We start from the raw sequence: 72,067 nt of genomic DNA on the forward strand, positions 1-72,067 counted from the left end.
TCCGGGGAGCTGTGGAGCGGTGGGGAGGAAGAGGGAGTCGAGGCGGAGCTCCTGAGCTAGTCGGGGAAGCGAGGGGTGGTCGGAGGCGGTGGCTATGGCGAACGGCGGCGACGGTGGTGTTCGGTCGGGCGGGGGAGAGAGCGAGGGAGAGCCGGGGGAGAGTGAATGGGGTGTCGGCGAGGTCGGGGCGACGACCAGAAGACGATCCACGCGGCGCAACGGCGACCAGGGCGATGCAGAGAGGCTGGGTGGTGCGTGGCGAGCTCGGGCGCGCCATGCTCACCTCCCTGCCTGCTCTGGCAAGGGGAAGCAGCTGGCTGGCACGGGCCAGCACAGTGCTGGGCCGGCTGGGCTGGGCAGGTAGGTCCAGGTAAGTCTACTCCTTTTATTTATTTTTCTGTTCTCTGTTTTTATTTAATATATCTGCAACTTTGTTGAATTAAATAAAATACCTAGGCAACTCCAAAAATCACCAAACTACTCCTGGTCCATAGTTGGATTATTTCCAGCATGAAACATTTTAGTTTGGAGATATTTGAGCATTTAAATATTTTATATAATTTTAAATGCCCAAATTCAAATATTTATGATTTAATTCAAAAACCCTAGGATGGCCTAGGAAAATGTGCACCACTTTTGGCAGAGGTTCTGAACCAAGGCAAAAATGATGGGCATTTTAGAAGGGCATTTCAGGTTCATTGAAAAATTATTTTAGTAACCCTAGTTGGTTTCAGAGGGGACTGGGGGTTCTGTCATCCCCATTTCAAGTTTCTGATGAAAGAGTAAACATGATGCAACACTCTAATGCATGACTAGCTAGGGTGTGACATTGGTGTAGGCATTGAAGATGAATTTCATCATGTGAGAGAACGTTGGAGGAGCGTTGACGAGACCAAAACACATGACTGTGTATTCATATGAACCAAAGCTTGTCCTGAAAGCCGTCTTGGGAATATCTTGCTCACGGATTCGAATCTGATGATAACCCATACAGAGATCAAGCTTGGAGAATACTCGAGCACCTTTGAGTTGTTCGAACAGCTCATTGATGTTGGGAAGTGGATATTTGTTCTTGATGGTCTTCTTGTTCACTGGACGGTAATCAACACAAAGTCGGTCCGTTCCATCCTTCTTCTTCACAAAAAAGAACACTACAACCCCACGGAGAAGAACTAGGCCGGATGAGACCCATTTTCTCTTGAATATCGAGTTGCTTCTTCAGCTCCTTCAACTCTTCAGGTCCGAGCTTGTAAGGACGTTTGCACACAGGTTCTGTGCCAGGCTCAAGATCAATAACGAATTCAACTGGCCGGTGCGGAGGCATTCCTGGAAGCTCTTCTGGAAAGACGTCTTGATATTCGCAAACGACTGGAATTTGCGAGATGGCATCCAATTCACCCTTCTCATTGAGAGAAAACAGACGAATGGTATCATCACGAGCGGCAAAGACAATTACATCCTCAGACGAATGAGTCAATTGAATCTGCCTGGCTGCACAATCAAGTTGAGCCTTGTGCTTAGAAAGCCAATCCATTCCGAGAATAAGATCAATATCCGAGTTACCAAGAACCATTGGGGAAGAAAGGAACTTGTCGTCACCCAATGTGATAGTAACATCTAGCACCTCTAGACTAGCACTCAAACGTTTGCCAGGAGAGACGATATCCATTTGTTTACCCAAATGAGAAGAAACGAACTCATGCTTGGTAAAAAAAGGCTTTGACATGAAACAATGCGATGCACCCGTGTCAAAAAGAACTCTTGCAGGAATATCATTAACAGGAAGGTTACCCATGATGACATCTGAAGAATCCTCTGCCTGAGCTGCATTCATCAAATTGACCTTGGCGTGCTTGGGGTTATGCTTGACCACAGCTGTACTTGCCGATCTGACAGGAGGAGGAGGAAGACGCCTCTGGTTGAAACACTTGTTGGCATAGTGACCCTTCTGTTGGCACTTGTTGCACGTGACCTCTGAAAGCGGACGGTGGTACGGAGCACTCGATCTTGGAGCTTGATACGAAGTCTTGTTCTGAAGGCCAAGGTTGGGTGGGTGGGAAGAACCACTGCCACCTTTGCTCTTCTGCTGATACGGCTGATGGAACGGAGAAGGAGGAAGCCAAAACTTCTACTGCTTGGCCACTTGAGTAGAGGAAGAAGGAGTAACATCTCTGACTCTCTTCTTGGAAGCATCACACTTCAACTGAGCAGCCTCTTGCTTCAATGCCATGTTGTAGAACTCATCGTATCTCAAGGGTTCAAAGAGAACAAGAGCGAGCTGGATTTCTTCTCTGAGACCACCCCTGAACTGATATATCATGCTCTTCTCATCAGGGACGTCCTGCTTGGCAAAGCGGGCAAGCTTCTGGAACAACTTGTTGTAGTCATAGGCAGACAAAGAGCCTTGCTTCAGATTGCGGAATTCCTCACGCTTGCTTTCAACCACGCTCTGGGGATATGATGAGCTCGGAAATCTCAACGAAAATCATCCCAAGTGATAACACGTCCACCTCGGGAATCCTTGTACTGCTGGAACCATTCTGCAGATTGATCTTTGAGTTGGAAGGAAGCGAACTTAACAAAGTCCTCAGGCCTTACATTACTGCACTCGAAATGCTTACACAGATCCACAAGCCAATCGTCAGCATCGGTTGCCTCAACACAATTGCTGAAAGTCTTTGGCCCGTTAGCAAGGAACTGGTTGAGTGTACCAAAGTGACTCTGATTGTTGCCTTGATTCCCTTGGTTGCCTTGATTGCGCTCTTGGAGAATTTGCATGATCAACTGTGTGTTTGCATTGGTTGCGGCCATCACAGCTTGCCATGCCTCTGGAGGAGGTGGAGGTGGTGGCGGATCAGGATTCGGAGTCGTGCGCGTTGGAGGAGCCATCCTGAAGAGGTTGACCACCATTAGCACATTGACAGATAAATATTGAAGCTGAATCCAACGAAATGAAAATTGCAACATATAGTCTTCACATCCGAACAAAATGAACAAATGCATTCCTCTTGAAATGGTCACATATCCATAAATTGAGAAGCCACGTAGAATTAAGGTAGAGAAATAAATCAACAAGGTACGAATCATCCCAATCTCAAACCAATATCCGTGGAAGAAGAACTAGAGCTACTAGAATTCCCACCTATGAAACTCCCGAACCTTTCCGATTATGCAATCAGGTGTTGGGGATACAGGGGAAGCATAATATCTCACCCAAACTAGCAAATCCTACATCCAGCTGTATCCATCCTTCAACACATAACCAAGAAACCTTCGGAAACCATCTACCTCAACCTTTGAAAAGCATCCGTTATACAAGTTATGGTGATACTCCCGAACTCCCGCCCCAGTACTGGGTGGCGTCGAGGTTATCTCACCAACGAACTGCATAAAAGAGATTTTTGATGTCGGCGTACTAAACTCAGGTATTCCAGAACTACAACGATAAAATTATGATGACAACACCTTAGAGCTCAACTCCCCGGGACACTTCCACTAAACCCCTGACAGGAGGCACCAAGACAATGTTCTCATCATAACACCATCGGAACGATTCCAAGATACCCGCGTGATCCTAAAAATTTTTTTAGTGAAATTTGAGAAGAGAAGAGTCAAAACTCTACGTCAGAATGTCTTACCAGAGCGATGAGGAGACTGGTAAGTAAAAAAATTCCTAAACTCTCTGATATATAATTCCTAAATGACTCAAAACATTTTTCTAGACACAACTCGGCCGCTAAAAACGATCAAGCAATGGGGCTCCTAAGGTCGGGGAAGGCTCTGATTACCAACTTGTAACACCCTCGATGTGACTATAGCTCCCACGTGTCGAGGCACAACTTAGAGGCATAATCGCATTCAAGGCATATGTCGCAAGTTAGGCAATCTTCTCAACATCCCATGTAATATAAATAATAATAAAGGGGAGATAACATAGTTGGCTTACACTCGCCATGTCAATCAAGTACATAAATAACATTACATCATCCAAACACTCATGGCCCGACTACGGCGCCAAAATAAAAGAGAACCCAACATGCGACACGGTCCCGTTCACCCCCAACTAAGCACCACTACTGATCATCGGGAAAGGAAACATAGTAACGTTGAGAGTCTTCATCGAACTCCCACTTGAGCTCATACGCGTCTCCTGGAGCGGAATCATTAGGCCCTGCATCTGGTGTAATAGTAATCTGTGAGCCACAGGGACTCAACAATCTCGCACCCTCGCGATCAAGACTATTTAAGCTTATAGGTAAGGCAAGGTAAATATATGTGGAGCTGTAGCAAGCGACTAGCAAGTATGGTGGCTAACTTATTCGCAAAAGAGAGCGAGAAGAGGAGGCAAAGCGCGAGCGAGAAACTAGAGAGCAACCTGCACAAACATTACTCCAACACCATGTCCGCTTCCCGGACTCCGCCGAGAAGAGGCCATCACGGTAACACACTCAGTTGAATCATTTTAATTAAGTTAAGGTTCAAGTTATCTACAAACGGACATTAACAAATTCCCATCTGCCCATAACCGCGGGCACGGCTTTCAAAAGTTCAATCCCTGCAGGGGAGTCCCAACTTAGCCCATGACAAGCTCTCACGGTCAATGAAGGAATAGACCTCCTCCCAAGACGTTCCGATCAGACTCGGTATCTCGGTAATTCAAGACACTTCGACAGGTTAAAACAAGACCAGCAACACCACCCGAATGTGCCGACAAATCCTGATAGGAGCTGCACATATCTTGTTCTCAGGGCACACTCAGATAGGTCAAGCTACGAGTACAACCAACCCTCAAGTTTCCCCGAGGTGGCCCCGCAGGCTGCCCGGTTTGGACCAACACTCAGAGGGAGCACTGGCCCGGGGGGGTTTAAAATAAGATGACCCTTGGGCTCCGGTAACCCAAGGGAAAAAAGGCTAGGTGGCGAATGGTAAAACCAAGGTTGGGCATTGCTGGAAAAGCTTTAATCAAGGCGAACTATCAAGGGGTTCCCATTATAACCCAACCGCGTAAGGAACACAAAATCCGGGAACATAACACCGATATGACGGAAACTAGGGCGGCAAGAGTGGAACAAAACACTAGGAGAGAGGTCGTGCCTTCCATCCTTTACCAAGTATATAGATGCATTAAGATAGCAAGATAATATAATGATATCCCAACAAGTAAATAAATGATGTTCCAACAAGGAACGGCCTCCAATCTTCACCTGCAACTAGCAACGCTATAAGAGGGGCTGAGCAAAGCGGTAACATAGCCAATCAACGGTTTGCTAGGACAATGGTGGGTTAGAGGTTTGACATGGCAATTTGGGAGGCTTGAAAGCAAGTGGTAGGCATCGTATCAATGGCATAGCAAAAGAGCGAGCAAACTAGCATAGTAAAGATAGTAGTGATTTCGAGGGTATGATCATCTTGCCTGCACAGTTGTCAGAATTGACTGGATCCTCAAAAGCAAACTCAAGGGCTCCTCGTTAGCGAACTCGTCTCCTGGCTCTACCCAAACAAGACAAACAAGCAACAAGGACACAATCAACCACGTGCAAACTCAAACAACACAATGCAAAGATGATATGCTATGCGGGATGCGATGCGGGATGCAAAATGCAAGATATGACAGGAAAACCAAGTGTGCCACTGGAAAGATGAGATGAAATCGCTTGAAAACGATATAAAGAACGCCGGAATCGGAGTTACAGTTTGGAAATGGCAAGCGGTTCAAAAATGGCACCGGTCTGCGATTTACAGCAAGTAGCCAACTAAATGCAATGAGATGAACATGCTACAGCACCCAAACATGACAACAAAATACATGTCAGGGATGCATACAAGATGCTTAACAAAAGTCTAGCACTGAGCTACGGCCAATTCATCCATTAACAGGTTCAAACAAGCATGGCAAAAATGCATATGGCAAACATATCTCAGACTTGGTGAAATTAACACTTGTGTGGAATTTCAGATCAGGTAGCCCTCTTCGGAGCAACAAAACTACATGCTACAGGATCTGAACATGGCAAAGTAAAGCATGGCATGGAGATACTCAAAGAGCTTAACAAAAGTCCCTTAGTGACCTTGAGCCAAAAGGGATCAGAAAATACAATTGCAAGCACGTGAACATAGCAAAAACATAATTAGTTTTCAGACTTAGTGAAAACTGACACCTGCTGAAATATAACTCAAGTAGGCATGTTTACGAGCTTGATGCACTCACTACGGTGCAAGTCATGGCAATACAAGCATACACCCATCAATAAGGCACAAAATGCAAGCTAGACATGGCAAGAACAATAGCATAGCATGCACGGATCAACTACAACATCACCGGCAAAATTGCAAACAAGTTGACAATCTGCCCAGATTCACAAAGTAGCAAAAGTAGAGCTCGATTGACTCAAGCTAAGGTGCTCCATAATTGCAAACAAATACATGGATGGATAGATCACTACAATATTAACAAAACACCCTTACTGATCATCCTCAAAAGAGGCACGGATCACTAGGAAACAACATGAACATATGGCAACATGAGATAAACAGATCAAGGACTTTGTGAAATTACTAAGTCCCTGAAAACAGACTTAGCAAGTGCACCACTTTGCAAGCTTGCGCAAGTCACCACACACATCACAAAAATACATGGGTTGCACCTCTGGAAAGAGGACAAAACCCTTAACAAAACATATGTAGAGCATTAGGGCATATCATGCACACATTAATCATGGCAAAAATGACAAAAGTGCTAAACGGAGTAGCAGATCTGACAATTAACTCAAGTAGCCCTCTTCTAATAGCATTTCGGGCATCAAGATGAACTCAAATGAAAATGATGCACGGGAATGAAATGATGTACTCTCTGAGATGAACATTTTGATATGCTATATGCATGAATTGGAGGTACGGATGCAAAGTTACGGAGCCACGAACAGAGGCACTTGGATCTGCAAATTTCGGGAGTTAGAGAAAAAAACGACCTAGGGTTTCCAGATCTGGATCGGGCGAAACACTGTAGCGGCGGCGCGGGCACTGTTCACCGGAGATGGGCGGGGCGGCGGCTGGAGGGGGAGATGGCCGGGGCCGGCGATGGTGAAGGCGGTGACGGCGGCTCGGGCCGGCCGCGGTGGTGGCGACGACGACCACGGTGGCGGCGGCGGCTCGGGCCGGCCGCAGTGGCCGGGCGACAAAGGCGCGGCGGGGCGGTGTTGCTCGTTGCCGGCGTGGAGAGGCAGCGGCGTGCGGCGGCTCGGGCGGCGGCCACCGGAGCGGGGCGGCACGGCAGGGCGGCGCGAGGCGGCGTGGGAAGCGGGCCACGGGGGCCGGCCGTGGGCTCCCGGGCCGCGCGGTGGGAGGCGGCGGCGGGTGCCATGTGGCAACGCGGGAGAGGACGGCGGCGGTGTCCGGCACGCGGACGGACGTGTCCGGCGCGCGGAGATGATTTTTAGGGTTTCGGAGGTAGGAGGAGATCCGAAAATCGGGGGGTGTTTAAATAGGCATAGAGGGAGCTAGGAGAGTCCAAATGAGGTGTGGTTTTCGGCCACACGATCGTGATCGAACGCTCTAGCTGATGGAGCAGAGTTTGGTGGGTTTTGGGCCAAATTGGAGGGGTGTTGGGCTGCAACACACACGAGGCCTTTTCGGTCCCTCGGTTAACCGTTGGAGTAGCAAACGAAGTCCAAATGATACGAAACTTGACAGGCGGTCTACCGGTAGTAAACCAAGGCCGCTCGGCAAGTCTCGGTCCAATCCGGAAATGTTTAATCCCCACACACGAAAGAAAGCTAGAAATGACCACCGGAGGAGAACGAAGCGCCGGAATGCAAAACGGAAAACGGGAAAAATGTTCGAATGCATGAGACGAACACGTATGCAAATGCAATGCACATGATGCCATGATATGAGATGCATGACAATGACAACAACACACGGAGACAAAGACCCGAACCCGAGAATATAAATTAACTTAACGCCGGAAACGGCAAGAGTTGGAGTACAAATTGGGAAAGTTACATCCGGGGTGTTACATAATCCCTTCACGGTCACTTACGAGAGTGAGATCTGATAGATATGATAAGATAATATTTTTGCTATTTTTATGATAAAGATGCAAAGTAAAATAAAAGCAAAGTAAAAGCAAAAGAAATAACTAAGTATTGGAAGATTAATATGATGAAGACTGACCCGGGGGCCATAGGTTTCACTAGTGGCTTCTCTCAAGAGCGTAAGTATTTTACGGTGGGTGAACGAATTATTGTTGAGCAATTGACGGAATTGAGCATAGTTATGAGAATATCTAGGCATGATCATGTATATAGGCATCACGTCCAAGACAAGTAGACTGACTCCTGCCTGCATCTACTACTATTACTCGACTCATCGACCGCTATCCAGCATGCATCTAGAGTATTAAGTTCATGAAAACAGAGTAACGCCTTAAGCAAGATGTCATGATGTAGAGGGATAAATTCATGCAATATGATAAAAAAACCATCTTGTTATCCTTGATGGCAACAATACAATACGTGCCTTGCTGCCCCTGCTGTCACTGGGAAAGGACACCGCAAGATTGAACCCAAAGCTAAGCACTTCTCCCATTGCAAGAAAGATCAATCTAGTAGACCAAACCAAACTGATAATTCGAAGAGACTTGCAAAGATAACCAATCATACATAAAAGAATTCAGAGAAGATTCAAATATTTTCCATAGATAATCTTGATGATAAACCCATAATTCATCAGTCTCAACAAACACACCGCAAAAAGAAGATTACATCGAATAGATCTCCACGAGAGAGGGGGAGAATATTGTATTGAGATCCAAAAAGAGATAAGAAGCCATCTAGCTAATAACTATGGACCCGAAGGTCTGAGGTAAACTACTCACACTTCATCGGAGAGGCTATGGTGTTGATGTAGAAGCCCTCTGTGATGGATACCCCCTCCGACGGAGCTCCGAAACAGGCCCCAAGATGGGATCTCATGGATACAGAAAGTTACAGCGGTGGAATTAGGGTTTTGGCTCCGTATCTGATCATTTGGGGGTACGTAGGTATATATTGGAGGAAGGAGTACGCCGATGGAGCAACAGGGGGCCCATGAGGGTGGAGGGGGCGCTGTGGGGGGGTAGGCGCGCCCCCTACCTCGTGGCCTCCTCCTTTGATTCTTGACGTAGGGTCCAAGTATCCTGGATCATGTTCGGTGAGGAAATCACGTTCCCGAAGGTTTCATTCCGTTTGGACTCCGTTTGATATTCCTTTTCTTCGAAACCCTAAAATAGGCAAAAAAACAGTAATTCTGGGTTGGGCCTCCGGTTAATAGGTTAGTCCCAAAAATAATATAAAAGTGGAAAATAAAGCCCAATAATGTCCAAAACTATAGATAATATAGCATGGAGTAATCAAAAATTATAGATACGTTGGAGACGTATCAGGGGGTTTAAAATAAAGATGACCCTCGGGAGCGCGACTCCCAAGGGAAAAGTAGGTGGTGGTGAGGCAAATGGTAAAACCAAGGTTGGGCCTTGTTGGAGGAGTTTTATTCAAAGCAAACTGTCAAGGGGTCCCCATAACACCCAACCGTGTAAGGAACGCAAAATCAAGGAACATAACACCGGTATGATGGAAACTAGGGCGGCAAGAGTGGAACAAAATACCAGGCATAAGGCTGAGCCTTCCACCCTTTACCAAGTATATAGATGCATTAAAGTAAATAAGATATAATAATGATATCCCAACACATCCATGTTCCAAACATGGAACAAACTTCATCTTCGCCTGCAACTAGCAACGCTATAAGAGGGGCTGAGCAAAAGCGGTAACATAGCCAAACAACGGTTTGCTAGGAAAGGTGGGTTAGAGGCTTGACATGGCAATATGGGAGGCATGATATAGCAAGTGGTAGGTATCGCGACATAGCAATAGAGCGAACAACTAGTGTCGTGGAATTGTCACGTCAGATGTCCTAGCGGAAGGACTTAGTCGTGAGGCCAACACATCTATGTGGTATCTTGAGAGGGGTTGAGCGGAATCGAGAAACGCAACACAAGACGAGGATTTAGACAGCTTCGGGCCCCGGGAAACATCATCCGGTAACAACCCTACATGTTGTTTGAGGCTAGATCTCATTATCATCACGAGGGAGTCGCCGTAAACCGGTTCTCCTCTAATTGTGTCTAGCCCTAGAGATTGTTGTTTGTTTGTCCCTCTTTGGGGAGCCCTGCCCCTCCTTATATAAGTTAAAGGGGCGGGTTACATGTAGAGTCCATCTCGGACTAAGACTTAAACTATTTTGACTTCCCTTCCTGGGCTTCTTAACGTCTGTCGGTGTAACATTGTCTGCCAGTTTAACATTGTCTGCCGGTTTAACATTGTCTACCGGTTTAACATTGGCTGCTGGGTTATGATTGACTTAACACCTGCCGGTGCTACCATCTGTCTTAACTCTGCCGGTTTAACACTCGCCGGTTTACCGTCTTTCTTAGCCATCTGTCTTAACTGTCTGTCGGTTTACCACCAGCCGGTTTACCGTCTGTCTTAGCCATCTGTCTTGACTCTCTGTCTTAACTCTCCGCCGGTTTACCATCCGTCGGTTTACCAAGTCCCAGCCGGTTTACAACTCTAGCCGGGTCATACCGCGGGGTATATCCCCGACATTAGCCCCCAGTTTAATTTGGGTTTATCCATGTTAAACTGATCCTGAGCATCTTTCAATCCTTGTCATTTCCTTCTAGAAAATCTGGGTCAATAGGCTAGCTTCATAATCAATTTGCTGACATTGGTTTGTCATAGAGAAATATTGTGAAGAATAACTTCTTTGACTTCAGCTCCCAATGCTTAACAAAAATATTGGCCTTTGAAATACTCATTTGATCTTCAGTCGGTTTAAGAATGTAGAACTTGCCGGTTTAAGAATATAGAACTTTGCCAGTTTAAGACTTGAACTTGCCGGTTTATCATTGCCGGTTTATAAATATTGATGGCACCGAGTCATAATTGTAGTTAACATCAAGCTTGAAAATATACCTCTTATATGCCTATCACTTGTAGCCCCCAAGTATTAAGAAGGTAGCAATAGCTTAAGACTTGCTTCAATATGAATGTCACAAGCTTGAAGAAATCCAGGTTGTTCATCTCAATCACCAGTCAGAACTGAGTATTCCACATATGTAGCCCCCAAGTGCCGGGTTGTCATGCTTGCAGCAACCTGGGACTTGAAATTGCCTTATGCTCATAAAAACTTCAACCAGTGTAGCCCCCAAGGGTCAGGTTATTATGCAATAATGAGCAGGGACTTTGTAAATATGATCATGTAAACTTGAGCAGCAATATGTAGCCCCCAAGGGCCGGCTCAATAAGATAATATTGAGTTGGGACTTGATATATTCTTCAATGAAAATAACATCATATGATTTAACCCCCATCATGGGGCTTGAACCCACGTCCACAAGGTTAAGAGCCTTGTGCTTTACCAACTGAGCAGTGGATCCTTTAATAATAGATGAAAATTTGTGTACCTTGAATTGTTGACAGGAGCAATTGGTAGCCCCCAAGGGGCGGCTCATTACGATGTGATGAGTCGGGTCTTCAATAAGTGAGCAAACAATGACTTTGCATTAGCCCCCAAGTGTCATGGTGCATGCTTGCAGCGACATGAGACTTGTGTATTTGATGTAATCCCAACTTGAATAATGTAGCCCCTAAGTGTCGGGTCGTAAGCCTGCAGCTCGGGACTATTCCTTCAATTGTAGAATAAATCATATCCATTGATAATATGATAGTCATTGTGCTAAAGCGACTTTGAAAACCTCAGTCATAATATTGATTATCGATAACCATAAGAAAAAATCCAGCCGTATTGGCTATTAAAGATTTGAATAAATATGACCTGGTTTGAAAACCGATTCCTTCCATATAGCCGGTATATCCATGCACATATGATACATGTTATGATGATGTAGTGATGATGCAACGTATGATGCAATATATGTATGATCAAGAGGGTTTATGCTATGGTTCGGATAAGACCAGAGCCCCCATGTAGTCATAATTATGGCATTGCGCCGATCAAGAAGTGTAGCTATGGTTCGAATACGACCAAGCCCCCAAGTGATTTCCCTAGTGCCCTTATGCTTATCAAGAGGTGTAACTATGGTTCGAACCCATAGCCCCAAAGTGATTCCCTGGTGGCCTTATGCCTATCAAGAGGTGTAGCTATGGTTCGGATACGACCAAGCCCCCAAGTGATTTCCCGGGTGCCCTTATGCTGATCAAGAGGGTATAAGCTGTGGTTCGGATACGACCAGAGCCCCCAAGTGATTTCCCTGGTAGCTTTAAGCCTATCAAGAGGTGTGACTATGGTTCGAACATAGCCCCCAAGTGATATTGTGAGTTGTGCTCAAGGGATACCCATGTTTGAGCTGTGCTATGCAGCAGACTCTCTTTGGCCCCTTATGATAATATTGGCTTGATAGCCGGATTACCGAAGTAACCAGAGTTGTGCTCTTATGATAATATTGGCTTGATAGCCAGATCAAGAGGGTAGTAACACTATGTTCTCTTTGGTGAATACACCTATGTTTGAACAGGAAGCCCCCAAATGATATTGTGAGCTGTGCTCAAGGGGTACCTATGTTTGAGTTGTGCTTTTGCAACAGACTCTCTTTGGTCCCTTTAATTTTTCCTAAAAACTCGAACTTGCGAGAGATTATTCTTTTTGAACCAGAAATTCTTAAACCGGATATTGAGAGCTTCAAAGCTTTGTGGGAGATAGCTTTCCCTTGAACCGGATTTCAAACCGGAATCCTTCTTTTTAAGCCGGAAATTTTCTGACGGCCTTTAAATTTGCACCAATATGGCGGTTTAGGGTCCTGCATTAGATAACTTTGCAAGCCGGAGTAATTGCTCTTTTAAAGAAAGCAATATATAATATAAAAATATATTGGATGGATTTCACCTGATATGTCAGGCCAGTAGTTATCCACCACAGAGTTAATGATCACCATGGTGAAATGGAAATCAATCATGGGTGAGCCCGCCATGGGACCAGACAGATGAATCGGCTGCAATATTATAGGCCGGTATAGACGGGCGAGTTACTCCGCAAGGACGGTCCCGGTGAGTTGAAGTAGTCCGGGCTGCGAGGGCGGCGGCTTGCACACATCCATTTACCGGGTAATGTGGCACGGACGAATACCGGGTGCAATGTTGCCAGTATGTGCTCCATATCCGTGGTATAAACCACATTTGTAGTGAATCATTGTCCTGCGTACAAAAACTACAGCAGGGCGAAGTAGTTGTTTGTCGAAGGAAATCAACATGTACTTACCAAAATATGTAAGATAAATATCACCTGATTTCTAGGCAATAGATGATCATTGTATGGCGTCCGTAGATAATTTAGAACCTGTGTGTTGATCCTTTCAAGGCCTTGCCAGAGTTCGCCATAGTTTGTATAATCTTCACTCCAAGAAATTAAGGCATATTTATCCTCAGGAACGCCCCGTACATCTGGCGGTTTAGAACAGGGCGGTTCACGACCGAAGTCAAGGCGAGGCGCGCGGCTATGGCTGAAGCGGACTGCGGCAGCTCGAGGCCTCAGAGGCGGGTCGATGAAGCGGATTGATAAAACGACCCGATAACTTTTGCCCGGATCGTGGTAATTGGATAACTTACGCCCGGGTCACTTCGTACCCCCTCCTCCCCCTTTTTTTCTTTTGTCCTGATGTGTAGTCTGCGAAAGCACATGCATGCTCAATTTTGCAGAACGAGGGCGGTTTAAGGCGGAGGCGGGGCTCAGAGCTACAGCCACAGGCGGGAGGTGATTTGGCCGGTCTGTACATATTAGTGGCCCCAGGAGTTTAAGAGGGCAGCTCAAGGCAAGGTAAAGGTGAAGCCACGCGCGGGGTAAGCCGGAGGAGACCACAGCAGAGACGGAGGTAGTTCGCCGGGGCGGCGATTTGCGCTGGCAGAAGTGGCAACTTTGACGGAGGCCACGAGCTGGGACTGCGACCGAAACCACGGCGGTTTACCGAGGCGTCTCGTGGAGACACTAGCGAGGCGGGACCGCAACTTGTGTAAATACTGGTGAGGCCGAGGCGGCTCGCGGCCCAGTGGAGCCACCAAGGTGGGTTGAGGCAATCGACGGAGAAGGCACGGCGGAAGAAGTGTCCGGCGACCCGTCACCGGTGACATGGGGGCAACCCGTAGCAGCGGCCCAACAGTATTAAGGGCTGGCTAGGAGGCTCCGAAACACGACATCAGCAGAGACCACAACAGCGGCTCAACCCGGGCAGAATCGGCGGGTGCGTGAACTGGAGGAAGCCGCCGTAGAAAACCGAGCGTATGCGGTTTAGCAAGTCCAAGGTGGAGGAAGCCAGCACATGGGGCATGGAACACACAGTGGCGGAGACGGCCCAGGCGAAAACCGGCACAGCCTGATGGAGCTGGAAGGCCGCGGCGTCGATGTCGGTTTGAAGTGTAGTCCGGCGGCGGAGAAGGCGGCTCAGCGGGGTGAGGTTCACCAGTAACTCACCATCGGGACGAAGCACGGCGATTCGCGGCAGAGGCCAAGCCGGCTCAACGCGCGGACCCGGCCCGGCGGAGGTGGCTTATTCGCGGCGAGTTACAACAGGGGAAGCGTGCCGGTGGCGCCGGCGAGGCAGGACCGCGTCTCGCGGAGGCGCTAGTGAGGCCGGGACAACTCGCAGAGGGTGAAGGCGGCTCGCGGCCTAGCGGAGGATTTGGGGGCAAACCGGCAACTGGGGGTAAACCGGCAACTGGGGGTAAACCGACAACTTGGTATAGGTGGGAGCGGCTCCAGGTGCGGCTGTCGATGTGGCTCAGATGGGACATAAGATGACCCGGAGGTCAAGTCGGCGGTGGGGCACAGCCGTCCGAATCAAGCTCGGAGGTGGAGCTTGGGAAGTAACCCAGCGGGGGGACCATGGACGGCAGCTTGAGCCGGCCGCGGCGGAATCTGAATTCATCCCCCATCCATATCCTCGTCTCTGTTGTTGTCCCTACTTTAGTGGTTGCCCTTCACGTGCTCCGGCGAAGGTCGCACAAAGCCAACGCGAGTCGAGGCAGGCGGCTGCTCGGCACAGCTGTGACTGAAGAAGCTCGGCGGCGCTGGAGGAATAAATGGCCAGGATAAGCATGGGGCAGCGCCGGTGACTCACGGAGACGGCGGCTCAGAGGCGGATTCCATCGTGGCTCGGCGGGGGCAAGGCACGCCAGCAACTCGCCAGTGAACTCCTCGCGAAGGCGACCGCAGGTGAAGCTGCAAGGCAACAGAGGCAGCTCGATGCAGTCAATCCGGGTCGGGGTCATTAAGGAGAAAGTGGCAGGGTCGTGGTGACGGAGAAAAACAACTTTATGAGGCGCTCCAGCAACGAGGCAGCTTTAAAACGCGACCATATGGTAATCATCTGACGTTGGTTCGAAAAGCTTTTGGACTTTTACGTGGGGTAGCAGTCAACTCCTGATCTCCATGTTGGTCACATACTAGTGCTAAAGCCCTCCATGTATTAGCACACATTGGTGATCACGGCTATTGAATAAAAAATTGAGCCTCCAACTGCTGACGTTGAGATGCTTTAGCATCAAATCCCTCTCTTAAATTCTTTAACCACTGTCTTGAATAACTCGAGGACAGATGTATGTATGTACCCTTCTGACTGATCGTCAGGAATATTGTGCTTCACCTAGTAATACGCGCTGGGCAAGGTCGACGAGCCCTGCGCCTATGTGCATAAACTGTCCGGGCGGATGGGATGCTGGTCTGATGGGACAACAGCAGCTGGTATTGATGAAGATTTGGACCACTAAAATCTGAATCCACACGCGTGAAATGCCAAGGTTTTTCTAGGCGAGTCGCCTTGTTTCGACTCTGACTCCAACCAATCACAAGCTTCTCAATCCTTGGTGGTCGGCGGCTTATGGCGCAGCAGAAGAGGCCACTTGAGGCCATAGACGGGGGCGGTTTGGCAACTTAACAGAATGACGCTTGGAGCGGCGGGTTAAAGCCATGGCAGGTTGACCGGGGTGGCGTCTTGACAAGGCGGAGGTGGGTCGCGGCGATCCTCGGCAGAAGAACAGACCGGCCCCGAGACAAGGCAGGGCCAACTCGGAACAGCTTCGGGTGTAACTCGATGCTAACCACAACAAGGGCGACTTAGTAAACAACGACGCCGGCCACCAGTTAAAAACCTTCTTGACTCCACGCGTGACTCAACAAATAGTAGTAATTAGCTCCTTTTGACAGTGATTTAGAGGTCGACTCGTGGTTGGTTTGACTCCCCTGTCACCTATGTCAGCGACCGTAGCGAATATTGATGCCTTCGGTTTCGACGGATCACCGGATCCTCGGTGACTTAACCCAAATTTCCCTTGAACTCAAAACCTCGTCCGGGCATTACATCTGACTGCTGTTTTAGACTGATAAACTCAAAACTGATGCAAATATTTCCAAACCGATCTTTCTTCATCCAGAAAATTATGAACTTCTCGATCCTTGAGAAAAGATCCCTCCAAGAACTTATCTCCACCGTGCGCTCGCCCCACGGTGGGCGCCAACTGTCGTGGAATTGTCACGTGAGATGTCCTAGCGGAAGGACTTAGTCATGAGGCCAACACAACTATGTGGTAGCTTGAGAGGGGTTGAGTGGAATCGAGAAACGCAACACAAGACGAGGATTTATACAGCTTCGGGCCCCGGGAAACATCATCCGGTAACAACCCTACATGCTATTTGAGGCTAGATCTCATTATCATCACGAGGGAGTCGCCGTAAACCGGCTCTCCTCTAATTGTGTCTAGCCCTAGAGATTGTTGTTTGCTTGTCCCTCTTTGGGGAGCCCTGCCCCTCCTTATATAAGTTAAAGGGGCGGGTTACATGTAGAGTCCATCTCGGACTAAGACTTAAACTATTTTGATTTCCCTTCCTGGGCTTCTTAATGTCTGCCGGTTTAACATTGTCTGCCGGTTTAACATTGTCTACCGGTTTAACATTGTCTGTCGGGTTATGATTGACTTAACACCTGCCGGTGCTACCATCTGTCTTAACTCTAGCGGTTTAACACTCGCCGGTTTACCGTCTTTCTTAGCCATTTGTCTTAACTGTCTGCCGGTTTACCACCAGCCGGTTTACCGTCTGTCTTAGCCATCTGTCTTGACTCTCTGTCTTAACTCTCCGCCGGTTTACCAAGTCCCAGCCGGTTTACAACTCCAGTCGGGTCATACCACGGGGTATATCCCCGGCAACTAGCAAGCAAAGATAGAAGTGATTTCGAGGGTATGGTCATCTTGCCTAAAATCCCGCAAGGAAGAACGAGTCCATGAAGAAGACAAACGGACGTAGTCGAACGGATCCTCACAACTCCGGAACGGAACCGAAGCTAACGAGAGAAGCAACCCGGAAAGAAGCAAACAACATAGTAAACAACCACCACATAAGCATGGCATGATGCACAACCAAGTATGATGCATGTCCGGTTTAATGAGGCATGGCATGGCAAAGTGCACAAACAAAACTACAAGTTAAGTGGAGGTCAATATGCAATGAGTTGCGTATTGACGGAACACCACATGACTTATTTAGTTCTCTCTCATTTATGTACTCAACAATATTAAATGTTGGTTAGCATGGAAAGAGGTGAAGCATACATAAACTAACTATCTAGTCAAGTTTAAATGAGGCTGGAAATAACAAACAACAATTCCGGTAAATCCTCATGTGCAAATTATGGATTTGGTACTGTTCTGCCCTAAACCATATTTTAGAGTTGTTAAACATGCAAAGTAAGTACATCATTTTAATCTATGCATTTTTCTACCCCAAATGCATATAAAGTTTGTTAGGTTTGGAGCTATGGTTATTTAGTTATGAATTAAATCATTTTAGCATGGCATTTAAGAAAATTTAAACAAACAACATTTTAAACATTTTAAACATGGATGAAAGTGGCATATTATGAAACTAGATAAAATTCTAAGCAAGTTACATATATAAAGTTTATACATATGATGCACGGTTTGTGAGTTATTAAATGCATGAATCATAGGGGGTTTCTTGCAAAACAAGTAAATCCTGGAATAATTGCTAAAATAGCAGAGCCAGAAAAAAATATGACATGGGCCGAATCTGGGTGAGCGCAGGATAATATGCAGCACCCAGGGCGTCACATAATCAAACAGGGATGGGTTGGCTTGTGCTCACCTCGCGGGCCTTGGACCAGCGGATCTGGTGGGCTAAGGCTGCAGCAGGGCACGGGCGACTGGGCCTTGGGAGGGGCGCGGTCCATGTGCATTCAACGGGCAAAGGAGGTTTGCAAGCGATGCGCTCGTCCTCCTCTCGTACTGGAAGAAGTGGCGGCGGTCTCAGGGAGAAGAAGCAGGCAGGCCGGCGGGTGCAAGGACGGCGAGGCAAGAGACGACTCGGCGATGCTCGAAGCAGAGGCGAGGCAGGAGACGACTCGGCGATGCTCGAAGCAGAGGCGAGGCAGGGGTGGTCGAAGCAGGGGCATCTCCTTGAGGCCGCCGGCTGGAAGCAGAGCAGGCAGGGCTGCCGGGACTCCGGCAAGCTGGGGAGGTCCGGCGCGCGAGGAAACGATACGGGAACGAAGGCTGGACGCGGGTCCGAGGCTCTCCAGCGCGGATCGGTTGGGAACCGCGGCGGCGCAACGAGCTGGAGCTATAGGAGGTCATCCATGGCGACGCTGCAAAGACAACAGAGAGAGAGCAACATGAGAGAGAGAGAAAAAGAGACCAGAGCGGGAGACAGGGGGAAACAAGGAAGGAGAAGGGTGCGAGGGATCCTAGTGCTCTGGTGGCTTGCGTCACCGGCGACGTGGAGACGAGCAAAGGTGGGTGAAGACGGGAGAAGCGGGGCTCTGCTTGCGGGAGGCTGGGAGCGAGGCTGCGGGATTTGAGCTAGGCGACTCTGGGTTGGCTCGATTGGATCTGGGAGGATCCCGATGACGATTTGGAAGGTAGCGGCGGGGAAATGGGACAAGCCCCTAGAAGTTAGGGTTTTGTCCAGATTTAGACTAGGAGGTATTATATAAGGAAAGAAGGAGAGTTTAGGGGCTAATCCGTCCCTCCAATTAAAATCGAGCGGTAGAGAAAAATAGACTAGGAAGTCCAAATAAGAAAACGGTGATGTTTTGTAGATGTTTGGGGATGTTTTGGACCCAACGGTGATGACTGCCCGGGTCGGGTTCGGGTAAGCTTTCGGACGCGCGAGGGGGGTCGATGCACTCTGCAGAGAGGGTTAGACGTACAAGGTCAAGTGTGCGGTTGGACTGAGAAGAGAGAGGAGGAAAACAACACGGCAACCGTTTCCGGAGACCGAAAACGTTCGATGATAGACCAGCTACTATTGCCGCTATAGTTATCCGTTGGGGCGTCAAACGGACTCCGAATGCGATGAAACTTGGCAGGCTGCCTACTGACAACATAACAACACCGCATGCCCACTTGCAACGCATTCCGGGAACATTTTCCGGCCGCTTATAAAATACTATTTCGGAGGTGCCGCGGGCGCGTGTGAGTGTGTCTGGGCTTAGAACGGACAATGGACCGAACTGGGGAAACCCGGAAGAATGCAAGTTTTGAAAACATGATGATGCAATGCGGATGATGACATGGCAAGATGCAACACGCAAGCAAATGATATGGCAACGACGGCGGACAACTGGGAGACACCTGGCGCAATGGTCTCGGGGCGTCACAAATAGCTTGGGATTCCATGGGCATCCCCAAGCTTAGGCTCTTATTACTCCTTATTCCTTCATCCATCGTAAGATAGCCCAAAACTTGAAAAGTTCAATCACACAAAACTCAACAAAACCTTCATGAGATCCGTTAGTATAAGAGAACAAATCACTACTATAAGTGTTGTTGCAAACCAATTCATATTTTATTCTTGCATTATATCTACTGTATTCCAACTTTTCTATGGCAAAAACTCTTCAAAGAAAACCATAGAATCATCAAAACAAGCACACAACACAAAGAAAACAGAATAGTCTGTAGAAATCTGGGTATTTTGAATACTTCTTTAACTCCAAAAATTCTGAAAAATAGGATAACCTGAGAAATTTGTATATTAATCTTCCGCAAAAAGAAGTGGTATTTTATCATGCTCTGGTAAAAAAACGAAAATTATTTTCGTGAGCGCAGAAGTTTCTATTTTTAGCAAGATCAAGTCAACTATCACCCAAGAAGATCCTAAAGGCTTTACTTGGCACAAACACTAATTAGAACACAAAAAACACAATCATAACAGTAGCATAATTGTGCCAACACTCAAGAACAGGAAGCAAAAAAACAAAAATAAATTTTATTCATTGGGTTGCCTCCCAACAAGCACTATTGTTTCACGCCCCTAGCTAGGCATAGAGTAAGGATCTAAGTTTTGTCATCCTTGTCCTTAGTTTCCTTAGAAGTGTTTTTGTTATGGGGTTTTGTAAAAACAACATAAAACATATCATCCATAGAAACCTTAGCACTATTAAGGTGCTTATCATCATAACCCCTTTGATTTCCAGCAACAATCCAAGAGTAATGTTGATTAACATTATCAAAAACTTGTTGGATTATATCTAAAATAGGGACTTCCTTTTTAAGATTCTCATCCAAGATTTTATTATCCCCAAGCAAATGTCTTAACGCATAATCACTATTGTAAAGAATTTCATCTATCACGGGCTTCTCATGATTCATACCATAAAAGTCAAAGATTTCCCTAGCTTCCCATATTATGTAGTCAAATTCATTCATAAGAACGAGAGTGGCTAACTCTTTAGCCTTAGGATTCTTTATATCGGGAAGCTCAAAAAACAATCTTTGTAAAGTAGGGTGAGTTCGGATAAATTTACTTTCAAGTTTCAGAACTAACGTTGAAATAGCATCCGCATAAGATCTAGTATTTCTAAGTATAGGAGCATCATCAAGACTTAGATTTCCAACACAATTGAAAAATTCCTGGATACGTTCTTTTCCCATAACATTCCCTTGCCCCAAGATAAAAGTTTTAGCATCCAAATTGCCCGTACATCCAATCTTAGGAGTTCTTCCATCATCTGTTGCTGCCGTACCAAAATAACTCATGATTGCAAGCAAAGGATAGAGCTGAGAAGGAAACAACGAACGAAAAAGAGGGCGAATAAAACGGCAAATTTTTGTGAAGTGGGGAGAGGAAAACAAGAGGCAAATGTCAAATAATGTAAATTGTGAGGAGATGGGATTTGTGATTAGGAACCTGGTAGATGTTGATGATTTCTCCCCGGCAATGGCACCATAAATTCCTTTTGATGTCTGCTAGACTACGTCGGTATTTCCCCAAAGAGGAAGGGATGATGCAGCAGAGCGACGGTAGGTATTTCCCTTAGTGATGAGACCAAGGTTATCGAACCAGTAGGAGAACCAAGCAACACTACGTAAACAGCACCTGCACAAAAATAACAAATACTCGCAACCTGACGTGTTAAAGGGGTTGTCAATCCCTTTCGGGTAACGGCGCCAAAAATTGGCAAACATACGTGATAAAAATATGATAGATGGGATAAATAGATCTCGGATAAAATAAATTGCAGCAAGGTATTTTTGTATTTTTGGTTTAATAGATCTGAAAATAAAAGCAAAGGAAAATATATCGCAAAGGCAAATATATTAAGGAAGAGACCCTGGGGCCGTAGTTTTCACCAGTGGCTTCTCTCGAGAAAAATAGCAGACGGTGGGTAAACAAATTACTGTTGGGAAATTGGTAGAACTTCAAATAATCATGACGATATCCAGGCAATGATCATTATATAGGCATCACGTCCAAGATTAGTAGACTGACTCCTGCCTGCATCTACTACTATTACTCCACACATCGATCGTTATCCAGCATGCATCTAGTGTATTAAGTTAATGGAGAAATAGAGTAACGCAATAAGAATGATGACATGATGTAGACAAGATCTATTTATGTAGAAATAGACCCCATCTTGTTATCCTTCATAGCAACGATACATACGTCTCGATTCCCCTTTTGTCACTGGGATCAAGCACCGTAAGATCGAACCCATTACAAAGCACCTCTTCCATTGCAAAATAAATAGATCAAGTTGGCCAAACAAAACCTAAATATCGGAGAAGAAATACGAGGCTATAAGCAATCATGCATCTAAGAGATCAAAGAAGACTCAAATAACTTTCATGGATAAAAAGAGATAGATCCGATCATAAACTCAAAGTTCCTCGGATCCCAACAAACACACCGCAAAAGAATTACATCATATGGATCTCCAAGAGACCATTGTATTGAGAATGAAACGAGAGAGAGGAAGCCATGTAGCTACTAACTACGGACCCGAAGGTCTACAAAGAACTACTCACTCATCATTGGAGAGGCACCAATGGACATGATGAACCCCTCCGAGATGGTGTCTAGATTGGATCTGGTGTTTCTGGAACTTGCGGTGGCGGGAATTGATTTTCGTCGACTCTCCTAGGGTTTCTGGAATATTGGGGTATTTATAAAGCAAAGAGGCGGTCCGGGGGGCACCCGATGTGGGCACAACCCACCAGGGCGCGCCTTGGTGGGTTGTGCTCCCCTCGGAGCACCCCCAGGCGGTTCTCCGGCCCACTGGATGTCTTCTGGTCCAAAATAAACCCACAAAAAGTTTCGCTGCGTTTGGACTCCATTTGATATTGATTTCCTGCGATGTAAAACACATGCAAAAAACAACAACTAGCACTTGGCACTATGTCAATAGGTTAGTACCAAAAAATGATATAAATTGACTATAAAATTATTATAAAACATGCAAGAAAGATAATATAACAGCATGGAACAATCAAAAGTTATAGATACATTGGAGACGTATTAGTGAGTCATCAAGTTTGTTGTTTTAACCTTCTTCAAGGACCGACCGTAGTAAAATTCGATTAAACTAAAGTAGGAGAAACAAACACCCTGAAGGAAATATGCCCTAGAGGAAATAATAAAGCTATTATTTATTTCCTTATAATCATGATAAATGTTTATTATTCATGCTAGAATTGTATTCACCGGAAACATAATACATGTGTGAATACATAGACAAACAGAGTGTCACTAGTATGCCTCTACTTGACTAGCTCGTTGATCAAAGATGGTTATGTTTCCTAACCATAGACATGAGTTGTCATTTGATAAACGGGATCACATCATTAGGAGAATGATGTGATTGACTTGACCCATTCCGTTAGCTTAGCACTTGATCATTTTAGTTTACTGCTATTGCTTTCTTCATGACTTATACATGTTCCCATGACTATGAGATTATGCAAATCCTGATTACCGGAGGAACACTTTGTGTGGTACCAAACGTCACAACGTAACTGGATGATTATAAAGGTGCTCTACAGGTGTCTCCGATGGTACTTGTTGAGTTGGCATAGATCGATATTAGGATTTGTCACTCCCATTGTCAGAGAGGTATCTCTGGGCCCTCTCAGCAATGCACATCACTATAAGCCTTGCAAGCAATGCAATTAATGAGTTAGTTGCGGAATGATGCATTACGAAAACGAGTAAAGAGACTTGTCGGTAATGAGATTGAACTAGGTATTGAGATACCGATGATCGAATCTCGGGCAAGTAACATACCGATGACAAAGGGAACAACGTATGTTGTTATGCGGTTTGACCGATAAAGATCTTTGTAGAATATGTAGGAGCCAATATGAGCATCCAGGTTCCGCTATTGGTTGTTGACTGGAGACGAGTCTCGATCATGTCTACATAGTTCTTGAACTCGCAGGGTCTGCACGCTTAAAGTTTGGTGACGATCGATATTATGAGTTTATGTGTTTTGATGTACCGAAGGTAGTTCAGAGTCCCAGATGTGATCACGAACATGACGAGGAGTGTCAAAATGGTCGAGACGTAAAGATTGATATATTGGACGGCTATATTCGGATACTGGAAGTGTTCCTGATGATTTCGGAGAAAACCAGAGTGTCGGAGGGGTTACCGGAACCCCCCGGGAAAGTATTGGGCCTTAGTGGGCCTGAGGGGAGAGAGAGCGTTGTAGCCCAGGAGGTGGCGCGCCCCCTCCCATGGGGAGTCTGAATTGGACTAGGGGAGGGGGCGCAGCCCCTCTTTCCCTCTCCCTCTCTTTCCTTCCCCTTCCCTTTTCCTAGTTGGACTAGGAAAGGATGAATCCCCTTCCTAGTAGGAAGAGGATTCCTCCTCTCCTTGGGGCGCACCAAGGCTGGCCGGCCTCCCCCCTTGCTCCTTTATATACGGGGGCGGGGGGCACCCAAAGACACACAAGTTGATTGTTCCAAGCCGTGTGCGGTGCCCCCTCCATCATAATCCACCTCGATCATATCGTAGCGGTGCTTAGGCGAAGCTCTGCGTCAGTAGCAACATCATCACCGTCATCATGCTGTCATGCTTATGGAACTCTCTCGTGAAGCTCTGTTGGATCGGAATTCATGGGACGTCATCGAGCTGAACGTGTGCTGAACTCGGAGGTGCCGTGCATTTGGTACTTGTATCGGTCGAATCATGAAGACGTTCGACTACATCAACCGTGTTCTCATAACGCTTCCGCTTACAGTCTATGAGGATACATGAACGATACTCTCCCCTCTCGTTGCTATGCATCACCATGATCTTGCGTGTGCGTAGGAAAATTTTGAAATTACTACGTTCCCGAACAGTGGCATTCGAGCCAGATTTATGCGTAGATGTTATATGCATGAGTAGAACACAAGTGAGTTGTGGGCGATACAAGTCATACTGCTTACCTGCATGTCATACTTTGGTTCGGCAATATTGTTGGATGAAGCGGCCCGGACCGACATTACGTGTACGCTTATGCGAGACTGGTTCTACCGACGTGCTTTGCACACAGGTGGCTGGCGGGTGTCAGTTTCTCCAACTTTAGTTGAATCGAGTGTGATTACGCCCGGTCCTTATTGAAGGTTAAAACAACACTAACTTGATGAAATATCATTGTGGTTTTGATGCGTAGGTAAGAACGGTTCTTGCTCAGCCTGTAACAGCCACGTAAAACTTGCAACAACAAAGTAGAGGACGTCTAACTTGTTTTTGCAGGGCATGTTGTGATGTGATATGGTCAAGGCATGATGCTATATTTTATTGTATGAGATGATCATGTTTTGTAACAGAGTTATCGGCAACTGACAGGAGCCATATGGTTATCGCTTTATTGTATGCAATGCAATCGCCCTGTAATTGCTTTACTTTATCACTAAACGGTAGCGATAGTCGTAGAAGCAATATTTGGCGAGATGACAACGATGCTACGATGGAGATCAAGGTGTCGCGCCGGTGACGGATGGTGATCATGACAGTGCTTTGGAGATGGAGATCAAAGGCACAAGATGATGATGGCCATATCATATCACTTATATTGATTGCATGTGATGTTTATCCTTTGTGCATCTTATTCTGCTTGATTGACGGTAGCGTTATAAGATGATCTCTCACTAAATTTCAAGGTACAAGTATTCTTCCTGAGTATGCACCGTTGCCAAAGTTCGTCGTGCCGAGACACCACGTGATGATCGGGTGTGATAAGCTCTACGTTCACATATAACAGGTGCAAGCCAGTTTTTGCACACGCAGAAATACTCGGGTTAAACTTGACGAGCCTAGCATATGCAGATATGGCCTCGAAACACTGAGACCGGAAGGTCGAGCGTGAATCATATAGTAGATATGATCAACATAGTGATGTTCACCATTGAAAACTACTTCATTTCACGTGATGATCGGTCATAGTTTAGTTGATTTGGATCACGTGATCACTTAGATGATTAGAGGGATGCCTATCTAAGTGGGAGTTCTTAAATATGATTAATTGAACTTCAATTTATCATGAAATTAGTACCTGATAGTATTTTGCTTGTTTATGTTGTTGTAGATAGATGGCCCGTGCTGTTGTTCCATTAAATTTTAATACGTTCCTTGAGAAAGCAAAGTTGAAAGATGATGATAGCAATTACACGGACTGGTTCCGTAACTTGAGGATTATCGTCATTGCTGCACAGAAGAATTACGTCCTAGAAGCACCGCTAAGTGCCAACCCCGCTGCAGGAGCAACACCAGATGTTATGAACGTCTGGCAGAGCAAAGCTGATGACTACTCGATAGTTCAGTGTGCCATGCTTTACGGCTTAAACCAGGACTTCAACGACGTTTTAAACGTTACGGAGCATATGAGATGTTCCAGGAGTTGAAGTTAATATTTCAAGCAAATGCCTAGATTGAGAGATATGAAGTCTTCAATAAGTTCTACAGCTGCAAGATGGAGGAGAATAGTTCTGTCAGTGAACATATACTCAGAATGTCTGGGTACGATAACCACTTGACTCATCTGGGAGTTAATCTTCCGGTTGATAGTGTCATTGACAGAGTTCTTTAATCACTGCCACCAACCTACAAGAGCTGCGTGATGAACTATAATATGCAAGGGATGGATAAGACGATTCCCGAGCTCTTCGCAATGCTAAAGACTGCGAAGGTAGAAATCAAGAAGGAGCATCAAGTGTTGATGGTCAACAAGACCACTAGTTTCAAGAAAAAGGGTAAAGGGAAGAAGAAAGGGAACTTCAAGATGAACGACAAACAAGTTGTTGCTCAAGAGAAGAAACCCAAGTCTGGACCTAAGCTTGAGACTGAGTGCATCTACTGCAAAGGGACTGATCACTGCAAACGGATCTGCCCCAAGTATTTGGCGGATAAGAAGGATAATAAAGTGAACAAAGGTATATGTGATATACATATTATTAATGTGTACCTTACTAAAACTCGCAGTAGCACCTGGATATTTGATACTGGTTCTGTTGCTAATATTTGCAATTCGAAACAGGGACTACGGATTAAGCGAAGATTGGCTAAGGACGATGTGAAGATGCGCGTGGGAAATGGTTTCAAAGTCGATGTGATTGCCGTCGGCACGCTATCTCTACATCTATCTTTGTGATTAATTTTAGACCCAAGTAATTGTTATTTGATGTCAGCGTTGAATATGAACATTATATCTTGATCTTGTTTGATGCGAGACGGTTATTTATTTAAATCAAAGAATAATGATTATTCTATTTATATGAGTAATATCTTTTATGATCATGGACTCTTAAAGAATGGTCTATTTTTAATGAATTTCGATAGTAATGACACACATCTTTATTTTTAATCTAAGTTGATAGTCTCCGTTCCGGGTTTACTTTCATCCCAGCAAAGTCGATTTTTTTTCGTCCCCCTCAAGTTCCCTCACAGGCCAGAAAAGTGATGCTACTCCCATCGCGAGCAAGAAAATCGGAAGGAAAGAAAGCCAACGAAAAAAAATCGTCTTGGAACGAGGCCTCCAGGTGCCCTCGAGCTCGCACTCGCATCAGGAGTGATGCTACTTCCAGGCCACCACGCCACACCACCAGATCCCTTCGCCGCCGCCTCGCACTCGCATCCCATCGCCGCCGCCCGTGCATTCTCGATCGGAGAGGACGCCCCCTTCGCCGCCGCTGAGATCCGAGAAGAGTCGCCCTTCGCCGCCGCCTCCCTTGCAAGGACGCCCCGCCATGGGTCTCTATCGGTGCCACGACTGCCGCGGCCTCCCCACCTGCCGACGCTCTAGATCCGGCCGTAGTTGACTCCCTGTACATCATCTCAAGGGGGAGGGGCGTGAGGCGGTTGCCGCCGTCGGTGGCTGCACTTGAAGGTCTCCGCCGCTTGCTCCAACCAGATCCAGCCAGACCGTCCAGTGGTGGTCCACGTGCATCTGGACGGACGCAACGGCTTTGCCTCCCCTGTCCCATGTCTTCGTCCACCACACCATCCGATTGCGGTAATAAATCTATAGCCATGCCCTTTTCCTTGAGATGAACTACAAAATTTCTGTTCTGTTATATCTTGGTGAATGTCTCGCCAATTGCCATACAAATACATGTGTGCTTCTCCTGTCGTGCATTTGCTGGGTAAGCTGCTGCTACCCGGGCTCACATGACCCCGTGGAGGAAGGAGCTGCGCAAGGAATCACTGCCAAAAGACTCAAGACGAGTTTGGAGTGTCCTGGATTCCAGGCCATGTTCCGCAAGGAAGAAGCAACGATAGCTAGCCGAGGGTTCAGATTGACGTTCGCTTTGATTCTCGTTGATTCATTATTTTGACCGACCCAAGCAGCGCCGGCGCTCACGGAGGAGAACCTGATGTTCCTAGAGGCCTGACGCGCGGTCGGTCACACTTACTACGACAAGTCCTCCAACGGGTGGAGCTGGTTCAGGTACCACAAGCACCCTCCATGACAAGCAGGTTCCAGTTGTGCAAAGTCTGCCTGCTACTGCTATCCATACTGCACCATAGCAAAATAGGTTTATCTGATGCCTCAACGGCCCACACTTCTGCCAGTCACCCATTTATTTAGTGTTGGTCTGGGGAATTTTTTGAGTTGTTGTGTGTACCTTCATGTTTTTCCTTGTGAAATATCTTCATGTTTTTTAGATTACATAAATTTTTGAAAGCTGGATTTTTGTATGTCTTAGTTTCTACATTTTGTGAAACTGAAAGCTTTTATCATTGGACAGAAAAATAAACTTCTTCTGTTGCTATTTTGTATTTGACCTGACATTGTTTGTTTTCCAATTTCAGCTTTGGATCAGGACTAACCTCTAGCCAGGAAAGAACCTGAATCCCAAGGTGAGAGGCACCTTGTCCCTTAATAGTAGAGATGTGAACAAGTACTTTTCTTTATTTTGCTTCTTACTCACAAGTAGTTTCATTCAATGTGCTTACATGAGATGTGAACCCACAAATTCAGTGAGCTGGGAACTCAAAATTCCAATGAGGTTTTGAGATGCAGCAAATTATACTCATCGTATGCCTCGTTATTATTGTTGTTGTGTAGTTTTATTCCCAGTCGACGGCAGTGGCGGTGCCCACGTCCGCGTCATCGGTGCTGGTAAGGGGCGCCTCACCCTGTTCGGCATTATCTTTTGTTCTTCCTACGGCTGCAAGAACCCTCACCTTGGCTATGGCAGATGCGACAGATAAAGCAGACGGTCATCTTCTCTCCTTTCTCTTTTACCATTAGAGAATTTTAGCCAAGCCTGCTGAGTAACACAAAGCTATTATATGCGTTCAATGGAATGTCTGCAATGCCAACAATATTCTGAGTAAAAATGAACAAGGGTAACATGCATTGGATGGCTCAATTGTTTGTTGAACTAGGTTCGGTTTAGCTTGCTCTCACCAATACAAATTTTCCCACAGCTCATGCGTTCAAAGATGGTGATTTCAAGAATCTGTCAAGTTCAACAAATCATGCTTCTGTTTATAGAAACTTAAATAACAACATACATGTAATTTGTTTGCTTAATCACTTTATTGTTCGTTACTCTCGATCACCACCGGAGAAGGCGATACTCAAATTTGTGGCTGGGTGCATCTGCGGAAGTACTTGCTGATCTTCCCATGTCAGGTTGTCCTTTTCCCCTCTTAGATGTTGTAGGGTGTGTTTGCTTCCTGTCACCAACCGGAATGTCATGGGTTGGACCCGCTCCTGGGCCTCGTTCCAGCGTTTAGTTCGTAACTAAGATGGAACCCACTCGTTTCCTGCGGCCGAATATTCGGCAGAGATCCGGAACCGAGTGATACCTCCGAATCGAAGGAATTACAAGGAACCGCTCGTTCTCTCCCTTTCCTCTCCCGTAACCCGGCCATATCCCCTCCCTCTGTTGAATTGTACCGTTGTATGTATTGTATACGCATTGTATGAGATGTGATGGTTGTTGTACCTAGGCCTAGTCTTCCGCCATGACCACGCCATCCACTCCCTGCATGTAGGGAGTTAGGCTACGTGCCGCTGTGTATATGTAACAGACTGCTCAATGGAATAGATCACAGACTCATTCCGCCATTCTTCTTGGTAATCAGAGCGCAGGTCTCTCCCATCCTATGTCGACCAGCCCTCCCTCCTCTCCCGTCGACGACGGCCTCGGCCACACCCCCTCTGCCGATGACCTCGCTGCGGCAGCTGCCGCCTCTGAGCGCCCACGCGCCTCGCTAACCCCGGATCTCTCCAACTCCGGCGGCCTGCCTCTCGCCACGTCCTCACCCAACCCTATTCCCCCGATCCCTCTTTCTGTGCCAACCACCACCCCACCTCCCGGCGGCCTTCCTCCGAGCATCGCCGGGGTCGTCGACTTCAAGTTGGCCCTGGATGGGACTAACTTCACTCGCTGGCGCAACTACTTCAACCTCCTCTTCGCGCGGTACCACGCGGAGACGCACATGCAGGCCGGCGCCTCGGCGCGCCTCGCCGATCCACAATGGCGCGACGACGACAACACTATCCGCCTCTGGTTCTTCTCCACGATCGAAGGTGATCTCCTCGACCTCGTCGCCCTGCCCGACTCCACTGCTTACACCATTTGGCAGCGCCTTCACGAGTACTTCCTCGCCAATGAGGCCGAGCACGCAATGCACCTCGGCCAGGAGTTCCGGGCGTGCGTTCGCGGTGACCTCTCCATCAGCGAGTACTGTCGCCGCCTCCAGGGCATCGCCGCCGCCCTCACTGACGTCCGGGAGCCGGTCACCGACCGCACCCTGACCCTGCAGATGCTCGATGGCGTCGGCAAGAAGTTTGAACTGCCGGCCGCCATTATCCAGTCCACCGTGCCGCTGCCCAAGTTCGCCCAGGCACGGCCCCGCCTCGTCCTCGCCGAGCTCGCCATCGACAAGCGCGCACGCACCGAGGGCGCGCAGGTGCTGGCCGCGCTCCACGACGACGCCAGGGGCGCCGACGGACGCGGTGACCGCGGTGGCGGCCGCGGTGGCGGCCCTCCTGGCGGCGGTCCTCCGCCTGGCGGTAACGGCGGCCGTGGCGGTCCTCCAGGCGGCAACGGCGGCGGGCATCCCGGCGGTGGCAACCGCGGGCGTGGCGGCCGTGGCCGTGGCGGCCGTGGCCGGGGTCACGGTGATCCTGCTGGCGGTGGCCGCGGACCGCAGCCGTGGCTGGGCTACTTCGCCCCCATGGGCATGCCCTTCCCGCCGCCGCGCTCTCTGTGGATCCCGCCCAACTCTGCGGGCGTACTCGGCCCACGTCCGGGAGCGCCCCATCATGTCTACTCCGCGTCCACGATGGCTCCGACTCTGCCTCCACCACCTCCGTACGCCGCTGCCTCGCCCTACTCATGGGATGCCACCGCCATGTTCCACGCCGCGCCAAGCCAGGGGCACGTCTACCCACCTCAGGCTGATTGGATCATGGACACTGGCGCGTCCTCCCATGTCACCGGTGACCCAGGTACCTTGCTCGAGTCTCATCCCCTTTTAGCGCATAATACTCGTCATATCATCGTCGGTAATGGGGCTCGTCTCCCTGTCGTCGCCATCGGTAACACTCGGCTCCCTCCTCGCCCTTTCTATCTCACTCATATTCTGCTCTCTCCCAATATTGTGCAAAACCTTATCTCTGTACGTAAGTTTACGCGTGATAATCTTGTTTCCGTGGAGTTTGATCCCGTTGGTTTTTCCGTGAAGGATCTTCACACCAAGGAGGTTCTTCTGAGGTCCAATAGTGGTGACGACCTCTACCACTTCTCCGGCGACCATGGCGGCATCACACCAGCGGCGTGTGCACTTGTGACTTCGGATCTCTGGCATAAACGGCTCGGGCACCCGGGCTCTTCTTCTTTAGCTCATTTCCCGTTTGATGTTTCATCCAAATGTAATAACCCCCCCAAGTCTCCCACATGTATTGCTTGTCAACAGGGCAAACACACCCGCCTCCCTTTCTCCACCTCGACCACCTATACCACTGCGCCATTTCAGCTTTTGCATTGTGACTTGTGGACTTCTCCCATTGTTAGTTTTTCTGGCTACAAATATTACCTTGTTATTTTGGATGATTATACTCATTACTCTTGGACCTTCCCTCTTCGTGCTAAATCCGATACATGCGCCACTTTGCAGTGTTTCTTTGCGTTTCTCCTTACTCAATTTCATGTCCTTGTGCAATGTTTGCAGTGTGACAATGGCGGTGAATTTCTCTCCACTAACCTTCGCGAGTTCTTCTCTACTAACGGCATCGTTTTCCGTCTCACGTGCTCGCACACGTCTCCCCAAAACGGCAAGGCCGAACGGTTCATCCGTACCACCAACGACGTCATTCGCACGCTTCTCTTCCAAGCACGCCTACCACCGCCCTTTTGGGTCGAAGCACTCCATACCGCCACCGCCCTGCTCAACATTCGCCCCTCCCGTGCTGTCCACTTCTTTACACCCCACTTTCTTCTCTACGGCATCCACCCAACATACCACCATCTACGGACTTTCGGCTACCCTCGGCGAGCAGAAAGGCTACCGATGTTTCGATCTGTCCACCCGCAAGGTCATCACCTCTCGCCACGTGGTCTTTGATGAAAACTGTTTTCCGTATGACTCTGCTGCCGACCCGGCTGTGGCCACAGAAGATCCCACCCCCCCTGCCGCACCCACCACGATCCCCCTCGATCCGCTCACCTCGTACTGGGCCCCACGCGCACATCCGCCCCCCGCTGCTCCGCACCTGCCGCGCGTCCCAACCGGTCGCTCTCACCAGCCCCACCCACGACCAGCTCCACTCCTCCACCCAATCGCCACGCCTCCACCACGATCTGCGGGGTCCGCCACCCATGCATCCCCATGCAATTCACGTACTCCCGCTCCCTGCATGCCTCGGTCCGCGCGCGACACCAGCTGCAGCCCACGGATCCCGGGATCTCTACCCGCTTCTTCGACCGGGAGCAGCCCCTCCTCGGGGTTGGCGCCTGCTCCCCGATCCCCGTCTCGTCTTCTGTCCCCCCCACCGCGACATGTTCCCCCTCGTGCTGTTCCCGTTACACCGCACGCCAATCCGCACCAGATGATCACGCGCCGGAAAACTGGTTTCGCCATGCCAAAGAAACATTTCGACTTATCCGTCACCACTGCACCGTCACCACTTCCTTCCTCTTACCGTGCGGCTCTCAAGGATCCCCATTGGCATGACGCTATGTTAGACGAGTTTAACACGCTAATTCGGAATGACACTTGGTCTTTGGTGCCGTGTCCTGCAGGTGTCAATGTGGTGACGGGCAAGTGGATTTTTCGGCAAAGCTACATCCTGATGGCACCTTGGCGCGCTACAAGGCGAGGTGGGTGGTTCGGGGCTTCACGCAGCAGCCCGGTGTTGACTATGGGGAGACCTTCAGCCCCGTCGTCAAGCCTGCCATGATCCGCGTGGTCCTCAGCCTCGCCACGGCAAGCAATTGGCCCATCCGGCAAATGGACGTCAAGAATGCCTTCCTCCATGGTGACCTCGTTGAGACTGTATACTGTCAGCAACCCTCCGGTTTTGTTGATTCTGCTCATCCCACACACGTTTGCCGCCTCAAAAAGTCCTTATATGGTCTTAAGCAGGCTCCGCGGACATGGTTCCTTCGTTTCACCCGCCACCTTCACTCGCTCGGTTTTGTCTCCTCCAAGTGTGACACTTCTCTTTTCATTCTTCATCGAGGAGATGCCATGGCCTACCTGCTCTTGTATGTTGATGATATCATCCTCACAGCTAGCTCCACCTCTCTCCTCACTTCCCTCGTGGCGTCTCTCACCAAGGAATTTTCCATGAGCGATCTGGGTGATCTCCACCATTTCCTTGGCATTACCGTACACCACACCACTGCTGGGCTCTTCTTGTCCCAAGAGCAGTATGCTCTCGAGATCTTGGACCGTGCCAACATGCTGAACTGCCACTCCATCTCTACGCCGATTGACACTAGCTCCAAACTCTCCCTCTCTGGTGGTACACCCTACTCCGACCCGGCGAAATACCGTCGTCTTGCCGGCGCTCTCCAATACCTTACACTCACTCGGCCCGATATCACCCATGCTGTCCAGCAGATTTGCCTCTTCATGCACTCCCCTCTCGACACACATTTTCAGTTGATCAAGCGTGTCTTACGTTATCTTCGTGGCACTGCTCACTTCGGCCTCCAGCTTCATCGTGGCTCCTCGCACGAGCTGATATCTTATAGTGATGCCGACTGGGCCGGGTGTCCTGATACCCGCCGATCCACGTCCGAGTTTTGTGTGTTCTTGGGTTCCAACTTGGTCTCCTGGTCATCCAAACGCCAGCATACGGTGTCCCGCTCTAGTGCGGAGGCCGAGTATCGTGCCGTGGCAAACTGTGTGGCCGAATCTTGTTGGCTACGGCAACTTCTCACCGAGCTCCGGCGACCTCCCACGCGCACCACCGTTGTCTATTGCGACAATGTCAGTGCGGTGTATCTCTCGTCCAATCCTGTGCAACATCAACGGACGAAACACGTCGAGATTGACCTTCATTTTGTCCGTGATCGGGTAGCTCTCGGTGAAGCCAGGGTCCTTCACGTTCCGACCACGTCGCAGTTTGCAGATATTTTCACCAAGGGACTGCCCTCGACGGTCTTCAATGATTTTCGGTCCAGCCTGAACGTTTTGCCAAGCAACGTTCGGACTGGGGGGGGGGGGGGGGGGTGTTGAATCGTACCGTTGTATGTATTGTATACGCATTGTATGAGATGTCATGGTTGTTGTACGTAGGCCTAGTCTTCCGCCATGACCACGCCATCCACTCCCTGCATGTAGGGAGTTAGGCTACGTGCCGCTGTGTATATGTAACAGACTGCTCAATGGAATAGATCACAGACTCATTCCGCCATTCTTCTCCCTGTCTGTGCGCCGCCGCTCTCTCGTCTCGCCCCTCCCTCTCAGGTGCGCCGCCGCTCTCTCGTCTCGCCCCTCCCTCTCCGGTGCGCCGCTATTCCCTCGTCGCCCCTTCCTCTCCGGTGCGCTGCCTGTCCCTCATCTCTATTCCTCCCATAGATCTGCACCACCACTCGATCTGCGCTGCTATTGACTAACCATCTCTCTCTGTCGATCCGCAGCACAAAAAGGGAAGAAAATTGGGGTGCTAGGAAGAAGAGGAGCACGTGCGGACGGCGAGCAGCTGCGTGGCTGCTGTTGCAGCTGGGTTACAACACCGGTAGAGGCTACAGCAGCGGCTGCAATCTTCCTCCTTGAATATGCTTAGCTCTACAGATTTTACTGCATGTAGCTACGAGAGAGATGGGGAGGATATTGAGATGACACTCGTGGTTGCTTTTTGATTAAAGTTTGGTGTTCTATGCTGTTCAAACTAGTACCATATCCTTTGCAAGGATTGTTAGTTTCTCTGAAGTAAAATAGGCACACTCAAATTGCTATTGTCTGCTACTCCTACATCTTTGTAATAATTAGTGGAGCCATTGTTTTTAAAAGGATGTTGTTTTCCTTGCAAATATAAACAAGATGCTGCTGAAATTTTGTATTTTTGATATTCCGTTCTTCATTCCGTGCTTCCGGACCGAACACATGAACGGAACCATTCCATTCTACTTTTTGCTCGTACCGAACATAGGGCCGGAACCAACCCGTTCCTCTGGAATGGAACCATTCCATTCCGTGACAGTTGGTTCCTGAACCAAACACACCCGTAATGTGTTCTTCACATGTGACAACACTAAGTGAACCATTTTGGGCTTCATTTGCATTCTAGCATGGTGGTCTCTCCTATAGCTAGCTATAAATGTTGGCAGTTTCTTCCCTTTTTCTTTGGTGTTGTTTATTTACTGAAAAGAGTGTTTTTCTTGGTTTAGTATTACCTAACATAGTCATGTAAAGTAAACTGAACTGTTCAAATGCCCTCATGTTACTAAAAGGTGCAAATAGTTAGCATAGCTGTAGTCGGTGCCCTGTTATTATTTGTTAAGTTAGGATGCTTACGTTGTGGTTCGTTGTGTATGTAAGCTGACAAGTACTCCCTCCGTTCCAAATTACTCGTCGCAGAAATGGATGTATCTAGAACTAAAATACATCTAGATACATCCATACCTGCGACAAGTAATTCGGAACGGAGGGAGTAATGCATCTCTATTTTTCCAGTTTCAGAAAAAAATTGCACTGGATTGTGCCGGCTGGGGTGGTCACTTTCTTTGGAAAGAAAGAAACATATATATTGGAGATGCATGCGTTTAGATTTTTTTTGCTATGAGTTCAATAGTCTCTGTTAAATCACAGTAATTTTGTTGCTCTGCTGAGCAGGTTTTCTTATACATATATTTATTTTGAAAATTCATAGATGGATGAAATGCTGCTGAGACGTTACAAGATATTCCAGCAGAGGCATCCTTACCGTCCGCATTACAAGGATATGAGAACATTGGGGTCCTGAAGGCAGTGACCTGTTTACCATACATGTATTTACTTCCTTTCTAGGGCGGAACAATGGAAGGCACAATTCCAAGTACAGCTCTTCAAGAACAGTTCTCTGAAGGAACAACAATTTACAAGCTTGGCGCTTACCAGGTTCAATATGCTAGGGAAAGATACAAAACTGTAGATCGTCCATGGAGAGTAGTGTTTGCCCAAAAAACTACCGTGGAACCAATTGTGCCTCAGCCACCAAACTTTCCCAATTATGGATATACCACCTACAATGTACACAGTATCAAAGCCGCATTAAACAAATCATTTTGTTGTCAGGTCAGCAACTCTTAAGAATTGTTTTTATTGTATAATTTTCCACTTCTTACAACTTACAATTTACTGAACTTGTGAATGTACACAGTATCACAAGAACATTTGCGCCGAGTGGCGGATCGATTGACCAGATATGAGAAAATCACATCACAAACGTGCGCCAACTTTTATCATTTTTCATTCCGTGTTCTTATCTCTCCACTGAAACAATGATATATCTTTCCAGAATGCCCGCCATTGTGACGTTTTGGGGAAAATTAGCAGATTCCCTTGATGCAGACAAGCTACAACGGTGGTCTGCTCAAGAACCCATTATAGTTCTATTTGTTGGCATGCCAGTACATGAATTTAATGTAAGTACTTATCGTCATCTTATATCCATCCTGCACAATTTAGATAAGAAATTAAAATTACCTGTTAAATTTTTTGTACAGGAAACTTGGCCTTCAAGTCCTGTCTGCCATATTGCGATGGAACGGCAGTATAATATACAAAACTTTGACGAGGCTCATCTGCTTCAAAATTTCACAATAAGGTTTGCCTTTTTTCTCTTTGCATTTATTCTGTTAAGTCTTCAGATTGTTTGTGTTGGCCGACGAAAAAAGATTTAGGATCCTAGATTTCTACTTATATCACTCTGCAAGCTCACTAACCAATCCGTCCATTTGGATTTCAGCAGATATAATGGACTATATTCACTCACGTTGGCCACAACCTGTTTGAAGAAATTTCTCTTTTGATTTATTGGTGTGAAGTTGTTGTTTCATAGATATATCTAAGCAAGGAAAGTTTGTTGTAGAGATATATGCATGTTCTGGCCTTGTATTCTCGTCCGTTTCATGTTCGAGATCAACGTATTCATTAGATTAAATTTTAGTGTTGCATCGTTAAGCACTTTCTTGAATAACATGCAATAGGTGTATGTTCTATAACCTCTACGCTTTAGCTGGAAATGGTAACTTGATTGAACTCGATCAGTTGTAAGCTTACCTAAACTCGTACGTACATAAACAAACTGCACTTCCATCTCCCTGTAGTCATAAAGAAGTATACTGTAAAATTCATAGATGATCAATACTATTTCATTTGCATAAACAAACTCAAGGCATGTACACATTTTGGATCACGATCTACTATTTACCATGCATCAGTTAACTCAAGGCATGGAGAAGATAGAGATTGTCTAATATATCCGATAGCGCAATATAATTTTCTCTTGCATATTTATAATCTGCCATTTGAATGATGTTTTTTGTGTTCTAGTCCAATCAAGACAATTTGCAACTTTGGTGTTGTCACATTGGAGTCCGTGCTGAGCAGCAATGGGAGACTGTCGTTGATGCCCAACCAATGATGCCGACGAAGGAACGAGAGTCGACGAGGAGTAGACGCCATCGGTTCTTGAACCGCCAAGCCACTGTTGTCCGTTTGGTAATGTCCGACGTATCAGTGGCATAGTATGACTTGCCCCGATTTTGACGTCGTCTACCAACATCCGACGAAGGGAACCCGTCCCGGTTTCCATCTTGATGGTAAGTTCTCTAATCTTCTATCTCATGGGATGTGATGTGGTTGCCTTCATTTTGGCTTTTGACAAAGGGTTGAAATTAGCTTATGTGCTTCCGACGATTGAAATTCCAGTTATATTATCAACCTTCAGCGAGCAGTGACAACGAACTCCATCCCCCCACCACACCACACCCATGTTTCATATGATGTGCTTTAAGCCATGTTTCAGCTTGTCTCGACCCAAGCATGTATTTTTTGTTTCAGTTGTTGAGATCTGCACTACAAAACTGAGAAAGGCCCATAACTTTTTACAGGTCAGCCATGTTTACTAAAATATATAATTTCTAAAACATTTCCAGCAATATGCGAGTTGTTTGCTTGCTCAACCTTACGCTAGGATCATTTCTACACACTAAATAGAGGGAAGTTGGCTTGTGCCTTACTAGAGACAGATGAACCAACAAAATGATTGGAAAGGCTCTTTCCAAGCATAAGGTAAGCTGAATCTTGTACAACTTACTTCTTAATATATTTGGTCAGTATGTTGTTTATTTTCTGAAATTGATACTCCATTGTAGAGGAGCTTTTCAAGGAACCTAAGAACCGGAACCTCCCCTCCCCCTCCTGTGACGCTCCCGCGGGCGTCCAGGGGGCAACCCTAGCACCGCCGCCGGTCCCCCCTCCTGCTCTCCCTCCTCCCTCGCCGCCGCCCGGGGGCGCGAGCGGGCGAAGCCCGCTCGTCGCTGGCGGCAGCGGGGCCTTCTCGTCTCTGCGCGTGGGTGTTTCGGCGCGTGTGCCGTTGCCCGGCCAGGCCCTTGCGGCAGGTCGACGTCGCACGTCGCTGGAGACTCCCCTGGTGGCCATACATGGATGCGGCAGAGGGCTCTGCTTCCTCATTAGATTAAATTTTGGTGTTGCATTGTTGAGCACTTCATGTGAATGTTCTCTAGTCTCTATTGTGCAGGGGGTTCTACTCTCCCTCTTGAGGCAAGTGTGGATGTAATGGATATTGATTGTGGTTGTTTGGACAAAAATATTGCGTGCAAACATTATTGAGTACTGATGGTGAGATTTCCAATTCCTTTATCTTTTGTCCGTTTAATCAAGAACAATGTTTAGAGCTTACATGGCTGTCCAAATTTAGTTCTGTAAGAGAAATATTGATGTCATGCAATGTTTAGTGTGGAGTAGGGCAGTTATTTTTACAGAGCTGTTCCTCAGTTCTCATTGAGCAAAGATTGAATGCGTGTGATTTGATCTACTACCAAGTCAATCTTGGTCCACATTGTCGGAGTTTTCTTATTAAGTCTTTTTGTTGCTATTAGTATTTTCATTTATGCAGAGGGGCCGGGTATAATGCTTAAACCTTTTAAGTAATAAAGCGCCCTTCATTGAAAAATAATAGTATTTTCATTTAAACTGGAAGTTTATGTGAAGAAGCTGTGTTGAAATGTATGAGTTTGTTTTCCTATTTTTTTTTGGAAGAATGAGACTATCAGGAACAGTATCAAGTTTGTAGCTGCTCATCGTCTCATCCATAAAAAAGGTTTAGCTGCTCACGTAATATTCACACATCATTGGTGGCATGTCAGTGGCAGGCGGAAGGAAGCTTTTTGACACATCTCATTTTTCTAGCAACTACAAGAAATCAGTGAAGCAGTAGGAAGTAGGAACACAGTCCAGAAGATTATCTGATGACATGATATGCTACCAGATGCCTTTTAGTGCGTAACAAATGTAACTTCTTCTCCAACAAAAATAATAATTAGAGGCAAAAATAATAATGAAGCTTCTTGAGTACCATCCCGAGATACATATTTTATTCCATTAGAAAATACAACTATATTTTGTTACATTTAGGTCATGTTATATCGTGCATGTGTGTTACAGGTGTTTCTCTCTACTTTGTGCTCCAGATTTGCTTTCCCTACAATATGGCAGATTAATGTATATTCTTGTGAAGTCATAGTATATTGTTTAATCTGGGGTTTACTCCGGTGTCAAGTGTACTATATTGCTAGATTTAACTTTAATCTACGCGAGTTGCTCTGTAGCTATTTCAGCATAAATGGTTCATCATACTAGGATTTAATTAGTGATCTAACTTCTGTTGCTTCTTGGTGAATATGAAATATATTGCGTTTTCATGGAAGCAGGAGCAGAGTAGTTGTGGAGCGGGTCGTGGGAGAGACGGTTGGTTAGCATGGGCTGGACGGGAAGGTGATGCTTGCGATGGCGACCAAGCCGGCGGGCAAGGCAGGGGCGACCATGGCCATCGGGGTGTTTTCAAGGGAGAGCGAGGCAACCGCCATCACGCAACTGAAGAAGTTGAAACCCGGGGCGAAGTTGGTCATCATGGCCAGCATGAAAGTTGACAAACCTAAATGCCGGTGATAGGTTCGCTGCTGTCGCGCCGTCTTTAAACTTGGTGGAGACGCAGAAGCAGTGGCAGAGCTAGGATCAAGCCACGACCCGGGCAAGCCCCAGGCCAATCACTTGGTACAATGCTAAACAGTGTAAAATCCGCTACAGTAAACAAGCCTGAGGACCTAGGCCGCCGCCTGGGCAGCTTGGGGCTTGTCTCCGCCACTGCGCAGAAGGAGAGCGGTGGCGCTGTGAAGACCTCGATGACTGCTGCCATGACCACGACCATGACGATTGTGTTGGTAATAAAGATACTAATTGTATACAAATCCCCCAGCTTCGAAAACATTAGATTATCCAACTTATTATTCAAATTTTTGATTCAAGATAAATGGAAATTTCCTATATACAATGAGCTTATTATTGAAGGTTGCATCGATTATGTTATTATTACTGAAATAAGAGGCTTATGAATTTTTCAATCTTTGTGTATCTTGTAATAGTGACTGCCAATCTTTGTGTACCTTGTAATAGTGACACATGGATGCGTGAAGTTGAGTGATACTTTCTCTGTAAAGAAATACAAGTGTTTAGATCACTATAATCTAAACACTTATATTTCTTTACAGTGAGAATACTAATACTATTTATAAATGGATGATATATATCCAGTTATAAGTTCTCGGGTGGCGAGCGATTTGGCTGCTTAAGGAGATAGGAAGATTGCCGAGAAGGAAAAAAAGTGAAAGAGAATTTATATTTGTCGTTGCATGATGAAAACTGGATGTAACCGCTTAACCCGTACTTCTAAATTAGAAGAATAATTTGATCAATGTGTCCATATTTTTACTATTCCGTGGCAACGCATGGGTATTTTGCTTTTACCAGTAGCAACGCACATGCATTCTACTAGAGGTCATCTCTCATACGCTTCAGTTTTCACATAGGCGTGCTAAGGATCCAGAAAATTACGATCATCTTGATGTGAAAAGAGTCACTCTACTACATTATCTTATATCATGGTTTTTAGGGTTCTTATACCATGTCGATATTCAAACAAAGTGTAGGCTGTGGACAAAAGATTTGACATTCTTGATTTAGACAGTATGGAGGTGTTTTTCTATGTTAGCTATTTCTTTTATGTCAAAATTGGCAATACAATATGTGGTCTTAGGAATCATGCCGTGCGGAGGGTCATCAACTCTAGAGAAGGGTAGGGGCAGGGGCAAGGGAGATGCCTGACGGTGAGGCGGCATGCCGCATCGCGGCTGACTGCAGGTGGTGCTGTCATCAGAGGGTGGTTCTTTTCTATACATGTGTAATTTAACATGCATTATGCTTATATATAACTCAAGTAAAATATTTTAAATGCCCGTGGCAACGCACGGGCAGTCTACTAGTATTCATAATGTTGAAGCCAAAAGATGCAGAGTTGATAATGATAGTGCAACTTATTTGTGGCACTACCGTTTAGGTCATATTGGTGTAAAGCATGAAGAAACTCCATTTTGATGGACTTTTGGAATCACTTGATTATGAATCACTTGGTACTTGCGAACCATGCCTCATGGGCAAGATGACTAAAACGCCGTTCTCCGGAACTATGGAGCGAGCAACAGATTTGTTGAAAATCATACATACTGATGTATGTGGTCCGATGAATGTTGAGGCTCGCGGCGGGTATCATTATTTTCCCACCTTCACAGATGATTTGAGCAGATATAGGTATATCTACTTGATGAAACATAAGTCTAAAACATTTGAAAAGTTCAAAGAATTTCAGAGTGAAGTGGAAAATCATTGTAACAAAAAAAAAATCTAGTTTCTACGATCTGATCGTGGAGGTGAATATTTGAGTGACGAGTTTGGTCTTCATTTAAAACAATGCGGAATAGTTTCGCAACTCACGCCACCCGGAAAACCACAGCGTAATGGTGTGTCCGAACGTCATAATCGTACTTTACTAGATATGGTGTGATCTATGATGTCTCTTACTGATTTACTGCTATCGTTTTGGGGTTACGCTTTAGAGACAGCTGCATTCATGTTAAATAGGGCACCATCTAAATCCGTTGAGACGACGCCTTATGAACTATGGTTTGACAAGAAACCAAAGTTGTCGTTTCTTAAAGTTTGGGGATGCGATACTTATGTGAAAAAGCTTCAACCTGATAAGCTCGAACCCAAATCGGAGAAATGTGTCTTCATAGGAGACCCAAAGGAGACTGTTGGGTACACCTTCTATCACAGATCCGAAGGCAAGACATTTGTTGCTAAGAATGGATCCTTTCTAGAGAGGGAGTTTCTCTCGAAAGAAGTGAGTGGAAGGAAACTAGAACTTGATGAGGTAACTGTACCTGCTCCCTTATTGGAAAGTAGTTCATCACAGAAACCGGTTCCTGTGACACCTACATCAATTAATGAAGAAGCCAATGATGATGATCATGAAACTTCAGATCAAGTTACTACCAAACCTCGTAGGTCAACCAGAGTAAGATCCGCACCAGAGTGGTACGGTAATCTTGTTCTGGAGGTCATGTTACTTGACCATGACGAACCTACAAATTATGAGGAAGTGATGACGAGCCCCGATTCCGCAAAAATGGCTTGAGGCCATGAAATCTGAGATGGGATCCATGTATGAGAACAAAGTGTGGACTTTGGTTGACTTGTCCGATGATCGGCAAGCCATCGAGTATAAATGGATCTTCAATAAGAAGACTAACGCTGACGGTAACATTACTATCTACAAAGCTCGACTTGTTGCAAAAGTTTTTCGACAAGTTCAAGGAGTTGACTACGATAAGACCTTCTCACCCATAGCGATGCTTAAGTCCGTCCGAATCATGTTAGAAATTGCCACAGTTTATGATTATGAAATTTGGCAAATGGATGTGAAGACTGCATTCCTGAATGGATTTCTGGAAGAAGAGTTGTATATGATGCAACCTGAAGGTTTTATCGATCCAAAAGATGCTAACAAAGTATGCAAGCTCCAACGATCCATTTATGGACTGGTGCAAGTCTCACGGAGTTGGAATAAATGTTTTGATAGTGTGATCAAAGCATATGGTTTTATATAGACTTTTGGAGAAGCCTGTATTTACAAGAAAGTGGGTGGGAGCTCTGTAGCATTTCTAATATTATATGTGGATGACATATTGTTGATTGGAAATGATATAGAATTTCTGGATAGCATAAAAGGATACTTGAATAAGAGTTTTTCAATGAAAGACCTTGGTGAAGCTGCTTATATATTGGGCATCAAGATCTATAGAGATAGATCAAGACGCTTAATTGGACTTTCACAAAGCACATACCTTGATAAAGTTTTGAAGAAGTTCAAAATGGATCAAACTAAGAAAGGGTTCTTGCTTGTGTTACAAGGTATGAAGTTGAGTAAGACTCAATGCCCGACCACTGCAGAAGATAGAGAGAAAATGAAAAGTGTTCCTATGCTTCAGTCATAGGCTCTATCATGTATGCAATGCTGTGTACCAGACCTGATGTGTGCCTTGCTATTAGTTTAGCAGGGAGGTACCAAAGTAATCTAGGAGTGGATCACTGGACAGCGGTCAAGAACATCCTGAAATACCTGAGAAGGACTAAGGATATGTTTCTCGTTTATGGAGGTGACAAAGAGCTCGTCGTAAATGGTTATGTCGATGCAAGCTTTGACACTGATCTGGACGATTCTAAATCGCAAACCGGATACGTGTTTATATTGAACGGTGGAGCTGTCAGTTCGAGCAGTTCTAAACAAAGCGTCGTGGCGGGATCTACGTGTGAAGCAGAGTACATAGCTGCTTCGGAAGAAGCAAATGAAGGAGTCTGGATGAAGGAGTTCATATCCGATTTAGGTGTCATACCTAGTGCATCGGGTCCAATGAAAATATTTTGTGACAATAATGGTGCAATTGCCTTGGCAAAGGAATCTAGATTTCACAAGAGAACCAAACACATCAAGAGATGCTTCAATTCCATCTGTGATCAAGTCCAGGTGGGAGACCTAGAGATTTGCAAGATACATACGGATCTGAATGTTGCAGACCCGTTGACTAAGCCTCTCTCACGAGCAAAACATGATCAACACCAAGGCTCCATGGGTGTTAGAATCATTACTGTGTAATCTAGATTATTAACTCTAGTGCAAGTGGGAGACTGAAGGAAATATGCCCTAGAGGCAATAATAAATCTATCATTGATTTCCTTATTTCATGATAAATGTTTATTATTCATGCTGGAATTGTATTAACCGGAAACATAATACATGTGTGAATACATAGACAAACAAAGTGTCACTAGTATGCCTCTACTTTACTAGCTCATTGATCAAAGATGGTTATGTTTCCTAACCATAGACATGAGTTGTCATTTGATAAACGGGATGACATCATTAGGAGAATGATGTGATTGACTTGACCCATTCTGTTAGCTTAGCACTTGATCGTTTTAGTTTACTGCTATTGCTTTCTTCATGACTTATACATGTTCCTATGACTATGAGATTATGCAACTCCCGATTACCGGAGGAACACTTTGTGTTCTACCAAACATCACAACGTAACCGGGTGATTATAAAGGTGCTCTACATGTGTCTCTGATGGTACTTGTTGAGTTGGCATGTATCAAGATTAGGATTTGTCACTCCGATTGTCGGAGAGGTATCTCTGGGCCCTCTCGGTAATGCACATCACTATAAGCCTTGCAAGAAATGCAACTAATGAGTTAGTTGCGGGATGATGCATTACGTAAACGAGTAAAGAGACTTGCCGGTAACGAGATTGAACTATGTATTGAGATACCGATGATCGAATCTCGGGCAAGTAACATACCGATGATAAAGGGAACAACATATGTTGTTATGCGTTTTGACTGATAAAGATCTTCGTAGAATATGTAGGAGACAATATGAGCATCCAGGTTCCGCTATTGGTTATTGACCGGAGACGAGTCTCGGTCATGTCTACATAGTTCTCGAACCCGTAGGGTCCACACGCTTAAAGTTCGGTGACGATCGGTATCATGAGTTTATGTGTTTTTATGTACCTAAGGTAGTTCGGAGTACCGGATGTGATCAAGGACATGACGAGGAGTCTCGAAATGGTCGATACATAAAGATTGATATATTGGACAGCTATATTCGGACACCGAAAGTGTTCCGGATGATTTCGGAGAAAACCGGAGTGCCGGAGGGGTTACCGGAACCCCCCGCGGAAGTATTGGGCCTTAGTGGTCCTGAGGGAAGAGAGAGGGCTGCAGCCCAGGAGGTGGCGCGCCTCCTACCATGGGGAGTCCGAATTGGACTAGGGGAGGGGGGCGCAACCCCTCTGTCCCTCTCCCTCTCTTTCCTTCCCCCTTCCCTTTTCCTAGTTGGACTAGGAAAGGATGAATCCTCTTCCTAGTAGGAAGATGATTCCTCCTCTCCTTGGGGCGCACCAAGGCTGGCCGGCCTCCCCCTTGCTCCTTTATATACGGGGGCGGGGGGCACCCAAAGACACACAAGTTGATTGTTCCAAGCCGTGTGCGGTGCCCCCCTCCACCATAATCCACCTCGATCATATCATAGCGGTGCTTAGGCGAAGCCCTGCGTTGGTAGCAATATCATCACCGTCATCACGCCGTCGTGCTGACGGAACACTCCCGTGAAGCTCTGCTGGATCGGAGTTTGTGGGACGTCATCGAGCTGAACATGTGCTGAACTCGGAGGTGCCGTGCGTTCGGTACTTGGATCGGTCGGATCGTGAAGACGTTTGACTACATCAACCGTGTTCTCATAACGCTTCCTCTTACGGTCTACGAGGGTACGTGGACGATACTCTCCCCTCTCGTTGCTATGCATCACCATGATCTTGCGTGTGCATAGGATTTTTTTTTGAAATCACTACATTCCCCAACACACCCGCCAGCCACCTTTATGCAAAACTAGTTGCATGTCTGTCGGTGGAACCGGTCTCATGTGCGTGGACATGTAACGTTGGTCTGGGCTGCTTCATCCCACAATACCGCTGAGTCAAAATAAGACGTTGGTGGTAAGCAGCATGACTATCACCGCCCACAACTCTTTGTGTTCTACTCGTGCATATCTTCTACGAATAGACCTGGCTCGGATGCCACTATTGGGAAATGTTGCATCGAAAGCAAAAAATTTCTACACACACGCAAGATCTATCCATGGAGATGCATAATTACGAGAGGGGGAGATTATCTTCATTGTAACGCCCTCGATGCGGCTATATCTCCCACGTGTCGAAGCACGACTTAGAGGCATAACCGCATTGAAAGCAATGTCGCAAGTGACGTAATCTTCACACAACCCATGTAATACATAAGGGAAAGAGATACATAGTTGGCTTACAATCGCCACTTCACACAATACATGAATAAAGCATTACATTCATCCAAATACACTCAAGGTCCGACTACGGAACCAAAATAAAAGAAGACTATCCCAAATGCTACACAGATCCTTGGTCGTCCCAACTGGGCTCCACTACTAATCAACTGTAAACGGAACAACATAGCGAACACGATCTTCAACTAGCTCCTCCTTAAGCTCGGTTGCGTCACCTGCACGGTTTCATCGGCACCTGCAAACTGGTTTTGGAAGTATCTGTGAGTCACGGGGACTCAGCAATCTCACACCCTCGTGATCAAGACTATTTAAGCTTATAGGTAAGGTAAAATGTATGAGGTGGAGCTGCAGCAAGCGACTAGCATATATGGTGGCTAACATACGCAAATGAGAGCGAGAAGAGAAGGCAAAGGCACGGTCGAACAACTATAATTAAGAAGTGATCCTAGAACAACCTACGTCAAGCATAACTCCAACACCGTGTTCACTTCCCGGACTCCGTCGGAAAGAGACCATCACGGTTACACACGCGGTGGATGTATTTTAATTAAGATCAACTTCAGGTTTTCTACAATCGGACATTAACAAATTCCCATCTGCCCATAACCGCGGGCACGACTTTCGAAAGTTCAATCCCTGCAGGGGTGTTCCAACTTAGCCCATCACAAGCTCTCACGGTCAACGAAGGATATTCCTTCTCCCAAGACAATTCGATCAGACTCGGCATCCCGGTTACAAGACATCCTCGACAATGGTAAAACAAGTCCAGCAACACTGCTCGAATGTGCCGACAAATCCTGATAGGAGTTGCACATATCTCGTTCTCAGGGCACACTCAGATGAGCGCTCCGTACAACTAAAACCAAACCTCGAGTTTCCCCGAGGGGGCGCTGCACATGGCTCTAGTTTGGACCAACACTCAGAGGAGCACTGGCCCGGGGAGGGTTAAAATAATGATGACCCTCAGGAGCGTGACTCCCAAGGGAAAAGAGGCTAGGTGGCGAATGGTAAAACCAATGTTGGGTATTACTGGAGGAGTTTTATTCAAGGCGAACTGTCAAGTGGTTCCCATTATAACCCAACCGTGTAAGGAACGCAAAATCTGGGAACATAACACCGATATGACGGAAACTAGGGCGGCAAGAGTGGAACAAAACACCAGGCATAAGGCTGAGCCTTCCACCCTTTACCAAGTGTATAGATGCATTAATTAAATAAGAGATATTGTGATATCCCAACAAAATAACCATGTTCCAAACATGGAACAAGCTCCAATCTTCACCTACAACTAACAACGCTATAAGAGGGGCTGGGCAAAGAGGTAACATAGCCAAACAACGGTTTGCTAGGGCAAGGTGGGTTAGAGGTTTGGCATGGCAAGATGGGAGGCATGATAAGCAAGTGGTAGGTATCATAGCATAGGCATAGCAAAAGAGCGAGCAACTAGCAAGCAAAGATAGAAGTGATTTCGAGGGTATGGTCATCTTGCCTGAAATCCCGAAAGGAAGAAGAACGAGTCCATGAAGAAGATAAACGGACATAGTCAAATGAATCCTCATAACACGACGTTATCGGAACCAACCCGAAGAAGCAACATCGGAAAGGAGCAAACAACATAGTAAACAACCATCACATAAACATGGCATGATGCACAAACAATTATGATGCATGTCCGGTTTAATGAGGCATGGCATGGCAAAATGCACAAACAACCCTACAAATTAAGTGGAGCTCAATATGCAACTCCATTGCATATTGATGAAACACCACGTGACTTATTTAGTTCGATCTCGTTTATGTACCCAACAAGATTAAATGTTGATTAACATGGCAAGAGGTGAAGCCAAGTAAAACTACCTATCTAGTCAAGTTTAAATGAGGCCGGAAGCAACGAACAACAATTCCGGTAAATCCCCATATGCATATATTAAGTTTTGGTACTGTTCTTCCCTAAACCATATTTTATAGTTGTTAAACATGCAAAGTGATGCCACCATGTTAAACTAGGCAATTTTCTACCCCATCTACATATAAAGATTATTTAAATCCGAGCTACGGTTATTTAGTTATGAATTAAATCATTTTAACATGGCATAGGGGCAAATTTAAACAAACAACAATTTAAGCATTTTAAACATAGATGAAAGTTGGATATTATTAACCTAGATGAAATTCTAAGCAAGTTTCATATATTAAGTTTTTACATGTGATGCACCGTTTGTGAGTAATGAAATGCATGAAGTTTAGGTGCTGATCTGCAAAAGTGCAATTCCCTGGAAATTGATAAAATCTCAGCTAAGGAAAAAAACCTATGCAGACTGAAAACGCTGGGCGCTGGGCTTTGGGTAGCTCACCATGGGCTTTAGCCCAGCTAGAGAGGGGGGAGGCCAGGCAGGCCAGATCTGGCGCAACCGGGCCTTGCGCGACACTGGCCCACGTGCGTACGACAGGGAGCAGGTTCGGTGCTGCCCATCTCGTTCGACAGAGAGCGAGAGCGAGGCAGGTTCAGAGAAGGGGCGAAGCAGGGGACTCGGCGGGCGACACAGGCGACCTCCGGCGAGGGACTTGGGTGGCGGGGAGGAGTCCTGTTGGCTCCGGCGAGCTGCTGGTCGCCGACGACGGTCGCGGTCACGGACGAGGGGGTAGGTGCTGGTTGGAGGAAGGCATGGGCGCGCGGCGCCGAGGTGCTGCAGACGAGGACCGGCGTCGGGGATGGCGAGACGCTGCAAGGCACTCCAGCGAGGAGCGGGCAGACGGCGGCAGAAATGGGGCGGCGGCTTCGGCGAGGGTGCTATTGTTCGTTGCAGAGGAGAATCGGCGCAGCGAGGGGCCTGCAGCGATGGGCGCAATGCTGGAGAGGAAGCAGGCTTGGCGCAGCGGAATTTGGCCAGGCAGAGGGCGAGGTCGAGCTCGGGGACGAGCCCCTGCCTCTCGGGGAGGCGCGAAGCAGAGGAGGCTCGAAGCGGGGCGGACCAGACTTGAGGAGGCCGTCGGCCATGGCGTCAGGCGGAGCTAGTACCTGAAGAAAATGGTGGCGCAGCAGTTTCATAGAGGACAAGGCTTGAGAGAAGAAGAGGGTCATGGGGGGAAGGAAGGAAGAGGTCAGCCTGGTTGTTTGCGTGCTGTTGTTGCCGGCGGCGGCAGGAACTTGGCGCCTTGTGCGGGACTCCGGCGACGCGAAGCTCCGGGCAGAACATGGCGGTAGCGGGCCTGCTGATTGGACGGGCATGGAAGGCGAGGGAGACCAGGGGCGGCTGGCCGGATCGATGGATGGATGGATCGAAGAGATTGAGTTGGCTCGGCGCTGAAAAAGAGGGATATGGTCGGCTCGGAGATTGGATCGGGAGGAGATCCCGAGGGGAAGCGAGAGAGTGGCGGCGGTGGCTGCAGGAAAGGATGGATGGGACGGCTAGGTTTTAGGGTTAGGTCGGTGTAGCGACCTGACCCGAATGGATCACGTCTACTGTGCTACGATGTCATCCCTGGATCAGTAATGCTGACACCACACAGTACATCGAGGATTTATAGCAGAGTTGCAATCACACTCTTATTACATCGATGGCTCAAAAAGAACTTATACAATAAATATGGCTTAAGGCCATCTAATAACGATAACAGCGGAAGGCTTGGAAGATAAGTGAGTCCATCAACTCCATCGGCATCACTGAGTATAGAACCACGACCTAAACGCACCTCAATCGTCGTCTGAAAAGTCTGCAACATTAACGTTGCAGCCCGAAAACGGGTCAGCACATGGAATATGCTGGCAAAGTAACACATAGAGAGTAATGAAACAACAAGCCTATATTACATGCATATTTGGCTGGTGGTAAGGCTCTATGGTTACAGTTTTGCGAAAAGCCAATTTTTCCCTACATCAAAGGAATAATTTTGTTTAACTATCATGGTGGTTGTTAAACATTGAGAATGGTTGACAGCATCCTCAATCCCAATTAAAAGTACTCATTAAAACCCAATAGCTTTTATTAGAGGTAACATGTTGAGATTCACAATGATATTCAAGTACTAGATACTCAAGTTGTCCATAACCGGGGACACGGCTAATCATGATTAGTTTGTTACTCTGCAGAGGTTTGCGCACTTTTCCCACATGACTCGATCTCCTCCGTTTGTTTTCTCGCACTACATGGTGTTTGAGAAACGGATGACCGAGACATAGTCTTTCAGAAGCACTAGCACCTTACATGTGGGGTAGACCGGTACACCTACATCCCCTACATCTGCTAGTCCACCCCGTAAGAGTTCGCACAACTTAGTCAACTATGCTAGAGCCCATAGTAGCATGTGGCTGCACACGGAAGTTTCTAGCATGAAAGATCTTATGATCCCTTTGAGCCTGGGTGGCGGTCCGAAAAAAAAACAGGCAAGTCCTGATAGACATCAGGTGCCTCAATCCACCCAGATGTGTGTTTAAGTTGCCACCTTAGATAAACCATTAAAATTATCAATCTCACATCTGTCATGGATATCACTCACCCAATCCACGTCTACTAGCATAGCATGGCAATATAAGCAAACGTAGAGTAACTCCCAAAGGTTTCATAAGTAACAGGTAATAGGTACTACCTCATCTACTTCCCATCCCACAATTTAATTAGATCCTAATCATGCAATGTGAGAGGATTGATCTAATGCAATAAAACATGGGTTGTAGAAAAAATATGATCAAGTGTTACTTGCCTTGCTGATGATCCGCGAGTCCTAGGGTTTCGAAGTAACAAGCGGCGCACTCCGGGTGATCTAACGCAGACAAACAACAAGCATACAATAAGTACTCATCTAATGCACAGGGAAATCTCGAATAAAAGATCTAACCAGAGAGTTCAACTTAAGAACCCTGGTTGCAAAAGAAAGAACGAAAAACAAACGGCGGAAGAAAACAACTCGGTTCTAGCAAGTGGAAACTAGGTCAAAATTTTACTGTAGCAAAAGCTTGTTCAAGTTGATTAGACGGAACGGCGGTTTCGAGGCGAAACTCCAGGCGCTTGAATCACCTGATTCCGATAAACGAGCAAGAAGATAGACTAGAAAGAAGATCGGATCTGAAATCACGATCGGAAGAATCGCGGAATAAATCTGACGAGAAAAGAGAACGACGAACGGTTAAACGAACAGACGTTCATTAACCAAGGCGATCAGGTGATCACGTTCGTTAAGACGAACGGTCCGGCGAACGGTCCAAAGGCAACTAAATCGGAAAAGAAAACAAATCCGATCTAGGGTTTCGGAGAAGAAAACCGAACGAAAAACCGATCTAGAAAACCGGAACGGTTTAGAGAAGAAAAGAATCGGAACGATTAGAAGAAAACGATCCGAGAAAAGAAAAGGTGACGCGGCGCGGGGCTAGTACCTCGAAGAGCGAGGGGCTCCGGCGGCGGCGTAAGGCGGCGGCGGGTGTGGGGGGTGGCGCTGTGAGGGGCGGAGGAGAGGAGAGGGGTTGGTTTGATGGTTTAGAGGGGGGGGGTGCTTGGGTATTTATATTGGGGAGGGGAGGGTTTGGCTTGGGGTAGGGGACAAGAAATAGATTAGGATTAGGAAAAGATCTAGGATTAGATACGGAATAAACGAAGTAGGAAAAGAGTCCTACTAGGACAAGGAAAAAGGAGTGGCTCCCTGGCCCCCTTGGTGCGTGCGCGCGCGGTGGCCTTGGCCGGCCGGCGGCTAGCAGCTTGGGCCTTTGGCCCAAGGCGTTGCAGTTTTTTTTTTTTAAAACGGTCTCGCGCGCAGAGAGACAAAATAAAAAAAATCTAAACGAACTCCAAAATTAATACAGTAAACTTTCCCCGACTCCTAAAAATGAGTCGAACAAAATGAACTTTACTCGGGGCCTAAATGCAATTTTTTTAAAAACACGCATTTTTCCCTAAGGCAAATAAAACGCAAATAAAACTCCGGCAAAAACCAAAATGGATTTATTTATTAAATCTTCATTTTTCCTAAATTTGGGAAAGTCATATTATTCCCTCTCTCAAAATTTTTATAGGAAAAACTTTATGAAGATAATTAAATAAATCCAAATGATCCTATTTTCAAAATTTGAGAAATCCCAAATATGAAAATAATGAAACTTCCAACTCTCTCCGAGGGTCCTTGAGTTGCGTGAAATTTTCTAGGATCGGAAAATGCGAGAAAAATATGATATGCATGATGACCTAATGTATAACATTCCAAATTGAAAATTTGGGATGTTACAAACCTACCCCCTTAAGATGAATCTCGCCCTCGAGATTCGGGTTGGCTAGAAAATAGGTGAGGGTGGTCCTTGAGCAAAACTTCCTCTCTTTCCCAGGTGGCTTCATCCTCAGTGTGGTGGCTCCACTGAACTTTACAAAACTTGATAACTTTGCTGCGGGTAACTCTGCTGGCATAATCGAGAATCTTAACAGGTTTTTCCTCATATGTCAAGTCATCCTTCAACTGAATTGCTTCCAGTGGCACTGTGTCTCTTAACGGTACCTCTGCTATCTCTGGGTGGCATTTCTTCAACTGAGAAACATGGAATACATCATGAACTCCTGACAGTCCTTCTGGCAATTCCAACTTATAAGCAACTTCTCCCATACGTTGCAGAATCTTATACGGTCCAACGAAACGGGGTGCTAACTTTCCTTTAACTCCAAAACGCTTAACTCCTCGAAGCGGGGATACTCTGAGATATACTCTGTCTCCAACTTCATACTCAATCGCTTTGCGCTTTGAATCGGCATAGCTCTTCTGTCTGGACTGGGCTACCTTGAGCCTGTCTCGAATCAACTTAACCTTCTGTTCAGACTCCTTAATCAAATCTGGTCCAAAGAATTGACGGTCTCCAACTTCGTCCCATGATAACGGTGTCCTGCACCTCCTTCCGTATAAAGCTTCGAAAGGGGCCATCTTCAAACTGGTTTGGTAACTATTGTTATAAGAAAACTCCGCATACGGTAAGTTTTCGTCCCAGCTTGATCCATAATCTAGTGCACAAGCTCTCAGCATATCTTCCAAAATCTGATTGACTCTCTCAGTCTGTCCATCGGTCTGTGGGTGGAAAGCTGTACTGAATTCCAATCTAGTTCCCAATGTCTCGTGCAACTGGTTCCAAAATTTCGAGGTAAACTGGGTTCCTCTATCTGATACGATGCTCCTCGGAACTCCGTGTAAACACACAATTCTGGTCATGTATATCTTTGCCAACTTAGCACTGCTATAGGTAGTCTTGACTGGAATGAAATGAGCTACCTTTGTTAAACGGTCGACTATAACCCAAATCGAGTCATATCCTGAACGGGTCTTTGGCAAACCTGTGATGAAATCCATGCCTAGTTTATCCCACTTCCATTCGGGTATCGGCAACGGTTGTAACAATCCTGCTGGCTTCTGATGTTCTGCCTTTACTCTCTGACATACATCGCAAATTGCTACATACTCCGCAATATCCTTCTTCATTCCGGTCCACCAGAAAGTGTTCTTCAAATCCAAATACATCTTGGTATTTCCTGGGTGAATCAAATAGGGTGAATCATGGGCTTCTTGTAAAATCAACTTCCTGATTTCTGGGTTATTGGGCACATAAACACAGTCTTCAAACCATAGGGTATCGTGTTCATCCTCACGAAATCCTTTAGCCTTTCCTTTGCCCATTTTCTCCTTTATAGAGGCAACTTCCTTATCTGCCTTTTGGGCTTCTCTGATTTTGTCCATCAGTGTCGACTGAATCTCCAATGTTGCTACATAGCCTCTCGGAACTATTTCCAAACATAGCTCTCGAAGGTCCTCGGCTAACTCATTGGGTATTCCTCCCATCATTAGGGTATTGACGTGGCTCTTACGGCTCAATGCGTCTGCTACGACATTAGCCTTTCCGGGGTGATAATGCAATCTCATATCATAATCCTTGATAAGTTCTAACCATCTCCTTTGTCTGAGATTCAATTCCTTCTGTGTGAAGATGTACTTCAGACTCTTGTGATCCGTATATACTTCACAATGATTTCCAATGAGAAAATGTCTCCACGTCTTCAGGGCATGCACAACGGCTGCTAACTCCAAATCATGAGTGGCATAATTCAACTCATGGGGCTTAAGTTGTCGTGAAGCATACGAAACAACTCTTCCTTCCTGCATAAGCACTGCTCCAAGTCCTCGACGTGAAGCGTCGCAATACACCTCGTAATCCTTAGTCTGATCTGGCAATATCAAAACTGGTGAGGTAACCAATCTTTTCTTCAACTCCTGAAAACTTGCCTCACAGTCCTCAGTCCATATGAATTTGTTATCCTTTTTCAACAACTCAGTCATAGGCTTAGCAATCCTTGAGAAATTCTCAATGAATCTTCGGTAGTATCCTGCGAGTCCAAGAAAACTCCGAATCTCTCCAACTGTCGTTGGTGCTTCCCAATTAGTTACGGTCTCAACCTTTGTGGGGTCAACTGCTATTCCTTATCCGGATATAACATGTCCGAGAAATCCAACTTCCTTTAGCCAAAACTCACATTTGCTGAACTTGGCGTATAACTGATGTTCCCTTAATTTCTCCAAAACCAAACGCAAATGTTCCTTATGCTCCTCTTCATTCTTTGAATAAACTAGGATGTCATCAATGAACACTACGACGAACTTATCCAAAAACTCCATAAACACTTTGTTCATCAGGTTCATGAAATAAGCTGGTGCGTTAGTCAGTCCAAATGACATAACGGTATACTCGTATAGTCCATATCTCGTGGTAAATGCAGTCTTGGGTATGTCTTGCTCCCGAATCTTCAACTGATGGTACCCTGATCGCAAGTCGATCTTGGAAAACACTTTGGCTCCTTGCAAACGATCAAACAGATCATTTATCATTGGTAATGGGTACTTGTTCTTGATTGTTACCGCATTCAATTCACGATAATCAACAACCATTCTCAAAGATCCATCCTTCTTCTCCACTAACAAAACGGGTGATCCCCAAGGTGAAGAGCTTGGGCGCATATAACCTTTATCTAATAGCTCCTTAATCTGCTTCTTGATTTCTGTCAAATCTTGTGCTGGCATCCTGTATGGTCGTTTCGATATCGGGCCTGTTCCTGGCAATAGTTCAATCAAAAACTCAATGTCTCTATCCGGTGGCATGCCTGGCAACTCTTCCGGAAATACATCAGGAAAATCCTTCACCACTGGTACTTCTTCCTGCACCACTCCTGATAAGCAATTTACTTGTGCTCTCCTCGGCTCGTGCCGTGATACATACTTAATCCTTCTTCCTTCTGGTGTGGTGAGCAAAATTGATCTAGTGGAGCAATCAATGTTTCCTCCATACTTTGATAACCAATCCATTCCTAATATCACATCAAATCCTTGGGATTCCAGTACTATTAGGTCTGAGGGGAAAACATAGTGTCCAATCCTTAGTGGCAGTCGATCACACCATTTACTAGCCATGTACTCTGCTCCGGGTGAGGTTACTAGCATGGGTGACCTAAGGGCTTGGGTCGGTAACTCATACTTATCCACAAATTCCCTTGATATGTATGAATGTGATGCACCAGTATCGAAAAGAACAACTGCAGTAAATGACTTAACCAAAAACTTACCGATTACTGCATCGGGCTGATCTTCAATCTCCTTCACATCAATGTGGTTCACCTGTCCCCTGTTGAAAGGGTTGGGCTTCTTTCCAGAGCTTCCATTGCCATTTCCATTCTGGCCTTCTGGACAGTCATTTGCATAATGCCCCGTCTTGCGGCACTTAAAGCAAGTAATGTGACTCAAGTCTGCCTTGGATGGTGTTGACGGGTTGGTGCGATTCTGTCCGTTGCTTCCTCCATTCCCGTTCCCATTCTTAGTGCCATTATGGTTGTGCGAATTACCTCCTCCATGGGTATGCTGAAACTGAATTCCTGATTTAGGGGTATAACGAGTCTTCTGCTGAGCTCCAGAGTTATACTTCCCTTGTCCATACTTTCGCTTGCGGTTCTCAATTTGCTGCTGCTTTCCTTCAATCATAAGGGCTCGGTCTACTAACTCCTGGTAGTTATTGAAACTTGCTACCATCAACGGCATGCTGAACTCATCATTCAGTCCTTCTAGAAACTTCTCCTGTTTAGCCGCATCTGTAGCAATGTCATCTGGGGCGTAACGTGCTAATTTGCTAAAGTCATCCACGTACTGGCCAACAGTCCTTCCTCCTTGGCGTAAGTTGCGAAACTCACGCTTCTTCATGGCCATGGCTCCTGCTGAGACATGGGCAGTGCGAAAAGCTTGCTGAAATTGATCCCATGTGACAGTGTCTACCGGGTAAGTGACTGTGAAATTCTCCCACCATGTGGCCGCGGGTCCTTCAAGCTGATGTGCTGCAAACTTCACTCTTTCTCCATCTGTGCATCCTGCAGTGGTCAACTCCCTTCCTATCTTGTGGAGCCAATCATCTGCTACAATCGGCTCGGTGCTACTGGAGTACACCGGCGGATTTAGTCTAAGGAAACGAGTCAAATGATCCGCAGGTGGTGGGGGTGGGTTGTTGTTGTTGTTGCCCTGGTTCTGCACCAATGTTTGAATCAGGGTGTTCTGCTGCTGGATCAGTTGGGTGATCTCTGGCGGGAAAACGAATCCAGGGTCACGTCTCGGAGGCATCTGATGGGTTTAGAAAAGAAGAGAAATTTAGAATAGAATGAGGTCTAAGGGGAATCACTACCCAAATGCACATGAGCAAATGCACACAAAATCACTCCATTCAATCAAACAAGGCTTACAACGATCTAACTATCGCAAGTGCGTGTACTATAATGTTTACATGGGGGAAATACTACTAATATGTGGTGGTCATCTAGAAATTTGAACCGGTGGAAGATTCCATGATGTCCGCTCCAGCTTCGTCTTCGAAGTCGGGTTCACTTGGATCCGAATCGGTGTCATCGAGGATGATGTAGTTGTCTGGACATGCGACGTACTTGTCGTCCTCCTGGGATGCTAACTTCTTCTTGAGTTCTTCGATCTCCTGCTTAAGATCGCAATTGTGCCTTGCTAGAGCTACGATCTCATCCATGTAGTCCTTGCGTGTAGACTTTAGTTCTCCTTCTAGCTCGATGATCCTTGCCTTCGCATTCTTCAACTCTACCATATCATTGCACATCTGGTTCTCATGGCGTCGAATGTGCTGGTTTAACTCCTGGATAAAAGCTGCAATGGATCTATCCTTCTTGGGGCTGACTATGTCCCATTTGTCGTCTCGGCGTCCGCAAATCTGGTAGATGGTGTCCTTGAGGTCTTCTTGATAAACTTCTCCAATGCGTCCCATGGTGATATGAGCTGCCATGCTCTTTCCCAGACTCCAAGTTGGTGTACTGAAAACACTATCTATGGGCTTCGCGATTGGCGCGAATGTTCTTCCCGGAACGTGAGCGTGAATCTTCCAACGCTCCTCTTCAGGCAGAGTGGCGTTGAAAGTCCCGGTGAAACTTGGTAGTCCAATGTTCAGGTACTTGGTAACTTCCTTCAAGTGAAAATCCAAATGGTGTGCCTTCATCCGGTTGGGTGTACTTGATCTTCGCGTCCTTCATCCTAAAGAGTAGAATAGATGAGGAGTTAGAAAATGAGAGGAGAGTAGTGATCTATGGCTTTAACTTAGTGGTCGTGTCCTACAGTCAGCGTGTGCTCTGATACCATCTCTGTAGCGACCATACCCGAATGGATCAAGTCTCTGTGCTCAGGTGTCATCCCTGGATCAGTAATGCTGACACCACACAGTACTTCGAAGGATTTATAGCAGAGTAGCAATCACACACTTATTACATCGATTGTCCAGAAGAGGACTTATTACAATAAATATGGCTTAAGGCCATCTAATAACGATAACAGCGGAAGGCTTGGAAGATAAGTGAGTCCATCAACTCCATCGGCATCACTGAGTATAGAACCACGACCTAAATTCATTACTCGTCGTCTGAAAAGTCTGCAACATGAAAGTTGCAGCCCGAAAACGGGTCAGCACATGGAATATGCTGGCAATGTAACACATAGAGAGTAATGAAACAATAAGCCTATACTACATGCATATTTGGCTGGTGGTAAGGCTCTATGGTTACAGTTTTGCGAAAAGCCAATTTTTCCCTACATCAAAGGAATAATTTTGTTTAACTATCATGGTGGTTGTTAAACATTGAGAATGGTTGACAGCATCCTCAATCCCAATTAAAAGTACTCATTAAAACCCAATAGCTTTTATTAGAGGTAACATGTTGAGATTCACATGATATTCAATTACCAGATACTCAAAACGTCCATAACCGGGGACACGGCTAATCATGATTAGTTTATACACTCTGCAGAGGCTTGCGCACTTTTCCCCACAAGACTCGATCGCCTCCGCTTGGTTCTCGCACTGCATGGTGTTTGAGAAACGGATGACCGAGACATAGTCTTTCAGAAGCGCTAGCACCTTACATGTGGGTAGACCGTACCAACCTACATCCCCTACATCAGCTAGCCTACCCGTAAGAGTTCGCACAACTTAATCAACTACGCCAGAGCCCATAATTGGCTTGTGGCTGCACACGGAAGTTTCCAGTTTGAAATATCTTATGATCCCTTAGAGCCTGGGTGGCGGTCCGAAGAAATACAGGCAAGTCCTGATGGAAACCAGGTGCCTCAATCCACCCAGATGTGTGTTTAGGTTGCCACCTTAGATAAACCATTAATTAACAATCTCACATCTGTCATGGATATTCACTCACCCAATCCACGTCTACTAGCATAGCATAGCATAATAAGCAAACGTAGAAGTAACTCCCAAGGTTTCATAAGTAACGGGTAATAGGTACTACCTTAATTCTACTTCCCAATCCCACAATTTAATTTAGATCCTAAACAATGCAAGTGTTTGAGGGTTTGATCTAATGCAATAAAACTGGGTAGTAGGAGAGATATGATCAAGTGTTACTTGCCTTGCTGATGATCCGCGTGACCTAGAGATTCGAAGTAACAAGCGGCGCACTCCGGGTGATCTAACGCAGACAAACAACAAGCATACAATAAGTACTCATCTAATGCACAGGGAAATCTCGAATAAAAGATCTAACCAGAGAGTTCAACTTAAGAACCCTGGTTGCAAAAGAAAGAACGAAAAACAAACGGCGGAAGAAAACAACTCGGTTCTAGCAAGTGGAAACTAGGTCAAAATTTTACTGTAGCAAAAGCTTGTTCAAGTTGATTAGACGGAACGGCGGTTTCGAGGCGAAACTCCAGGCGCTTGAATCACCTGATTCCGATAAACGAGCAAGAAGATAGACTAGAAAGAAGATCGGATCTGAAATCACGATCGGAAGAATCGCGGAATAAATCCGACGAGAAAAGAGAACGACGAACGGTTAAACGAACAGACGTTCATTAACCGAGGCGGTCAGGTGATCACGTTCGTTAAGACGAACGGTCCGGCGAACGGTCCAAAGGCAACTAAATCGGAAAAGAAAACGAATCCGATCTAGGGTTTCGGAAAAAAAAAACCGAACGAAAAACTGATCTAGAAAACCGGAACGGTTTAGAGAAGAAAAGAATCGGAACGATTAGAAGAAAACGATCCGAGAAAAGAAAAGGTGACGCGGCGCGGGGCTAGTACCTCGAAGAGCGAGGGCTCCGGCGGCGGCGACGTGTGCAAGGTGCGGCGGCGGCGCGGGTGTGGGGCGCGGTGGTGTGGGTGAGGCGGCGCGGTGAGGGGCGGAGGAGAGGAGAGGTGTTGGTTTGATGGTTTAGAGGGGGGGTGCTTGGGTATTTATATTGGGGAGGGGAGGGTTTTGCTTGGGGTAGGGGACAAGAAATAGACTAGGATTAGGAAACAAAAGAGGGAAAAGATCTAGAAAAAAAACGAAAGTAGATGAATCCTACTAGGAATCCACAAAGGATGGCGGCTCCCTGGCGCCTTGCGCCTGGTGCGTGCGCGCGCGGTGGCCTTGGCCTTGGCCGGCCGGTGGCTTGGCGGCTTGGGCCTTTGGCCCAGGGCGCTGCAGTTTTTTTTTAAAACGGTCTCGCGCGCAGAGAAAAAAAATAAAAAAATCTAAACGAACTCCAAAATTAATAAAGTAAACTTTCCCCGACTCCTAAAAATGAGTCGAACAAAATAAACTTTACTCGGGGCCTAAATGCAATTTTTTTAAAAACACGCATTTTTCCCTAAGACAAATAAAACGCAAATAAAACTCCGGCAAAAACCAAAATGGATTTATTTATTAAATCTTCATTTTTTTCCTAAATTTGGGAAAGTCATATTATTCCCTCTCTCCTTATTGTTGACACTGGAAAATAATTGAAGATAAAATAAATAAATCAAATGATCCTCTTTTCAAATTTGAGAGATCCCAAATATGAAAATAATGAAACTTCCAACTCTCTCCGAGGGTCCTTGAGTTGCGTGAAATTTTCTAGGATCGGAAAATGCGAGAAAAATATGATATGCATGATGACCTAATGTATAACATTCCAAATTGAAAATTTGGGATGTTACAGTAGGCTAAATATATAGCAATGAGATAATGGGCTATTTGGACCCTCCGATTTAAATCGGACGGTCGAGATAAAAAGGTTGGGGAGTCCAAATAAAGAAACGAGACGTTTTGTAGATGTTCGGGGATGATCCTGACACAACGGTAGCGACAGCCTGAGTCGGGTCCGGGACAGCTTTCGGGCGCGCGCGAGGAGGGTCGCGGGCTGACGAGAGAGGTTAGGTGTAACACCCCGGATGTAACTTTCCCTATTTGTACTCCAACTCTTGCCGTTTCCGGCGTTAAGTTATATTTATTTTCTCGGGTTCGGGTCTTTGTCTCCTTGTGTTATTGTCGTTGTCATGCATCTCATATCATGTCATCATGTGCATTGCATTTGCACACGTGTTCGTCCCATGAATTCGATCTTTTTCCCCGTTGTCCGTTTTGCATTCCGGCGCTTTGTTCTCCTCCAGTGGTCATTTCTAGCTTTCTTTCGTGTGTGGGGTTTAAACATTTCCGGATTGGACCGAGACTTGCCAAGCAGCCTTGGTTTACTACCCGTAGACCTCCTGTCAAGTTTCGTATCATTTGGACTTCGTTTGATACTCCAACGGTTAACCGAGGGACCGAAAAGGCCTCGTGTGTGTTGCAGCCCAACACCCCTCTAATTTGGCCCAAAACCCACCTAACTCTGCTCCATCATCTAGAGCGTTCGATCACGATCGCGTGGCCGAAAACGGCACCCCATTTGGACTCTCCTAGCTCCCTCTACCTATAAAATAGCATCTCCCCCGAAATTTCCGGATCAAATCCACCCTAGACCTAGACCCCCCCTCCTCTCCGCGCGGCCGGACGTGTCCGCCCGCCGCCAGATGAAAAATCCCGCCGCCACCGCCGCCACGTGGCAGCCTCTCATTCGCCCGCGCCCGGTCCCCAGATCCCCGTGCCGCCAGGGCCCGGGAAGCCCGCAACCGGCCCCTGAGGCCCATCCATCCGCCGCCCGCGCCTCCCTGCTCCCCGCCGAGCTCCGTCGCCTCCGCCGCGCCGCCGCCCGGCCAGACCGCGCCTCATCGCCGCGCCATCCCCGCCGCCTCGCCCGCCCGGCCGTGCCGCCTCGCCCACCGCCTCCGCCGCCGCGCCCCTCGCCGCCCCTTGGGCCCCGCGCTCCGGCCGCCACTCCGCGAGCCCCGGGAGCACCTCGCCGGCGTCCTCCTTCCTCCGGCGAGCTCCGGCGTACAGGAACTCCGGCGAGCCCGGATCCAACCTCGGTTCGCGTGACGGGTCTAACCCTAGATCCGGAGGTGTTTTTATTCTTCTAAGTCCCGAAATTTTCAGCTCAAGTGCTCATGTTCGTAGCTCCGTAACTTTGCATCCGTAGCTCCTATTCATGCATATAGCATATCAAAATGTTTATCTTAGAGAGTACATCATTTCATTCCATTGCATCATTTGCATCTGAGTTCATCTTGATACCCGAAATGCTGTTAGAAGAGGGCTACCTGAGATTATTGTCAGATCTGCTACTCCATTTAGGTTTTTGTCATTTTTGCCATGATTAATGTGTGCATGATATGCCCTAATGCTCTACATGTGTTTTGTTAAGGGTTTTGTCATCTTTCCAGAGGTGCAACCCATGTATTTTTAGGATGTGTGTGGTGACTAGTGCAAGCTTGCAAAGTGGTGCACTTGCTAATTCTGTTTTCAGGGACTTAGTAATTTCACTAAGTCCTGGAGCTGTTTATCTCATGATGCCATATGTTCATGTTGTTTCCTAGTGATCCGTGCCTCTTTTGAGGATGATCAGTAAGGATGTTTTGTTAATATTGTAGTGCTCTATCCATTCATGTCTTTGTTTGCAATTATGGAGCACCCTAGCTTGAGTCAATCGAGCTCTACTTTTGCTACTTTGTGAATCTGGGCAGATTGTCAACTTGTTTGCAATTTTGCCGATGATGTTGTAGTTGATCCGTGCATGCTATGCTATTGTTCTTGCCATGTCTAGCTTGAATTTTGTGCCTTATTGATGGGTGTATGCTTGTATTGCCATGACTTGCTCTTTATAGAGTGCATCGAGCTCGTAAACATGCCTACTTGAGTTATATTTCAGCTTGCTCCAGTTTTCACTAAGTATGAAAACTGATTATGTTTTTGCTATGTTCACATGCTTGCAATTGTATTTTCTGATCCCTTTTGGCTCAAGGTCACTAAGGGACTTTTGTTAAGATCTTTGAGTAGCTCCATGACATTCTTTACTTTGCCATGTTCAGGTCCTATAACATGTAGTTTTGTGGCTCCGAAGAGTGCTACCTGATCTGAAATTCCAGACAAGTGTTAATTTCACTAAGTCTAAGATCTGTTTGCCATATGCATTTTTGCCATGCTTGTTTGAACCTGTTAATGGATGAATTGTCCGTAGCTCAGTGCTAGACTTTTGTTAAGCATCTTGTGTGCATCCCTGCCATGTATTTTTTGTCACGTTTGGGTGCTGTAGCATGTTCATCTTATTGCATTTAGATGGCTACTTGCTGTAAATCGCAGACCGGTGTCATATTTGAATCGCTTGCCATTTCCAAACCGTAACTCCGATTCCGGCGTTCTTTATATCGTTTTCAAGCGATTTCATCTCATCTTCCCAGTGGCATGTTTGGTTTTCCAAGTTGAGGCCAGGTTCATGCATTTCCTGTCATATCTTGCATTTTGCATCCCGCATCGCATCCCGCATAGCATATCATCTTTGCATTGTGTTGTTTGAGTTTGCACGTGGTTGATTGTGCCCTTGTTGCTTGTTTGTCTTGTTTGGTTAGAGCCGGGAGACGAGTTCACTAACGAGGAGCCCGTTGAGTTTGCTTTCGAGGATCCAGTCAACTCTGACAACTGTGCAGGCAAGATGATCATACCCTCGAAATCACTACTATCTTTGCTATGCTAGTCTGCTCGCTCTTTTGCGATGGCAATGCTACGATGCCTACCATTTGCTTTGAAGCCTCCCAAATTGCCATGTCAAACCTCTAACCCACCATTGTCCTAGCAAACCGTTGATTGGCTATGTTACCGCTTTGCTCAGCCCCTCTTATAGCGTTGTTAGTTGCAGGTGAAGATTGGAAGGCCGTTCCTTGATGGAACATTTATTTACTTGTTGGGATATCATTATATTATCTGGTTATCTTAATGCATCTATATACTTGGTAAAGGGTGGAAGGCTCGGCCTCTCGCCTAGTGTTTTGTTCCACTCTTGCCGCCCTAGTTTTCGTCATATCGGTGTTATGTTCCCGGATTTTGCGTTCCTTACGCGGTTAGGTTATAATGGGAACCCCCTGATAGTTCGCCTTAATTAAAGCTTTTCCAGCAATACCCAACATTGGTTTTACCATTCGCCACCTAGCCTCTTTTTTCCCTTGGGTTATCGGAGCCCAAGGGTCATCTTATTTTAACCCCCCCGGGCCAGTGCTCCCTCTGAGTGTTGGTCCGAACTGTGCTGCCTGCGGGGCCATCTCGGGGAAACTTGAGGGTTGGTTTTACTCGTAGCTAGTCTCATCTGAGTGTGCCCTAAGAAAGAGATATGTGCAGCTCCTATCAGGATTTGTCGGCACATTTGGGCGGTGTTGCTGGTCTTGTTTTAACCTGTCAAAGTGTCTTGAGTAACCGAGATACTGAGTCTGATCAGAACGTCTCGGGAGGAGGTCTATTCCTTCGTTGACCGTGAGAGCTTGTCATGGGCTAAGTTGGGACTCCCCTGCAGGGACTGAACTTTCGAAAGCCGTGCCCGCGGTTATGGGCAGATGGGAATTTGTTAATGTCCGGTTGTAGATAACTTGAACCTTAACTTAATTAAAATGAATCAACCGAGTGTGTTACCATGATGGCCTCTTCTCGGTGGAGTCCGGAAAGTGGACACGGTGTTGGAGTAATGTTTGCGCAGGTTGCTCTCTAGTTTCTCGCTCATGCTTTGCCTCCTCTTCTCGCTCTCTTTTGCGAATAAGTTAGCCACCATACTTGCTAGTCGCTTGCTGCATCTCCACTCATTATTTACCTTGCCTTACCTATAAGCTTAAATAGTCTTGATCGCGAGGGTGCGAGATTGCTGAGTCCCTGTGACTCACAGATTGCTATTACACCAGATGCAGGGCCTGATGATTCCGCTCCAGGAGACGCGTTTGAGCTCAAGTGGGAGTTCGACGAAGACTCTCAATGTTACTATGTTTCCTTTCCCGATGATCAGTAGTGGTGCCCAGTTGGGGGTGAACGGGACCGTGTCGCATGTTGGGTTCTCTTTTATTTTGGCGCCGTAGTCGGGCCATGAGTGTTTGGATGATGTAATGTTATTTATGTACTTGATTGACGTGGCGAGTGTAAGCCAACTATGTTATCTCCCCTTTTATTATCATATTCCATGGGATGTTGTGAAGATTGCCTAACTTGCGACATATGCCTTCAATGCGATTATGCCTCTAAGTCTTGCCTTGACACGTGGGAGATATAGTCACATCGAGGGTGTTACAAGTTGGTAATTAGAGCCTTCCCCGACCTTAGGAGCCCCATTGCTTGATCGTTTTTAGCGGCCGAGTTGTGTCTAGAAAAATGTTTTGAGTTTTTTAGGAATTATATATTGGAGAGTTTAGGAATTCTTTTTACTTCCCAGTCTCCTCATCGCTCTAGTAAGGCATCCTGATGTAGAGTTTTGACTCTTCTCTTCTCAAATTTCACTAAATTTTTTTAGGATCACGCGGGTATCTTGGAATCGTTCCGATGGTTTTATGATGAGAACATTGACTTGGTGCCTCCTGTCAGGGGTTTAGTGGAAGTGTCCCGGGGAGTTGAGCTCTGAGGTGTTGTCATCATAATTTTATCGTTGTAGTTCTGGAATACCTAAGTCTAGTACGCCGACATCGAAAATCTCTTTTATGCAGTTCGTTGGTGAGATAACCTCGATGCCACCCAGTACTGGGGCGGGAGTTTGGGAGTATCGCCATAACTTGTATTACGGATGCTTTTTGAAGGTTGAGGTTAGATGGTTTCCGAAGGTTTCTTGGTTATGTGTTGAAGGATGGATACAGCTGGATGTAGGATTTGCTAGTTTGGGTGAGATATTATGCTTCCCCTGTATCCCCAACACCTGATTGCATAACCGGAAAGGTTCGGGAGTTTCATAGGTGGGAATTCTAGTAGCTCTAGTTCTTCTTCCACGGATATTGGTTTGAGATTGGGATTTCTTACCGATTATTTGTTCTTGATCTGTACCTTGTTGATTTATTTCTCTACCTTAATTCTACGTGACTTCTCAATTTATGGATATGTGACCATTTGAAGAGGAATACATTCGTTCATTTTGTTCGGATGTGAAGACTATATGTTGCAATTTTCATTCCGTTGGATTCAGCTTCAATATTTATCTATCAATGTGCTAATGGTGGTCAACCTCTTTAGGATGGCTCCTCCAACGCGCACGACTCCAAATCCTGATCCGCCACCACCTCCACCTCCTCCAGAGGCATGGCAAGCTGTGATGGCCGCAACCAATGCAAACACACAGTTGATCATGCAAATTCTTCAAGAGCGCAATCAAGGCAACCAAGGGAATCAAGGCAGCAGTCAGAATCATTTTGCTACACTCAACCAGTTCCTTGCTAATGGGCCAAAGACTTTCAGCAATTGTGTTGAGGCAACCGATGCCGACGATTGGCTTGTGGATCTGTGCAAGCATTTCGAGTGCAGTAACATCAGGCCTGAGGACTTTGTTAAGTTCGCTTCCTTCCAACTCAAAGATCAAGCCGCAGAATGGTTCCAGCAGTACAAGGATTCCAGAGGTGGACGTGTTATCACTTGGGATGATTTCCGTCGAGATTTCTGAGCTCATCATATTCCCCAAAGCATGGTTGAAAGCAAGCGTGAGGAATTCCGCAATCTGAAGCCAGGCTCTTTGTCTGTCTATGACTACAACAAGTTGTTTCAGAAGCTCGCCCGCTTTGCCAAGCAGGACGTCCCTGATGAGAAGAGCATGATATACCAGTTCAGGGGTGGTCTCAGAGAAGAAATTCAGCTAGCTCTTGTTCTCTTCGAGCCATTGAGATAGAATGAGTTCTACAACATGGCACTGAAGCAAGAGGCTGCTCAGTTGAGGTGTGATGCTTCCAAGAAGCGAGCCAGAGATGTTACTCCTTCTTCCTCTACTCAAGTGGCCAAGCAGCAGAAGTTTTGGCTTCCTCCTCCTCCGTTCCGTCAGCCATATCAGCAGAGGAGCAAAGGTGGCAGTGGTTCTTCCCACCCACCCAACCCTGGCTTTCAGAACAAGACTTCGTCTCAAGCTCCAAGATCGAGTGCTCCGTATCACCGTCCGCTTTCAGAGGTCACGTGCAACAAGTGCCAACAGATGGGTCACTATGCCAACAAGTGTTTCAACCAGAGGCGTCTTCCTCCTCCTCCTCCTGTCAGATCGGCAAGTACAGCTGTGGTCAAGCATAACCCCAAGCACGCCAAGGTCAACTTGATGAATGCAGCTCAGGCAGAGGATTCGTCAGATGTGATCATGGGTAACCTTTCTGTTAATGATATTCCTGCAAAAGTACTTTTTGACTCTGGTGCATCGCATTCCTTCATGTCATTCCCATTTGCATCGGAGAACAATTTTAGTACTAAGGCTTTACCCAGAGCTATGCAAGTCGTCTCTCCGGCTAAGCGTCTGAGTTCTACTATGATGGTTCCGGATATTTCTATCTTGATGGGTGATTTCAAGTTTCTGGCTTCTCCAATGGTTCTTGGTAACTCGGATATTGATCTTATTCTTGGGATGGATTGGCTTTCTAAGAACAAGGCTCAGCTTGATTGTGCAGCCAGGCAGATCTGGTAACTCGGATATTGATCTTATTCTTGGGATGGATTGGCTTTCTAAGCACAAGGCTCAGCTTGATTGTGCAGCCAGGCAGATCTAATTGACTCATTCGTCTGAGGATGTAATTGTCTTTGCCGCTCGGGATAATTCCATCCGTCTGTTTTCTCTCAATGAGAAGGGTGAATTGGATGCCATCTCTCAAATTCCAGTCGTTTGCGAATATCAAGACATCTTTCCAGAAGAGCTTTCAGGAATGCCTCCGCACCGGCCAGTTGAATTCGTTATTGATCTTGAGCCTGGCACGGAACCTGTGTGCAAACGTCCTTACAAGCTCGGACCTGAAGAGTTGAAGGAGCTGAAGAAGCAACTCGATATTCAAGAGAAAATGGGTCTCATCCGGCCTAGTTCTTCTCCGTGGGGTTGTGGTGTTATTTTTGTGAAGAAGAAAGATGGAACGGACCGACTTTGTGTTGATTACCGTCCAGTGAACAAGAAGACCATCAAGAACAAGTACCCACTTCCCAACATTAATGAGCTGTTCGAACAACTCAAAGGTGCTCGAGTATTCTCTAAGCTTGATCTCCGCATGGGTTATCATCAGATTCGTATTCGTGAGCAAGATATTCCCAAGACGGCTTTCAGGACAAGCTTTGGTTCATATGAATACACTGTCATGTCTTTTGGCCTCGTCAACGCTCCTCCGACGTTCTCTCGCATGATGAACTTCATCTTCAACGCCTACACCAATGATTTCGTTTTGCTCTATCTCGACGACATTCTGATTTTCTCCAAGAACAAGGAAGATCATGCCAAGCACTTGCGTTTGGTTCTTGATAAGCTAAGGGAACATCAGTTCTACGCCAAGTTCTCCAAGTGTGAATTTTGGCTCGATGAGATTCTTTATCTTGGTCATATCATCTCTGCCAAGGGCATTGCCGTGAATCCTGAGAAGGCGTCTGCAATTGTGAATTGGGAACCTCCTCAGAACGTGAAGCAACTCCGCAGTTTTCTCGGTCTCGCAAGCTATTGCCGAAGATTCGTTGAAAACTTTTCTAAGATCGCGAAGCCTCTCTCTAATCTTCTCCAGAAGCACGTCAAGTACGTTTGGTCTCCGGAGTGTGACATTGCTTTCAACACTTTGAAAGAGAAATTGATCACTGCTCCAGTTTTGACTCCGCCTGATGAATCCAAGCCGTACGAGGTCTTTTGTGATGCCTCTCTCCAAGGTCTTGGCGCAATATTGATGCAAGAGAAGAAAGTTGTTGCTTATACATCTCGCCAGTTGAAGCCGAATGAGAAGAACTACCCCACTCATGATCTCGAGTTGGCGACAGTTGTGCATGCTCTTTTGACTTGGAGACATCTTCTATTGGGAAGAAAAGTGGACATTTTCACTGATCACAAGAGTCTCAAGTACATCTTCACTCAGCCTAATCTCAACCTCAGGCAAACTCGATGGGTCAAAATGATTCAAGAGTATAATCCGAGTATCAAGTATACTCCAGGCAAGGCCAATGTGATTGCTGACGCATTGAGCAGGAAAGCCTACTGCAACAGTTTGATTCTCAAGCCTTATCAACCCGAGCTTTGTGAAGCTTTCCGCAAACTTAACCTGCAAGTTGTCCCTCAAGGTTTCCTCGCCAACCTTCAAGTCTCTCCTACCTTGGAAGACCAGATTCGCCAAGCCCAGCTTCTTGATGCTATGGTGAAAAAGGTAAAGATTGGGATTGCCAAGAGTCAGTCCAAGTACAAGTGCTACCGCCTTGATGACAAGGACACTCTCTTCTTCGAGGATCGTATTGTTGTACCCAAAGGTGACCTCCGTAAAGTGATCATGAACAAGGCTCACAATTCTCTCCTCTCCATCCACCCTGGGAGCACGAAGATGTATCAGGACCTCAAGCAAGCTTCTTGGTGGACTCGAATGAAGCACGAGATCGCTCAATTCGTGAATGAATGTGATGTCTGCAGAAGAGTGAAGGCAGAACACCAAAGGCCAGCTGGTCTCCTCCAACCTCTTGCCATTCCAGAATGGAAGTTTGACCACATTGAAATGGACTTCGTGACTGGGTTTCCTAAGTCCAAGCGTGGCAATGATGCTATATTCGTTGTCATCGACAAACTCACCAAAGTGGCTCATTTTCTGCCTATCAAAGAGTCGATCACTGCAGCTCAATTGGCGGAACTCTATACCTCTCATATTGTCTCTCTGCATGGTATTCCACAAGTGATCTCTTCAGACCGTGGCAGCATCTTTACCTCGAAGTTTTGGGATTCTTTTCAGAAGGCCATGGGCACGAACATCCGCTTCAGCACAGCTTTCCATCCTCAAACTAGCGGTCAAGTCGAGCGTGTCAACCAGATTCTTGAAGATATGCTCAAGGCTTGTGTGATCTCCTTCGGCATGAAGTGGGAGGATTGTCTTCCTTATGCTGAATTCTCCTACAACAACAATTTTCAAGCAAGTTCGGGCAAGGCCCCATTTGAAATTCTGTATGGCAGGAAGTGTCGTACCCCTCTCAACTGGTCTGAAACCGGTGAACGTCAGCTTTTGGGTAATGACTTAATCACAGAGGCAGAAGAAATGTGCAAAGTCATTCAAGATAACCTCAAAGCAGCCCAATCCCGTCAGAAGAGCTACTATGATAGTAAGCACCGTGATTTGGCTTTCGAGATCGGAGATCATGATTACCTCCGCGTCTCTCCTATGAAAGGTACTCGTCGCTTTGGTATCAAAGGGAAGCTTGCCCCTAGATACGTGGGACCTTTCAAGATTGTTAGAAAGAGAGGCGAACTCGCCTATCAACTCGAGCTTCCTTTAAACTTTGTAAATGTTCATGATGTGTTCCATGTCTCTCACCTCCGAAAGTGCTTCAAGACTCCTGACCGCACCGTCTACTTCGAGGACATTGAGCTCCAAGAAGATCTCTCTTATCGTGAGCACCCAGTTGTTATTCTTGAAGAGACTGAACGCAAGACTCGCAACAAGTCAATCAAATTTCCCAAAGTCAAGTGGTCACACCATTCCGACCGTGAAGCTACCTGGGAACGCGAGGATCACCTCCATTCTGAGTACCCGGCGTTCTTTCAGTCCTAGATCTCGTGACGAGATCCTTTCGTAGTGGTGGAGTGTTGTAACACCCCGGATGTAACTTTCCCTATTTGTACTCCAACTCTTGCCGTTTCTGGCGTTAAGTTATATTTATTTTCTTGGATTCGGGTCTTTGTCTGTTGTTGTCGTTGTAATGCATCTCATATCATGTCATCATGTGCATTGCATTTGCACACATGTTCGTCTCATGCATTCGAGCTTTTTCTCCGTTGTCCGTTTTGCATTCCGGCGCTTCGTTCTCCTCCGGTGGTCATTTCTAGCTTTCTTTCGTGTGTGGGGTTTAAACATTTCCAGATTGGACCGAGACTTGCCAAGCGGCCTTGGTTTACTACCGATAGACCGCCTGTCAAGTTTCGTATCATTTGGACTTCGTTTGATACTCCAACGGTTAATCGAGGGACCGGAAAGGCCTCGTGTGTGTTGCAGCCCAACACCCCTCTAATTTGGCCCAAAACCCATCTAACTCTGCTCCATCATCTAGAGCGTTCGATCACGATCGCGTGGCCGAAAACCGCACCCCATTTGGACTCTCCTAGCTCCCTCTACCTATAAAATAGCATCTCCCCCGAAATTTCCAGATCAAATCCACCCTAGACCTATATCCCCCTCCTCTCCGCGCGGCCGAACGTGTCCGCCCGCCGCCGGACGACAAATCCCGCCGCCACCGCCGCCACGTGGCAGCCTCTCATTCGCCTGCGCCCGGTCCCCAGATCCCCGCGCCGCCCGGGCCCGGGAAGCCCGCAGCCGCCCCCCGAGGCCCATCCATCCGCCGCCCGTGCCCCCCTGCTCCCCGCCGAGCTCCGCCGCCTCCGCCGCGCTGCCGCCCGGTCGGACCGTGCCGCATCGCTGCGCCATCGCCGCCGCATCGCCGCGCCATCCCC

The 72,067-nt window shown here is 46.6% G+C and overlaps 2 protein-coding genes across 12 annotated transcripts; both read left to right on the forward strand.

The window, feature by feature from the left end:
* Nucleotides 1-27,270: 27,270 nt before the first annotated feature.
* On the forward strand, nucleotides 27,271-32,409 carry LOC123129588 (uncharacterized). Its single transcript, XM_044549694.1, has 3 exons — nucleotides 27,271-28,686; nucleotides 28,895-28,948; nucleotides 29,028-32,409. Exon 3 carries the CDS (start codon nucleotides 29,944-29,946, stop codon nucleotides 32,407-32,409), a length of 2,466 nt encoding a protein of 821 aa, XP_044405629.1. The 5' UTR covers nucleotides 27,271-28,686; nucleotides 28,895-28,948; nucleotides 29,028-29,943.
* A 2,200-nt stretch (nucleotides 32,410-34,609) lies between these two features.
* On the forward strand, nucleotides 34,610-40,875 carry LOC123127390 (uncharacterized). Of its 11 annotated transcripts, XR_006462443.1 has the most exons (11): nucleotides 34,610-34,835; nucleotides 34,935-35,032; nucleotides 36,167-36,570; nucleotides 36,656-36,722; nucleotides 36,794-36,920; nucleotides 37,002-37,102; nucleotides 37,831-38,099; nucleotides 38,341-38,390; nucleotides 38,497-38,571; nucleotides 38,655-39,141; nucleotides 40,233-40,875. XR_006462443.1 is itself a non-coding variant. In XM_044547071.1 (7 exons), exons 3-7 carry the CDS (start codon nucleotides 36,435-36,437, stop codon nucleotides 37,305-37,307), a joined length of 495 nt encoding a protein of 164 aa, XP_044403006.1. In that variant the 5' UTR covers nucleotides 34,610-34,835; nucleotides 34,935-35,032; nucleotides 36,167-36,434; the 3' UTR covers nucleotides 37,308-37,824. The 11 variants fall into 11 exon arrangements, 2 of the variants coding, with proteins under 2 accessions (XP_044403006.1, XP_044403007.1); XR_006462441.1 differs by having other exon boundaries at nucleotides 37,831-38,390; XR_006462438.1 differs by having other exon boundaries at nucleotides 38,209-38,571.
* The last annotated feature ends 31,192 nt before the right edge of the window (nucleotides 40,876-72,067 follow it).

Source organism: Triticum aestivum, chromosome 6A (genome assembly GCF_018294505.1).
Source record: "Triticum aestivum cultivar Chinese Spring chromosome 6A, IWGSC CS RefSeq v2.1, whole genome shotgun sequence".
Taxonomy (NCBI): Eukaryota; Viridiplantae; Streptophyta; class Magnoliopsida; order Poales; family Poaceae; genus Triticum; species Triticum aestivum.

Excerpts from the sequence above, each read along its gene's own strand:
- LOC123129588 (XM_044549694.1), top strand. The coding sequence starts at position 29,944 with ATGTCGACCAGCCCTCCCTCCTCTCCCGTCGACGACGGCCTCGGCCAC.
- LOC123127390 (XM_044547071.1), top strand. The coding sequence starts at position 36,435 with ATGGAGAGTAGTGTTTGCCCAAAAAACTACCGTGGAACCAATTGTGCC. Across the intron at positions 36,571-36,655 it reads ACAAATCATTTTGTTGTCAG|TATCACAAGAACATTTGCGC; the intron begins GTCAGCAACTCT and ends GAATGTACACAG. Across the intron at positions 36,723-36,793 it reads GAGAAAATCACATCACAAAC|AATGCCCGCCATTGTGACGT; the intron begins GTGCGCCAACTT and ends ATATCTTTCCAG.